Here is a 71,304-nt window from a genome sequence, read left to right on the forward strand (position 1 = left end):
CTCCTGCGGAAACAGATTAGGCGTGAAGCGCGTCGCGAAGAAAGGAATTTCAGGGAAATTCAGACGTCGAAGTCTTCACCTGGTCTCAACGTTTTTACGGCCTAGTCGGGGCAGGAGCGCAGTAAGGTGTCGCGTGCACCTGAACAGCGACAATGGAAGTCCCCCACAGTGGCGAAAGGGTAACGGCTTAGACCGGAGGGGTACAATGGACAGACAAAACCGCTGGTATGCCGGTTTGTCTGAGTTCGGCGACCACGGTACAAAGGTAGCCGCGACTAAGTGTGTCGAACAGGTTTGTTCCCTGTCCCTTTGTGTAGATCGGACCCCTCGAAAAGGGTGGAATGCGCGTCTCCCCAGAGCTCGTCTGAAGGGGTGCCGTAGGGAGATAAGCAAGTACAATGACGGATACCAAGGCTTTCTCTTGTATCCAATTTTGGTAATTAATTTATGTGCTTACATGTGGTCGTCTGCTGATGAGTAAGGAATGCGTCAATGTTTTTGTAAATTTTAATTTCCTCCTCATCGTAGAAGCAGACATTGAGATGTTTGTTTGGTTATTTGTTTCTTTTTTTTTTAATATTTAGAGCCATGACCGTCAGCACTAGTGTAAAGAGCTCTGAATTGTTTTGAAGGAGATGTAGGCTGAGTTAAAAGCCTCCGTTTTAGATACTTTGTTTGTCTTTTTTTTTTAGCTAGAAACATAACCGTTAGCGCTCGTGTAGAGAGCTGTGAATTGTTTTAACGACGATGTAGGCTGAGCGTTAAGAGCCTCCGATTAAGATACCTTTGTTTTGGTATTTAGAAGCGCGAGCGTTACGACGTGTGAGAAGTGCTGTTCGTTGTGTTTACAGAGATGAAGGCTGAATGTGAAAAGCCTCTGTTTAACATGCCTTCTTACGTGTTTTCAGTACGTGTTATTATGCGCGTCAGTATAATTTTAGTTTCTCCTTTGTGTTAAACGCGTGAGTTTAATTTTCAGTTTTATTTCGTATTGAGTTTAAAGCGCTTTGTTTTCTTTATGTAATACTCATTTGCCAAGTGCAATGAGGGAAAGCGTTTTAGCGAAAGGCTAGTGTTGTTTATCTTGAAATGTCTGTTGACAAACATTTAGAACGCTTGCGAGTGGTGCCAAGGCGCACGATTTAGGGAGCACTTAGTGAAGTGTTTGTAGTTTTGGGGCAAAATTGAGCCTCCCCCAGCTGCTTCGATCGTCCCTAATCCGCCGATGTCACCATTGAGAATCGCTCGCGAAGACATTCTGATTGGTTTTAGCAGTGTCACGTACTGACACTTAGCTAGAGGCACGTCCTCACTTTGGTATTCTTCCTGAGATACGTTGCTCGTGATGTTTTAATTTTAGCTTAGCGTAGTCTCTAGGAAATGTTTTGTTCTTTTATGCTGGTCTGGCGATTTGATCAGCATTTGGAGGGCACTTGCTTTGGCCGGAGTGGTTTGGCTTTGTGTTGCTTCTTGGCAGTTCCAGTAAACTGCTGCTGTGCCGTGGAGGTCACTCGTCAAGGAAAAGAGCTGTACGACCACAGTTGACAACGGTCAACCAGCATCGCATCATCCGAGCTGCGTTTGACAGCTCGAACTCTGGATGCATTGTCTTGTGGCGGGGGTGCTGTTGTGCCAGAGCACCTGACCGAACGGGGAGGCGAATAAACACCTGCACTTCGTTGGAAGTCCAAGGCATCGCGGTCAGCGTCTACCCTGCGACCAAGAAAAGGGCCCGCACCTGCCACCTGGAAGCAGGGACGTAGCCCTGCATGCATTGTCTGAAATCCAGTCGTTTCAGCAAGCCACGTCGATTGACGCCAGTCGTTCTTCGAAGCTACCCTGCTATGGAAAGCAGCATTCCTGAGGACGATGGAAAGGCTGCTCCACACCTGCGACCGGCGGATGGTCAGGGGACTAGAAGAACGTCAACACCTGCGGCCGGCGGATGGTCAGGAGACTAGAAGAACGTCAACACCTGGGACCAAAGAGCCACCCTGTCAACAATGGACTGGTCCCCTATTTAAGACCGGCCTGGTCCGTTGTTAGAGAGACGCCCCAGCCGACTTGGTCGTGCTGGCAGGCTCTGTCCTGCTATAACCTGCTATAAACTGCGATAACCTGCTATTAACCTGCTATTACCTGCTATAAACGTTGTTAAGTTTTCATAAACGTTTGGCCTCCTTCCTCTGCTCCTCAGCGATAAGTCCGATCATCGGCTACATCGGCTCGCCGGCCTCCCGGCTTTCATCGTCACGGAAACCCCCATTCCTAACAGTGGGCGTGGAAGAAGGAGCAGGACGTGGCCTTTGAGCACAGTAAACAGCTAATCACCGAGGCACCGGTGCTGGTGCACTTCGATCCAGCCAAGCCTGTTGTCCTTACTGTAGATGCATCACCATACGGTGTAGGAGCCGTCCTAGCGCACAGAGACAAGGATGGCCAAGAACGCCCGGTGTCGTTTGCTTCTCGTCGTCTTCACACAGCAGAGCAGCGTTACAGCCAGCTGGACAAGGAAGGCATCGCCCTCATGTTTGGCGTCGAGCGTTTTCACCAGTACCTGTGGGGCCGAAAGTTCGAGGCAGTCACGGACCACAAACCACTGCTGGGGCTACTGGGGCCAGACAAGGCGGTCCCCGTGCAGGCATCACCTCGAGTGGTACGATGGGCCTTGAAGCTGGCGGCCTACATCTACCAGTTGGTGTACCGTCCGGGAAAAGACCTGGGACCTGCTGATGCCCTGAGTCGGTTGCCGCTGCCAGAGGTGCCTGCTGCTGTTCTAGAGTCAGCTGAAGTGCTCATGCTGGAGCATGCGTACCCAGAGGTACTCTGCAGGTTTGCTGTGTCGCAGGCGACCAGTCGGGACCCGGTCCTGTCTCAGGTGGTGAAGGCAGTATCCCGAGGGGAGGAGTTGGTGCAGCAGCCTTACAGCCACAAGGCCGCTGAGCTGAGCCTGGAGCAGGGCTGCCTACTTTGGGGTTCCAGGGTGGTGATCCCACTAATTCTCCGGTCCAGGGTCCTGCAGTTGCTGCACGCGGGGCATCCTGGCGTGGAAAAGACAAAAATGGTGGCCCGGTCCCGCCTTTGGTGGCCTAGACTGGACCAGGACATCGCTCACATGGTGCAGAGCTGCCAAGTCTGCCAGGAACATCAACGGGCCTCGCGTCATGTGATCACCCCATGGCCATTCCCACAGAGGCCCTGGTCCCGCCTTCACGTGGATTTTGGGCGCCCCTTCAAAGGCCACTACTTCCTGGTGGTGGTCGACGCATTTTCAAAGTGGGTGGAAGTTCTACCTGTCACCACTCCATCAGCAGGTGCGACCATTGCAGCACTGCGGCATGTCTTTGCAGCCCAGGGGCTGCCGGACATCATAGTCTCCGATAATGGGCCCGCTTTCGCCAGCGCAGAGTATCTGTCCTGGCTGACAAAGAACGGAATCCGCCGAATGATGGTTCCTCCGTACCACCCTGCTTCAAACGGTGCAGCTGAGCGGGTGGTGCAGACTATTAAGGACAAACTGAAGAAGAGCCAGGCTGGGGATTTCCGTACGCAGGTCGCCCGCATGCATACTTTTCCAGTACCTCATGATGTCACCGGCCGTGCCCCCTGTGAGCTTCTGCTGGGACGGATGGTGAAGACACCGTTGGACATTCTGTATCCAGACCTCCGGTCCACGGCGCTCCTCAAACAGCTGAAGCAGAAGCTGGCTGCTGACAAAGGGTGCCGTCCTGGGCCATTGCCGGAGCCTGGAGTGCCAGTATTCGCCAGGAATTTCCGTTCTGGCCCACCTTGGTCTGCTGGACATGTGGTCTCGCCTGCAAGCTCCTCCTCTCTGCTCGTACGAATGCAGGATGGAACCACATGGCACCGGCATGCTGACCATGTGAGGGCTAACCGCGGGACCTGGCTTGCATCCACGGCAGCACCAGTTGCAACCACGGCAGCACCAGTTGCGGCCAGGGAGACAACCATTTCGCAAGGGACAGGCGCCTCCAGTTGTGCACCACTAGTTGGGCCACCGGCAAGTTCAGTGCCATCTCTGCCAACCACGGCAGAGTCTCAGGAGGAATCAAGCGCGGCTCAGGCAGCACCTGGTGCTACCGCACCTAGTCCCTCAACAACTGTACCCAGGCGGAGCAATCGACGACGAAGGGCACCAGACCGCTTTTCGCCTACCTAAACCAACGTCGAACCGGCTGGGACTTGTGTATTTTTTTATTTTGTGTACAATAACTGGGGGTGAGAGGTGTAACGAGCGTGTGGCGCCCTGCCTAGCCTAGTTTCATTACCTCGACAGGTTCTGCAGGCAACCTTGGTCGTGCGTGAAGAATAAACACTGACGAGCCCGGCTCGGCAGTCAGTAGCTGTTACCCCGACATGCGGTTGGGTCGTCCTTGTTAGAGCGCGGGCGCCTCGGCCCCCCCTCGTCCACGGACCCCGGGGCAGATCGTGACAATTAGCTTGCAACAGTTTGCTGCGTTAATCGTCTTTTAGATGCGAAGTGTCTTATGGCGGAGTTCAATCCGGTGGTAGGGGTGGTGGTGTGCGGCGTGACCACCCTTACTGCGCATGCGCACACCCTCTCCACTCACCATCTCCCCTCCCCCTCTCCACTTCCCCTCTCCCCTCCCCCTTTCCACTCTTCCTCTGAAACGCGGGCTAGACATGCCGAAATTCTCTCCTGCGCAACGCCGCGATGAGCACCAACGCATGCGCGTCCCCTCCCCCTCTCTCTCCTCTCCTACGCTGCCCCCCTCTCGCACGCCTGCCGACTGCGTTCCCCGCTCGCCCTGTGAAAATTAACGGCCAGGCTAGAGGGAAGACAAGACGCGCGTAGCGTTCCTCTTCGCGTTCCACGACGTGAGGTCGGTAGCATGCCCAAAGAACGCCAACGGAACGCGATCGTGCAAGTGCTCCGGCTTCGCATCGCCTCATGGTCCCCTTTAGCGGGAAAGGGTGTGATTTTTCCCTTTACCCTTTCAGCGGGTGCAATAAAAAGGGCGCACTCTAACATCTTCCTCTCTTAGTAAAAAACAGCGCGAAAACTACGAAGGCAAGACAGATGAAACATGACTAGCGCTGTCTCGTCCTTTTAGTTTTCGCGCTGTTTTAGATGCGAAGTATTTAAGGCGGAGCTCAATCCGGTGGTGGTGTGCGGCGTGACCACCCTTACTGCTCATGCGCATACCCTCTCCACACACCTCGTCTCCGCTCCCCCTCACCATTCTCCCTGTCCTCTACCCCTCTCACACTCTCCACTTTCCCTCTCCCATACCCCTCTCCACTTCCCCTCTCCCCTCCTTTCCACTCTTGCTCTGAAACGCGGGCTAGACATGCCGAAATTCTCTCCTGCGCAACGCCGCGATGAGCTCGAGCGCATGCGCGTCCCCTCCCCTTCTCTATCCTCTCCTACGCTGCCCCCCTCTCGCCCGCCTGTCGACCGCGTTCCCCGCTCGCCCTGTGAGAATTAACGGCCAGGCTAGATGGAAGATACGACGCGCGTAGCGTCCCTCTTCGCGTTCCACGACGCGAGGTCGGTAGCATACCCAACGAACGCCAACGGATCGCGATCGTGCAAGTGCTCCGGCTTCGCATCGCCTCATGGTCCCCTTCAGCGGGAGATGGTGTAATTTTTTACTATGAATGTGTGCCAACAAGCTCAAGTTTGTACGCTTTTCATCTTCCTCTCCTTCTTTTATGATTTTCGTGAAGGAATGCACGCGAGAAAGAATATATCGGAGTGAGATGCGGTGCGCACCAACCAGCAAATGTCGATTGGCGTTACTTCCTCGAGAAAAGAAATTCGTTACACACAAAGTGGATAATTTAGGAAAGAGATACGAAGCCAAGGGTAACTAGAAAATTAGATTGAAAAGAAAACATCGAGTAAACGAAAATGATAAATGAGCAAGAGGTCATACTGTCAGATGGAATTTATGAAAGAGATAACCCTCGCGGTAGTAAATATCTAGATGTGAAGTAAAGCAAAGGATCCATCTAGACAAAATGGATTTGGAACAAAGAAAAGGGAAAGAAAAATAAATCATCGCGGTAATCTTTTCATCATATTTATATAACCGGACATCCCTCTGAATATAAAAACAGGAACTTATTGTTAATCATATCTTCTCAAGTGGAGCTACGAGGTACGTTTTTTTCTAATTGTAATATCGGCGACATAATAAATGGAAGTGGTCTGTTGTTTCAGTTGATTGCAAAATTTGCACTATGGCCGGGGACGCCATGAGACCAGCATTATATTGTTACGTGAATGACGACTCGGTAGACTGTAGTCCGTAGACTATCTACACGATATATTTACAGGAGTGGTTGCAGCGCTGACCGGTTCAGCCAAGAGCCCGAGGAGAGAGAGATCTACCTACACACACTTTCTAAGATACACCCCTCCGAATATCGAGATGAATGCCCCCGGTGCGGAGGGATACCAACAGCAAGCAGGTGGCATGATGCAAGCTTCGCGTCCGGGCCTTCAGGTGTCGCCCCCATCGAAACGACGACAGCGCACCGCCGGCAGCGGTAATCGAAACGCCATCTAAGCCTTTTTTTCGCCGATTTTATTTGTAAGACTTCAGGTCAATATGCACAAAATACTGTTTCTCATTTAATTTTATGCTGTCAGAAGCGTCTATAGCGCGAAGGCTAAAAAGATTTGAAAGTGACGCACTTTTGTCGCAGCGCAAACCAGAAAAACAGAAGTCACGCCGCGCTGGTGGCCGTGAAAGGGACGCGGATATGTTCACATCAGTTACAGACAGTTTGCTGAATACTGTGAACGAAGTGGTGCGACATCTTGAGCAGCAGAAGTGCAGGGACTTTAGCGGTATACCTTTCTTATACCAGCGAAGGCTTCGTGCAGTTGGATCTATTTATCATCCAACGCTGGACAGCTTCTGTGCTCCGGACATCTGTGGTGGAGCTATGCGTAGTACGTACCTTCTTTGCATATAAGCGCTTATGCATGCATGTTATTCGCTGGTATACATGCTAAAACGCTACTTACGTGTCCTTCATATTGTGTAACCATCGATGCAGTCGCAATAAAATAATTTATTGCAGCAAGTTTGTGTGAACAGCGTTGTCATTTCGCTCGGCCTGTATGCGGCAGCACTGCCCTACTAAAGTAAGTATGCAAGATACTTGTGAGTACCTAATGAGTAATTGACTACAGTGTACATTACGGAAACGAGAAAAATTCAGGTAGGGTGGAAAGGGGGCTGCCGGAGCGAGCGTGGGACAGCGGCGACGCAGAAGCAGACGACGACGGCATCGTCTGCTATGCGGAACGCCAGCCGGCTTATCAAAGTGCCCTTGTGCGTTTCAAACATATTTCATTTTATACACAGCTATAAAATCTACAAACAATATTCGTAGTTCTTAAAACTAAACTGCATGTGAAAAATAATAAAAGCTTTTTCTGTTGAGAGCAAGATAACATTTTTAATTGTTTTTGCAACTACCGTTAGAATCCAGACGGCGCTACCATCGCGTCCAAATTCGTCCCCATTGGCTCTATGGACATGTCACTCGCTTGCCAACAGTGACACACATTACATACAGCTGTACCTCGCGTCCTGTTGCGGCAAACTCCACGCTCATAAATACACTCACATTACCACACTGGTCGTGGGAGGCGCGACTCTCGGATCAGGCCTTGGGAAGCCAACTGGCAACCCTGGACCAGGCCCGGCGAGCTGCAATAGCCAGTGGAGCACTGGACGAAGGGCCCCACCCACTTTAGATGCTAATTAAGGAATAGTTAATAAACGTTTATTCTCTCTCTTCCTTCTCTTTGTCCGGCGCACACGCGCATGGTGCAAGGGGCTGGCAGTATGCATGTAGCATAATCCCCGGCGGCAGAAGCGCCGTCTCAGCGCATCAGATGTCAACGTCACTGGGAGAGTGGTAGGGCTTCAAGCGTGCGACATGTACGATGACGCTGGCCGGTGTGGAAGATGAAGGCGACGAGGCGACAGGAGCGATTTCATAAGTTACCGGGGTAACCTCACGAACGACTCTGTATGGACCTGTGTATCGAGACATCAGTTGTTCCGACATGCCAACGTGACGGGTGGGCGACCACAGCAGGGCCAAGGAACCGGGCGAGAAGTGCACGTCTCGGTGTCTGCGATCGTACAACCGCCGTTGGTTTTCTTGAGAAGTCAAAAGGCGAGTGCGGGCGGTTTCACGTGCATGGGCAGCCCTGGTGATAGCGTCAAGGGCATATTCACTGGTGGGTGTCAACTTGAGCTTGTTGGCATAGCTTCATCTTCGGAAACAGCGCGAGCACACGGCGCGGCGCAGGCGTAGGGCTTCTCCTTTCCCTTTCCCTCATCCTCTCTTGTTTATCTATTTCCAAGGAAGCGTATATATGTGTTCGCACGAAATAAACGCTCATGTTGTTAGCCAGCGCAAAGTCCTGTCTGTCTTTCTTGTCCCGTGTGCTCGCGCTGTTTCCGAAGATATTCACTGGTCGGTACTGCGGGAAACGGGATGGTGGTGTCCAGGGCCAACGTTGGTTGTCGGCCGAACGACAGAAAAAATGGAGAGTAACCAGCAGTGTCGTGGCACGAAGAATTGTACGCAAATGTCACGTATGGCAAAGCAAGGTCCCAGTCGGAGTGGTCGGAGGAAACATACTTCGCAAGCATGTCTGTAAGTGTTCGATTGAGACGCTCCGTGAGGCCATTTGTGTGCGGATGGTAGGACGTAGTAAGCTTGTGCCTCGTTTCACATGACCGCAGAATGTCGGCTATGACCTTCGACAGAAATGTGCGGCCACGGTCCGTAAGCAGCTGGTGTGGAGCTCCATGTTGCAAAATCAAGTCGTGTAGGAGGAAGTCGGCGACATCGGTGGCGCAGCTTGTTGGAAGAGCTCGTGTGATGGCGTAGCGCGTGGCGTAGTCTGTGGCCACAGCTATCCGCCTGTTGCCAGAGGAAGACACGGGAAACGGGCCAAGTAGGTCTAAGCCAACGCGAAAGAACGGTTCTGACGAAATGTCAAGGGGTTGAAGGCACCCGGCGGGAAGCGTCGATGGTGTTTTGCGGCGCTGACATTTCTCACACGCCGCAACATATCTTCTGACGGAGCGTGAAAGCCCTGGCCAAAAGAAGCGTCGGCGGATCCGGTCGTAAGTGCGCGATGCACCAAGGTGACCGGCCGTTGGAAGGTCATGAAGTTCGTGAAGGACAGCCGAGCGGAGGTGTTTCGGAATAACAAGCAGCAGGGCTGGTCCATCTGGGTGAAAACTGTGGCGGTAGTGTGCACCATCTTGGAGGACGAACGAGCGATGGGACCGGTCGGTAGACGATGATTCTAGGCGTTCGATGATAGTACGCAAGGACGCATCACGGCGTTGCTCGTCGCCGATGTTTGTTAGTAAGGAAAGTGAAAAGACGCAAGCGTCGGCGTCGGTGTCAGAGATGGTGCTCGATTCATCGACCGGGTAGCGAGACAGGCAGTCTGCGTCCTGGTGTAGGCGGCCCGACTTGTACGTCACTGTGTAGCTATATTCTTGGAGTCGCAGAGCCCAGCGACCAAGACGGCCAGTAGGATCCTTTAGTGACGAAAGCCAACAGAGCGCATGATGGTCCGTTATTACAGGAAAGTGCGTGCCATATAAATATGGGCGGAACTTCAAGACTGCCTAGACAAGAGCAAGGCATTCACGCTCTGTAATGGAATAGTTGCGCTCGGCAGCTGTAAGGAGGCGGCTGGCGTACGCGATAACGCGGTTGTGTCCCTGTTGTCGTTGGGCTAGGACGGCTCCGATCCCGTGACCACTAGCATCGGTTCGGACCTCCGTCGCAGCGGATGGATCAAAGTGGGCCAATATAGGCGGCGTTGTCAAAAGTGTGACGAGGCGAGAAAAAGCGGCGGTTTGAGCAGGACCCCACGTAAAAGGCACGTCTTTCTTCAGAAGTTCAGTGAGTGGTCGAGCGATTGTTGCAAAATCTTCCACGAACCTTCTGAAGTAGGAACAGAGTCCCACAAAACTCCGGACGTCTTTGGCTGATTGGGGTACAGGAAAACTCGTGACTGCACGAATTTTCTCTGGGTCCGGCTGCACACCTGAAGCATCGACGAGGTGGCCCAAGACTGTAATCTGCCGGCGACCGAAGTGGCACTTCGACGAATTCAATTGGAGGCCAGCTTCGCGGAAGACGTCAAGAATAGCTGCCAAACGCCGAAGGTGGGTTTCAAATGTAGGCGAACATACAAGGACATCGTCGAGGTAACAAAGGCAGGTTGTCCATTTGAATCCCTGTAGCAGAGAGTCCATCATACGCTCGAACGTGGCTGGGGCGTTGCACAGACCGAACGGCCTAACCTTGAAGTGGTAGAGGCCATCGGGAGTTACAAACGCAGTCTTTTCTTGATCTTTCTCGTCCATAGCAATCTGCCAGTAGCCAGAGCGTAGGTCTATTGAAGAAAAGTAGCGCGCGCCGTGTAGGCAATCAAGAGCGTCGTCAATTCGGGGCAAAGGGTAAACGTCCTTTTTCGTAATTCGATTAAGATGGCGGTAATCAACGCAGAAGCGCCACGTGTCGTCTTTCTTTTTAACCAGCACGACGGGAGACGCCCAAGGGCTCGATGAGGGTTCAATAATGCCTCTGGCTAGCATCTTGTTCACTTGTTGAATGACCGTGCGCTCTGCGGCAGACACCCGATATGGTCGGCGGTGAATGGGAAGAGAATCACCGGTGTTTATGCGGTGCTTTACAAGAGAAGTCTGGCCTAGTGGTCGATTATCGACGTCAAAGATGTCGCGGTAAGAAGCCAAAAGGCGGCTTAGAGCGGCTGATTGCTCAGGTTCGAGGTCCGGGGCGATGCATGTGACGTAATTTCATGTCGAGGCGTGTGGTATCCGGCGGGCGACAAGGAACATCTGAGCACACGTCGGCAGCGAAAATGGTGACGTGGCATTTGATAATGATCGGAGCGTGGCGACTGAGATGCCTTGGGGTAGCACTTGCTTCGTGAAGCCGAAATTTACAACAGGGAGATGTATCCGGTTAGCGGCCACGGTGAACAACGCAGTGTGGTACAGTGATGTCGCGCGCCAGGAGGACATCAGCAAGAGGCGTGACGACGTAGTCCCCGTCAAGCACCGGTGAAGACGTTGCCAATTCGACGAATGTCAGGGCTTTAGGCGGCATGCGAATAAATTCTGTGGTACAAAGGCTGTTCTGGAGCTTTGGGCTAGTATCGGGCAGAAGAGGAAGTTCCAAGCAAAGAGTACCGGCAGAACAGTCAATCAGGGCAGAATGTGTCGAGAGGAAGTCCATCCCTAAGATGAGGTCATGAGGGCAACTGGTGAGCACGGTAAAGAGGACGGGAACGTGGCGGCCGGCAATGCTTATTCGAGCGGTACACATTCCTGTAACGGCAAGAGTACCGCCATCGGCGACGCGTACGGCTTTAGTTGTAGCAGGCGTGAGTACTTTCTTAAGTCGACGGCAGAGATGCGCACTGATGATAGACACCTGAGCTCCAGTATCAATTAACGCTGTCATAGAAATACCGTCCACTTGCAGATCAATTAAGTTCGTGTTCGTAGGGAGCGTCAACGGAGGATTTGGTTCAGACGAAAATGATGCAGCACTACCTCCAGGAGCTGCACGACCTAGTTTTCCGTCCGGGACGAGACGTAGTTCGGCGGCGAGGAATAGCGGCGTGGTTGAGGCGACGGGGAACGACGGCGTTGGGGCGACGGTAACCGAGCAGTAGGGCGGCTGTTTGGTGCGTCAGAGGCAGCGTACGTACGGCTGGGCGAATACCGGTGAGGTGTAGCGTATGGGCGAGAAGGCGACGAGAATTGGCCCCAATAAGGCGGCGTCCGGGTGGTGCGGCAGTGACGGGAGACGTGACCCACCCGGTGGCAGCGGAAGCAGATGGGCTTGTCGTCGGGAGTTCTCCATTCCGATGGGTTGCGGTATCTTGGAGGAAAATAGGAGTCGTTGCGGGGTGCACTCGTTGGCGTCGGTCGGTATTCGGGTCGAGAGACGGAGCAGGCGACAGGGAAACCGAGATTGGCAATTTCTTGCCGCACGACGGCCTGAATAACAGAGACCGTGGGGGGTGCTGGGGCAGCGGCTTGGTCAAAGGCAGGTGTGTGGAAGGGCGCTGGACTTGCGGCTTCAAGCTCCCGTCGAACGATGCGCGTCACATTCTCCTCAAAGGGTGGTGTGGCGCCGAGATCGGAGCACGTTGATGTGACAGCCGTGTTCGGTAGCCGAGCGAATTGAGGCAGTACGCGGCGGCTTTTCGCCCTTTCGAAGCGGCGGCATTCCTTAATGATGAGGTCGATGGTCGACACATTTGTGTAGACGAGCAAATTGAAGGCGTTGTCAGCGATGCCTTTGAGTACGTGGCCCACCTTGTGAACTTCGGACATTTGTTCGTCCACTTTTCGGCACAGCGCGAGTACGTCCTGAATGTACGAGACGTACGACTCGGTCGATGACTGGACACGGGTGGCAAGTTCTTTTCGTGCTGTCATTTGGCGACCGGACGGGTCCCCAAAGATGTCGCGTAGTCGCTCCTTGAAAATGTCCCAGCTGGTGAGCTCGGTCTCATGGGTCTCGAACCAGACACGCGGGGTGCCTCCCAAGTAGAAGATTACGTTGGCAAGCATCATGGTGGGGTCCCATCGGTGAGTTTGGCTAACACGCTCGTACATGCTGAGCCAGTAGTCAACGTCAAGGCCAGCTTGGGCGGAAAATGTACCGGGGTCGCGGGGGTGGGACACCGTAAGGTACGTTGTGGTGGGCGCCGCAGCTGGAGACAGAGACGAGCTGTTGTCAGTGGTAGCCATGGCCGGAGACTGGACGGTGAGGCCGCTGCGAAGCTTCGTGGTGAGGACGGGGAACGTTCCACCTCCACCAAATATGTTACGTGAATGACGACTCGGTAGACTGTAGTCCGTAAACTATCTACACGATATATTTACAGGAGTGGTTTGCTTGCTTGCTTGCTTGCTTGCTCCTTGCATTTGGCTCACACCCACACCGGGGGATTGGCCAAGAAGCCGGCGGTTACAGTCAATTGAAATATTGGGTTAAAAAGGAAAATCAGGGAAAGGGAAAGGTGGCATTTTTCAAGTAGAATAAGGTGATTCTCGTGATAAGAGAAAAGGAAATAACGAAATAAATAAGAATTTGTATTCGGGAAAAGGGGATGGGAAACCATAAATTGATAAACAAAGGATTAGCAAGGTAATCTCATCGTGTCAATCAGGAATTCGCAGAGGGCCCCGCAGACGTTCCTTTTACTGAATTCCAATGAAGCAGCCCCAAAGGAGAGGATATTTAGAGTACTTAGTGATATTCCTAATTTTTTAAATAAAATTTCAAAGCATTTTTTTCTTTGGTTTTTAAAACGGTGGCATCTTAGAAGATAATGGTCGATATTTTCGGGTTCGTTACAGTTGGGACACAGAGGGGATGGGACCAGACCAGACCTGTTTAAGTAGAAATTAAGCGGTGGAATACGACATCTTAATTTTGTGATGGATACTTCCAATTTACGCGTGGCTGCAGCGCTGACCGGTTCAGCCAAGAGCCCGAGGAGAGAGAGATCTTCCTTCTCTTCGTCCGGCGCACACGCGCATGGTGCAAGGGGCTGGCAGTATGCATGTAGCAATATAAATAAAAATTCACTCGTGGAATTCGACAGCGTAATCTGCTGTAAGAAACTTCTAATTGTCAAGATTCACACCGCTGTTTATTCTAGCAATACCTTCCATGTACGAAGATTTCAAATTTATCCGGTGATAATTTGCCAGTGTCGCTTTGCAAACAAGCATTTCTATACCTTAAAGCTGTCGCATAAGCCGTAACTGGTAAATTAGGAATCAGAGGTCCACATAGAGATACTGCTCATGAATCAACCATTTCATTCAGATACAATCCGCGGTGGCCCGGTACCCTCAGCAAGCAAATTTTTTGCAAGTTTGCAGGTATTAGATAACGAAACATGCTCAGGAGTGTTGAATTCGTTGCCGTATATAGGAAGTGCTGAACATATCGAAAGATAATCTGTAACCATAACTGCTGTTGATTCATTTGACGGGAGCTTGCTAAAACAACAGCCAATATTACTGGAATTAATATAGGTGTATATATACAATGATAAGAGGAAGATAGAAAAAAAAGCGCTAATTTCTGCAACCCAATAGGGAGCACGGCTAAGCGCCTTAGGTGTATGATTGGGAAGTCGAATTGAAAAAAGACGACTGAAAAGAGCGAGAGAAGACGCCTAACCCAACGTTACTAGACTAGCTAGGTTATAGTCTAGTGACGTTTGCCTAAGGGCCCTCTGCATAGTCGCGTTTTTTATTGACATAATGAGTTGTATTGCTAATTGAATTGTCATGTGAGGAAGGTAATCGTGTACTGGTCATTTAAATATAGAAATGACATTTGTTTAGCATTAGGAGAACAAAATTATCACGACATTGTGTGCGAAGGATCGAACTGAGCTTACTTGAAGAGCCAATTTGTTATATTTTACATTGAGTAGTTCTAGCAGCGTTTATGCGAATATAATCTGAGGGGTGTGCGCTCACGACCAATGCGAATATAACCTGAGGGGTGTGCACTCACGACCAATGTGCTTCAAATAATAAACTAGGTTTTTAAATGCAAACATATAAGGATTGTCTCTGATGCTAACTGTATATCTTTAAAAATGTACGTTTGAATTGTTGGTATCTCTGATCTAATTACAGACCATGGTAACCGCGCTTCCATATCTAACACGTTGTTCGCAACGAACATTAGAAGTCCAAGGCACAAGCGCAAATCCTTCCTTTCTAATAGTATTAGAGGTTTCCTTTTTTAGGCTGCGTTGCCAGAGAAAAAAAGAAACAAGAAAACGACGCCCTATACCGTGATAAGGCGAACATACATTTTGTTAATCATTATCATTGTATTTCTTCGCAATTCAGTTTTTTGGCTTCAGAGTTTTCGTAGCAGCCAGGAACGAAGCACCAGCGTTCAGTGCTCTTTGTCACCACAGCTCACTAATGCATGACCCGTGTAGAATAAAGAACGCGTAAATGGTGAAAAGAAAAAATATCGCCACGTTTCCTTGTGGTAGCCTTCCAACGGGAAATCTGCGACAGCGGCAGCTGTACCCGCGCCCCCTGTAGGGGCGTCCCTGGCGGCATCGGCGCGCAGAGGGACCCTGTCTGGCAAGGGAAACGCGCTGCGCTCAGCACACCTCCCCATTCTAGCCACCTTACCCATGCGCTTATGGCAGTCATAGGGAGGGTGATGGCAGTGGTATAGCAGTGGAGTGACATACCCATAGGGCCAATGGGGACGTTTTTCCGCTTCTGGCGACGGTGGCGGTTCCTGGGAGCGGCGGTAATTGACTGGATTTCGGAATTCTGCTGGAGGCGAGCCAATCCGAAAGGAAAAAATCCAATAAGGCCGCGCCCGTTTGCGGTCGCTTCCTCGCTCGTGGTGCCGCCGGCCCCGCGGCCGCGACGTCGGTTCGAGCGTTTGCGCACTAATTGCTACTGCACTGTCTTCTCTCTTTATTGCCGATGTACGTACGTAGGCAGGGTTCTATACGGTGTCGCAGAAGTCTGTTGCCAGACTGCCGCCAGATTTGGCGGATAAATTTGCGCCTGCGGTTTTAGCTTTCCCGTAAGGCTTCTGTGTCAACCGCGGTGCATTTCGAAAGTGCCTGTGCGACATCGGCCGTTTTAATGAGCGGAACAAACGGACCCCGCGTGTTGCAGAAGTCGGGACGCGCTTTGTCGCTGCGTGCGCCGTACAATTAAGATATCTGACTCGAAGTAGGGAATCCACGCGCAACGACTCGTTTGAGTCCACGTACGCGTAAGGGAAACTGAATTAATCGCGTCGCAGAAGCCCGGACACGCGTGTGCGCCGTGTTGCAATACATCGGACTCGTGTCCCCGAAGTACAGAATATCTCCGTAGCTGTGCGTGCCGTGTCGACCATGCCCAAGGACGCTCACACTTCCGATCGCATCGCTCGACGGCCGATTAACCTTGCAAAAAAAAAAAAAAAGGGACAGCGTCCCTTTGCACTGCCTCTGTGATCGGTGGGCGGATCACGGAGGCAGTGCATAACTATGTGAGGTGTAGAAAGCTTGCGATTGGATGCTCCCGATGCTGGAGGCAGTGCAGAAGCACGTTAGGTACAGAAACATTTCTGAGGGGGGCGGGGGGGGGGGGGAGTATGAAACATACATACCACGGCTGGAGAATTGATGCACGTCGCATATATCAGTGCTAGCTACGCCCGTAGGCTGCTTTATCGCCGCTGCTGGACGACACTGCTAGGTCTGAGCTGGTGGTGGGAGGCGCGCGACTCGTGGAAATGTAAATGGGGGGCCCTACATGGAAGAGCGGCTCCACCCACAATAACCACAAACAACCAAAATTCCAATTATTGCATGTTTATTTTCTCCGGGCTTGAAAGAGCGCTATCAAAAAGTAACAAAAACGAATGAAAACAAAAAAAAAACGCACACAGCAGGTTGACCAAGCTGCATTTGTCGCACTATCGTCTTCAAAGGGGATACCGGCGGGCCATGGCCTCGATGAGCCGAAGGAACTTGTCCTTCACGTTGGGACGTGCGTTCACGGACCTCCACCACAGCCAGGCGAAGTGAGAACGCATCAGAGCGGGAGTCGTTTTGTTGCCGTTGCGAATGAGTCGTCGTTTTGCTTTCTGCCACTCGCTTTCGATGCGTTGCGTGTTGGCGCCTGTTGCAGGGTCGATGAAGTTGACGCTGTGGTTCACGGTGTGCCATTCGAGGTTTAGCGGCGTCCCATTGGCATTCACAAGGCCGGGTATGCACCGGTATGCGGCCCACTCGTCACTGAACACCGTCGTGCCGGGAAGAACGTTCTTTGCGATCAGAGGACCAAGGGCGGCCGCGTCTCTTTTGTCGACCTCGAACAGCCTTAGCTCCTTCGTGGACACGCACAGCATGCCGAAAATCCACGGGCCCTTGTCTGTAGTTGTTGCGGCGCCTGGGGTAGAGCACTGCACGGGCCGTAATTCTCGGCCCGGGCCCGGCCCGTACCCGGAGCTCGTTAAAGTTTACCCGCCCGAACCCGGCCCGGGGACTCAAAGCCAGACCCGGGCCCGGCCCGAACCCGAGAAAAGATTTCAGCTACCCGGCCCGGCCCGGCCCGACCGCAGATCGGGCCCGACAGGGCCCCGAGCCAATAATCTAGGTGGTGTTACTGGAACATAGAATCGACAGCGAGGCATTTTAAGTATGAAATATCTACCCTTTTTTGGCGCATGCATCGCTAACAATTATACTTTAACCTACGGTAATTTCTTGTAAAAAGGGGCTCACGGTGGAAACAGTTGAGCGGACTTGCTGGGTACGATGAACATTCGTTCGGCAGAGTTATAATGTACCTATTTTTTTCTGCACACACAATGGGGATCACCAAGAGCGTTTTGTAGCAGATATTGTAGCAAGGAAAGGGATTTGCAGCATTTTTTCAGTTTCGATAGGGAGCGCAATAAAAACAAAGGAGACAGGGAACAGTACGCAGTATTCTCTTTGTTGTTATTGTGCTCTCTATTGAAATTTAAAGCATGCTCTAACGACAAAGCCAATCGTGCACCCTTCTGGATATGTAACACCTGTCTTCCACATAGTAGCACCTTGCCAGAGCAAGACAAGTCGAAGAAAAAAAGCCAAATTTATTACCTTTGTTTTAAGTACACTAACCTAGATAAAGATTATAACGATCCGTGTGCGCCACGTGTACTTCATATACGTATAAGCAGCCGAAAAGAAGAAAAAAATTTGTCATAGCATCGTTATGATATATCGCATCACTGCGAGTATATACAGTCTATAAGGTTTTATGGCATAGTTTGTAGTTTATTTCCTCACATGTTCTTGTGGAAAATATCCAATTATCAGGGGATTCCGCCTTTTAGCATGTCATGCGCTGTTGCACCACATATCCTGGCGCGCTAAAATTTGTTGCACTGCTTTCGCTAGCCGCAGGGGCGCACATCTGCCTTACGAATTCTGAAGGTGTCGGCAGTCGTTGTTCTTAGCTTCCACCACTGCAGCTAGTTTATAATGTCATTGTGGACCTCTGCAGAATGAACACAGCTGTCCAGCTCATCCCTTCATTTTTCTCGTTCCCGAACGTCGTGCCATTCTTCAATAGCATCTATTAAACTCCTCTTTGAGGGCTTCTACTTGCAGTTTTCAGCAGTTCATGTTATGCATGGTTTGCACCGTGCTCTTTTTTTTTTCTATATTACAATGGTGTATGCCTTCCTAACGATGCTGTACCGATAGAAGGTGGCCATTGGAACACGCAGGTAGGACTGGCAGGAGGTGGACGAAGTGATTTCGTTCCAGTTTGATAAGGTGTGAATAAGCTTCTCGACGATTACTCATTGAATTCATATGGTTCGAGCTAAGGGGACATCATCCGGCACGGAATTCGTAATTGTTTTTTTTTTTTTCGAGCCAGATACTTCGTCACGTCACCTATGCTGTTCCTGCATATTCCAAAGCTGTTGCGGCAGCATCATGTAGCTCTCGCACTATATATTGCAGAGGTCTCAAACACGCGCACCTCTCGCTAGCGGCCCGCGGCCCCCACATGACTGTCTTCGTCTATTTGTTTTTAATTTTCTTTATACGTACCTTCTTGAGCTACACGGGCATGACAGGTCTAAAACATTTTTTTTCGTGAGGCACCCCCTGCGGTCACCATGCGTTGATACATAACCGTGAAACAACTCTTTGGTTTTAGTCATTTTGAAGATAGCTTTCGATATGTTGTAGGAACCCTGCCGCCAAATCCCCTTCAGAAATGACCCATACATGAGCTGTGGGAAAAGTCCTTCCTCAAATGACAACCTTAGCTGACGTTTTCAACAACCTATGCCCCCGCGCGCCTACCTCCGGCACGTTGTGCTGGCCGTCGTGGGAGTAAATTTTCGTCAATGCGGCCCGTTCGCTGAGGTGACTTTGAGACCCCTGATATAGCGGAGCAAGACGAAAGCTAAGACATTACCAATGTGGGCACACAAAGCAGGCTGTGCATGTCCATATCGCGTCACATGACCACTGGGAGCTGTGGCGGCGCGATGAAAAAAGAATGTGTCTTTATAGGGATTCGATGTAACGAGATTACGCGCTGCACTTTCGCTTTAGTGGAGGGCTGGAACTTTCAAGAACGTTTCCCCGCTCCGGTGTGTTCTATTCGGCATAAAACCAAGTACACTACCTGCGCGAAAGATGTTGTGTATGCGATTCCGCTAACATGCGAAAAAGTATACATCGGCCAAACTGGCCGATGCTTGAATGAACGACTGCGCGAGCACCACAATTCGTTGAACACGTCAGAGGGGGCTAATCTTCCCCGCCACTGCCAGATCTGTGGTTGTATGCCGCTGTTTTCCAATGTTAAGATTTTAGGTAGAGGGGGTGGCAAGGAGGAGCGCGAAATCCTTGAGGCTTATCATATAAACACGCACCGCGATGATTGTGTAAGCAGTACATCTATTTCATTACTGCAGAAGGAATGCGAGTTCCTGTCACTCTGGCGGTAGATTCTTGGCCATTATGTAGGCCAATTTCTGCTTTTGCTTTTTCTTGTTTTGGGTTTTTACTTCATGGGTTTACGTGATTAGCGCATGCGCCGTGGTTCTTCTGGGAGGTGCTGTCAGCTAATAAAGCACAGTTGCTAGTCCAGTCCTTGTGTGTGTCACTTCTTCCCCTTGTCCGGCGTCTTTTTGACTGGTTTTTGCCTCAGCGTCATGTACCAACTGACCAAGACTTCGACCTTTTTGTAACTCTGTGATCGCTCGTGTGATGATAAGTTAAAGGCATCAATTTATTATATTACATTTATTACTGCGATTAAAGAATAACATTTGGGATATAAAATCACAACGAATGCAAATGAAGCACAGACTAGCGAGATGTTATAAGCGCCTGATCTATATAATTTTAGCTCGCCCGTTTCAGCTAATTCAAGTAGCCCCATGTGCAAGAAGTAAACGAAGTTCAGTACCTGTACTTCATAAACTTCCCCAATACCCTGCACCACATATATGAAACGTTTTTTCGGGACATAATTTGGAACATGTATGTAGGCACTACGTATGTGGAAGAAACTTGAAAGGTCACTAAAGAGAAAAACGCTTTTTCTATTATAAGCAAATTACTCTTTTACAATTCCAAAGACTCTTCGTAAGCGTGAAAACGCGCAAAAGGAAAATGCGAGTAGCGAAGCCACGTGGCATTTCGCGCTGCAAACACCGTGACGTAGAGATTCTGACGGCGTCTACTGGGGCCTACGTAGTTCCTAATCGGTAAAAAATGCAGTACATTGACATCTGAGGAAGTCACAGACTTAACAAGCCAAGTTTCAGGAAATATCATTGAGCTAATGTCCTCAAAATACGACAAAAATTATGTTTGAAATCAATGACGTCGGGGCAACATTAAAAAATAGAACTTTGACCTTGATTTTATTCTGAATAAACTTATGATGATGAAATTAACGACATTCGAGTTCTCAGAGTATACTTAATCAGTCTAAACCGATTCATTGTTTCAATTTAGTGTCCCTTTCAGAACTGAGCAAAGTCCAAGCCCGGCCCGAACCGAGCCCGCCACCTCAAACCCGGGCCCGGCCCTAAGCCCGGAGCTTCAGACCCGAGCCCGGCCCGGGCCCGCCGTGAAAACTAGTTTACCCGGCCCGGCCGGGTAAACTAGAGCACTGCACGGGCCCGAGCCCGTGCAGTGCTCTAGCCTGGGGGGAACATTGTCGCCAGTCAGAAGGCGGCCTCGGTTCGCCTTGCGTCGTCCCCTCATCAGGCACTCGTCTATTTGGACCACCTGTCCTACTCCTCCCATCGGCGGCTGTTCGAGAAGCTCTGCGAGTGCCACTTCTCTGACATAATTTCTCCAGTCGGTCCGCGTGGTGTTACTCATCTTGAACTCCTTCTCTATGAGTTCCTTCATGTTCCTCGACGAGAACCCTTTAATGATTGCTTAGGTCAGCCGTATCACCTCGCTTCGAGCGATTTTCACTTTCGGACGTCCAAGTACGTCTCGACAAGCAAAAAAGGAGCCTTGCCCCTGCCTACCGTGCAGGGCGTCCGTCCCGCGGAGCTGAGACAGCTGCTTTTTGCACCGATTGCACTTGAAGCTCGGCCTGATCCCTTTCTTGCATCGGCGATTGTAAGTGACGACTTCTCCGTCGCATCCTGGCTCGCCTGGATTAAAGCCGAGGTCCTTGCATATCCCCCAGTACTCGGAAGCCGGTGGCCGCCTGTTGTGTCGGCTGGCGCTCCATTGATAAGAGCACTCTGCGAAGTGCGCATGCGCCGCTAGGTGTTAAAAGCGGAGTGCCGCTTGCTATCGGCGCTCTTTCTTGCCGTAGCCACGAACCCACAAGCATGGGTCAATAAACGTCGTTCACCCGGAACTTGTCTGGTCCTTTCGGCACGTCTGTTGCAAAACGTAACACTTGGCGACGACGATGGGATTTTGAAGAGTTGCACGGCATCAAGGAAGGCAAGTGTTCTCGGCATTCAGCCTCTGTTCAGTATCGACGATTGAAAAGTGCTGCATTTTATTCGCTGACTGATATCATGAACGAAGAAGCCAGTGCAGGTTCGACGCAGTTTGCTGCTCAACTGGGCCAGATGGAACCATTCGACGTTTTCACGAATGACTGGGCGTCGTACGAAAAGCGGCTAACGTCGTTTCTCATCGTCAACCGTGTTCCCGAAGGTGACAGAGTACATGCATTTCTGAGCATCATCGGTCCCAGAACCTAGCTACAGTCTTCTGAAATCGCTGGTCGCCCCGGAGCTGCCTTCAACGAAGAGCTTCGAGGTACTGAAGAAGACCCTGGGGGACCATCTGTCGCCGAAACCTTTGGTCATAGGCGAGCGAGCGAAGTTCCACAGGAGACAGCAAGTCGAAGGCGAGTCCATTTCTGATTACGTTGCCGAGCTACGGAAGCTAGCACGAACGTGTGATTTTCGAAGCTCGTTAGACGAATCCCTCCGGGATCGCTTCGTATGCGGTTTGTTAAGAGAGGATATGCAGCGAGTGTTGTTCACTGCCAGATGAAAATGGCACGCGAGCTTCCAGCTGGAAAGAGACGTTCCAGCTGGATTTCGAGCCGGAATTATCTTTTCCAGTTGGAAAATTTCCATTTCCAGCTGGAAATATTTGGAAATGGCAGTTTCCAGCTGGAAACAATCTCCACCCTAGGCGGTTTTCCAGCTGGAAACAACTGGAAATGGCTTTTTCAGCGGGAAACGAAATCCAGCTGAGGCAGTTTTCTAGCTGGAAGTAGTTGCTGCTGCTGGAAAGAAGAGGAAATAGGATTTTCCAGCTGGAAATAGAACCCACCTAAATTTATAATAATTTCTGGGGTTTCACTTGCCAAAACCGACATGATTATGAGACCCACCGTAGTGGAGGGCTCCCGAAATTTCGAATACATGGGATTCCCTAACGCGCACTGACATCGCATAATACGCGGACCTTTAGCGTTGCGCCTCCATCGAAATGTGACCGTCGCGGCCAGGATCGAACCCTCGTCCTTCGGGTCAGGAGCTGAACACTGTAACCACCGTACCACTGCGGCTGCCCCACCTCAATTCTTTTCACCTCAAGCTTTTGGGAAAACACCATAGAAACATATACAAAACGAGCACTTTTCAGCTTAGAGTGGTTGGCTCTAGTGGGAGAGTTCACCTTGCACTTTGAAACCTTTGATGTCCTGCCGTTCTGCTTCAACATGTCATTTTTAATAGCCTTACTTATGTTTAGAAGGCTGCATTGTCCAGCAGCACATATATTTTGTCAACAAAGCTGGCCAGGATTTCTTAAGCTTCGTTGTAGCGCGGCAAAGGACAAAGAAACGTACGACGACATACAGCGCTATGTGTCGTCGTACGTTTGTTTCTCATGTCCATATCTTTTGCCGCGCTACAACGGAGCTGACGGAGCTGACGGCCGCGCTACAACGGAGAAGTGACCCACTGCCAACAAGTACACGTAGCCACCTTTATTGACAGTATTGTTTATCTCTTTTGTGGGAGAGCTCAACAATCTAGTACGTTGCTTATGATTTCGGCACGAATACGTTTGTCAAAACACTAGTCAGCAAAAAAAAAAAAACGACACTTCAATTGAAGCATTTAGTTTTGTGGCCATCCGGCAGGTCAGTCATCGTGCAACGATATCACCTCTGCGTTTACGCTTCCAGACTGCGTGCGCGCCTGCTATACAAGGCGTTAGCATATATAGCCACTTTATCAACGTTGTTACTTCACGCTTCCTCCACTCGATCATGATTAGTCGCGCTAACATTTACGACACGAACGACACGACCAGAGCGTCCATCTTAGTAGCCGCCATGTTTGTTGTTGTTGTTCATTGCATTTTTCACTCAGCGTTAGTTACGCACATATCATGCGTGAGCTTGTGTGCATTGCGACTTACATAAACATAATTCAGTTAAACTATTAATGTCTTAGAGTAATTTTGCAATTACTTATAGGCAAAAGAGCAAATTTAATGCATGATATAGTTCGAAAACCGACGACCGCAGTTTCGTACAGCCCACGTGATGCGTGTGTCACGGCTGTTGTGTTGGCCCGAGAGGTGCGCGTTTTTGTGCAGTGAGTGAAGAATTGGTTTTAAAGAAGATTTTGTGTAGAAATCGCATTCATCCAGTTGTATTTTGGAACAGTTCTACGTGTGGAAGGTGTTACGACTTAAGACCGTCAAGCGCTCCCTGTTGGTTTTCTGTTCTACGGGTCGTGGTGATTCTTCCGCTCTTCCCCGTCCGCTTGTTCCACTTGAAGGTAACTATAAACTTTTTTACCCTCATGTTTCAGTTGCAATTATAAGCGTGCGTGCATGCGTTCGTGCTGATACCGAAGGGCTTGCTTATCATGACGTGACAATCACTTGATTGTTGTATGCAGTGTTTCTACGCGTGAAGTACAGTACGTGTGTTCCTTGTTGCCGTAGTCCCCCACTGGAAAAGTTTGTGCCTTGTGCTCATTGTTGGAGGAGTCGGTGTGACATGCTGCAAGCTAAACGGCGCAAGTGGCAATGACAAAGACCCCGTACTTAACTAGTACCTTGTGTACACGTTTTTTCATCTTTTCGTGCTGCTTAACTTGCAGCTTGTTGTAGAGTTGCACATCCAAATTTGTGCTCGCTCCGTATGTCTGTACCGATCGGCTATCTCGACCCATCTTTTTTGTGCATGTGTGCGCCCGGTTTTCACTTTCGTGACTGAAATCTGTCCGACGTGATCGTGACATGAGCGCGTCCTTCTACTACAAATGCATGTTCGCAAATATGGCGTTGCCTCGCCTCGTAGAGAGGCCGTCAGAGCGCGCTGAGATTTAATTAACCGAACCTACAACCTTCGGGTAACACGTCCGATGCTCTACCAATTGAGCTATAACGGCTGCCACTTTCCCATCCACTGTATTGGGTAGTTAGGTTTGTGTAATCCTGGGAAGGGTGTAGGTTCGGTCCCTACCAGCCGCAAGTTGATTTTTCATCCACTTTAAGTCATTTCCATTTATGTAATAATTATACTATACTACAGTTAAAACGTGCAAATAATGTCACCTGTATATTCCTTAGCTTCATTGTCTGTGGATTTCATTTAGGTTGTGTGAAATATCATCTTTGAATTGCTTGACAGGTGTAGCGCATTCTCCTTAATGCTAACTGTGAAATCTGAAGGCCTTGCAAAGAGCAGAAAGGAAGTGCAACAGTGAACGCAGCTTCTTGTTTCAAATGGCACTGTAAGCACAAACTTCCTAAAATGCTGCGGATTACTTCTGACGTGATGCAAATTTTTCTTATGGTGAGCTTTAAAATACAAAGTAAATAAAGAATTTCCTATAATCTACCTTTATTTTATTTATGTACACAATTTTGTGGAAGCCAGTCACACTGAATATACAGACTCGCTTGCTCAACTATGATTGGTGTTATAAAAGGGCTTGTTGCTGAGCTAGTCGGTTCATTACTTGAGAAAACTTGGTATGGTGCAAAGAGGACAGGGATGAAGTGAAGACACAACAGCCAGACACGGGAACCGACTTCCGACTGTTTATTAACAGAAACCACGCTGATTTATATAGACTGCCGAACAAGGTAATCTCGTTACAGAAATAGGAACATCGACAAACTACCAATTCATCATGAGCCACTGAAAGAGAGTCGACGCATGCGCCAGAAACTGCACTGATCCGAGCTGTAAAATTATGCCAGGAACACGTGTCCATCACAGGATCAACCCGAGTGAGAAGCAAAAGGGGCAGTGCACAACCTAAACTTGACATGTCTACAGGCTATCTTTTTAAAAAAATATCTTCTTTCTCACTTAAATTTATTGATGGTGCACTAACGCACTGACTGTCTGCCATTTTTATTAGGAATGCCTCGGTTGTCTCTTTCAGTGCGGCTGCTTGCTGTCCTTAGAAAAGTGGTTTGGCCGAAGTGTGATGCACAGCCACAGCCCTTGCAGTGGTCTGCCAGGGGCCCGCCCATCTTGCTGCTGACCGCCAAGCGGTGCTCCCTGGCACGATCGTTGGAACACCAGTCCGTTTGGCTGATGTACACCCTACCATAGCTTAGGGGAATATTGTACACCACATAGCTGACACACTGGGTGTCACTGGCTGCGATCTTCTTTATATTGCACGTAATACCTTACGTTCACTGGTTCTCGTACAATATAAAGATTGCAGCCAGATGCAGTGTGCACATTGTGTTTTCTGCTCCATGCAATCTAGCCAGGATTTGCCCCTTGATGGCAAATAAGCAGCCGGCGGCATGCTGCAAGAAGCACGCCACGCGATACACCGAGTGTGTCAGCAATGTGGTGTGCAATATTCCCCTAAGCTGCAGTAGGCTGTACATCGGCCAAACGGGCCAGTGTTTCAATGATCGTACAAGGAAGCACCGCTTGGCGGTCAGCAGCAAGATGGGTGGGCCCTTGGCAGACCACTGCAAGCGCTGTGGTTGTGCGCCACACTTCAGCCATACCACTTTTCTAAGGAGAGCAAGCAGCCGCACCGAAAGGGAGACAATTGAGACATTCCTAATAAAAAGGGCAGGCAGTCAGTGCGTTAGTGTGCCATCAATAGATTTAAGTGAGAAAGAAGTGGGGTTTTTGAAAGATAGCCTGTAGACGTGTCAAGTTTAGGTTGTGCGCTGCCTGATTTGCTTCTCACTCGGATTGATCCTGTGATGGACATGTGTTCGTACATGTGTGCTGGCATGATTTTACAGCTCAGGTCAATGAAGCTTCCGGCGCATGTCTCGACTCTTTTAGTGGCTCATGATGAATTGTTAGTTCGTTTATGTTTCTATTTATGTAATGATTACCTTGTTCGGCAGCCTATATAAATCGACATGGTTTCTGGTAATAAACAGTTGGAAGTTGCAGCCCGTGTCATTTCATCCCCATCCTCTTTGCACCATACCAGTTTTTCTCAATGGTGGTATAAAATTGCCAATGAACGTAAAATTGCTTGACAAAAATGTTTCTGCGGGTAAATTGTGGGAGGCTATTTCTTACAGGTATACATGATGGTGAATGGAGCTGAAGTTAAAGAAAAGATATACCTTAACACATAACAAACAAGTGCTAGCTTTTTCATGTGATGATTTTACCAGAATTACATATTAGCCAGAATTATGCTAGAGACTACTTACTTTACACATTATAAAAAACAAGTGCTAGCTTTTTCATTTGATGGTTTTACCAGAATTACATATTAGCTAGAATTATGCTAGAGACTACTTACTTTACACATTATAACAAACAAGTGATCGCTTCTTCATTTGATGGTTTAAGCCGAATCACATATTAGCTAGAATTATGCTTGAGACTGCTTATGAATTACAGTTAAAAACGAACTTCACTATGCAACGTACACTTAACCTATTGGCTGCTCAGTGTTGTTTTATTTGGCCTGGCACTGACAGCCATGCTCGTTTTTAAAATTTTATTAAAGGCACGATTTTAATTCCTAAATAACTGAAAAAACCTACAGTTATAAAAACCAAATGGCTGCCATGGCAAGGTGTGTGTCCCCGTCTGATTTTTCTGCATTTACGTCACTGTGGAGTTTATTAAGTTGATTCCTTTTCCACTTACTGCATGTAAATGTTTCTTTCAGATGTTGAAGCACAACAAGCCTGGTAGAAGAGGACATTCGGGATGTGTTCGTGTAACAGCTGCTGCAGATGGCATTGTAATAAATTCCTTCAAGATTCAGCAACGCTATGATTTCATTTTGTGCAGTTTACCGAACCAGTTTGCCTTGTGGCTCTACAAGGCAGCCACCATAACAGCTGGCCAGCATCCATACCAAATTTATGAAAAATTTGTCACCCATAATTTCACCTAGCTATGACTCGAAAGGAATCTGCACTCCTGTCACCCTCTGGAACAACGTGAATGATCATGTCAGCTGAGAGATGCTCTCAGGTCCAGCAGGAATGTCTACTGGTTGAAGCAAGGAGTCCAGCAATTTACAGCTGAGACTAACATGTGTTCCTGCTGGAAAATCATGCTTTCCAGCCAAGAGTGAAATCTTCTCTGGCTGGAAAATGCATGCTTTCCAGCTGGGAATATTTTCCATTTCCAACTGTATTATTGAACCGGAAATTTTCTCAGCTGGAGATATTTCCAGCTAGAAAAAGCATTCCAGCTGGAAAAGTATCCAGCTGGGAAAAATTTCCGGTTCAATAATCCAGCTGGAACTGGAAAATTTTTCCACCTGGGTTAATTACTCACGTTTCAGAGAGCGGTAGAGCGCACTCTGGCTATGGAGGCGGCAACTAAAAGCACGGCTGAAGCCCGCACGGGTGTGCCTGCAGCCAACGCCATACATAAAGTAGAGGCGGCTTCGAGTGTCCAGTCGCAGGCATGTTTTTGCTGCGGGTCGCCGAAACATTTCGGCAAAGCGTGTCCCCACTTAAACGACAAATGCTATAAGTGCAACAAAAGGGGGCACCTTCAACGAGTCTGCCGTAGCGCCTCCGGCACGGCGCGGGGGAAACGCCCCATCAAGAGCCCTGTAAAAACATTAGCGGTGGTATCCCACTCAGAAGTGGTAGCCGTAAAGGGTGTGTCTGCTCCCAGTATTGAGCCTATCATGGTACCGATGAAAGTAAATGATGTGGCAGTCTCTATGGAGCTAGACACAGGTGCCGCCGTCACAGTCATGCCTTTCAAATACCGCCAATTTTTTTCATCAACCAGACTCGAGCCTACAGAAGTCAAGTTGCGCACCTACACAGGAGCCCTGGTGATACCAAAAGGCGTCCTACAGGTCAAGGTGCAGCACGGCGGCAACAAGGCGAGCCTGCCTTTATACGTCGTCGACCAGGAGGGACCGGCATTGCTAGGTCGGGAATGGCTTCAGGCAATCAGGCTGGAGTGGAGCAAAATCTGGAACGTCCACCATCTGCCAAGGTGAGAGCTGCCCATTTCTTGTCGTTTAGAAGAAAGGCTACACGCTTTGATCACAAAGTACGACTCTCTTTTTAAAGATGAGCTAGGCATGATTACCGAAGAAAAGGCCGAGCTGCATTTCAAGCCCAATCAGGCACCCAAGTTTCTCAAAGCAAGAAACGTGCCGTTCGCGCTGCAAAAGGCGGTGGAGGCTGAGCTTTCCAAGATGGAAAAAATGGGCATCATAACAGCCGTTGCCACATCAGATTACGCCGCGCCAGTGGTACCTGTTATCAAGAAAGACGGTGGCATACGCCTCTGTGGCGATTATAAGGTGACAGTGAATCCGTGCCTTGACGTCACCCGTTATCCGCCTCCGAAGGTCGATGACTTGTTCGCGGCTCTGTCTGGAGGCACACATTTTTCAAAGATCAACCTGAACCGCGCTTACCAGCAAGTGGTGATGTCTGATGCCTCAAAGCAATTCCTAACCTTGAATACGCACAAGGGATTGTTCATTATCAACAGATTACCTTTTGGAATCGCTTCCGCGCCGGGAATTTTCCAAAAGATAATGGACACTATGTTGAAGGGTCTCAAGGGTGTTTGCTGCTACCTAGATGATATTTTGGTAACGGGGAAAACAACAGAGGACCACTTAGCCAATCTCGAAGCGCTGCTAGAGCGTCTTCAAAACCGAGGCGTCAGGGTAAAGAAAGAGAAGTGCTCGTTTTTCCGAAGCGAACTTCACTACCTTGGCCACAAAATCAGCGCTGAAGGCATATCCCCATTGTCTGATAAAGTTGACGCACTTCTCCAGGCACCAGAGCCGAAGTCTAAGAAGCAGCTTCAATCTTTGGGCGTTATCAACTATTACAGCAAGTTCGTGCCCCAGTTAGCTACGATAGCTAAATCATTTTACAGGCTTCTGCAGAAAAAGGTAGCGTGGCACTGGGATGAGCACGCCCGAAAAGCGTTCAACCAAATGAAAACTATGCTGGCGCAACCACCTACGCTCGCCCACTATGAGCCTGAAAGACAACTTAGGCTGGCATGCGACGCGTCACAGTATGGTGTAGGAGCCGTCCTATTTCATGTCTACGATGACGGCAGGGCACGACCCATTGCTTACGCTTCAAGAACGCTATCCGAAGCGGAAAAGAAATACAGTCAACTGGAGAAGGAAGCGTTAGCCATCATTTTTGGTGTAAAGAAGTTCCACTTCTATCTTTATGGGCGCTCATTCACCTTGGTCACAGACCATAAGCCTCTTCAAACAATATGGGGCCCGGCAACTGGAATTCCCACCATCGCGGCTGCTCGGTTGCAACGCTGGGCCGTGACGTTGGCAGCGTACTCGTACAATCTTATCTTCAACAAATCAAGCGAGAACGCGGAAGCCGATTTCTGCTCGCGTCTGCCGCTGCCAGATCTTGAAGCGGAAACCAAAGAAACAGAAGAAGCGTTTTATTCGTTGCGCTTGGACTCGTTGCCTGTTTCAAGTCGAGATGTCGCGGTTGCCACGAGTAAAGACCGAATTCTTTGTCAAGTGAAGGAATTCACAAATGTTGGATGGCCCACGTCGATCACGGATGAGCACTTGAAGCCTTTTTTTCGCAGGTGCAACGAGCTGACGGTGCATCAGGGATGTGTCACGCTGGGCACAAGATTAGTCGTCCCTGCAAAGCTGCAAGGGTTCGTTCTGGACGAACTCCATGACGGCCATCCCGGCATCGTGCGCAACAAAGAACTAGCGCGCAGCTACGTGTGGTGGCCAACGCTGGAGGCGGACCTCGAACTTCGCATCAAAAGATGCGCTAGTTGTCAAGAGCAACGTAACGCGCCAATCAGCGCACCTCTTCACCCGTGGTCATGGCCGACTTCACCGTGGCAGCGTGTTCACGTAGACTTTGCAGGACCCTTTCAGAATACTATGCTTTTAGTAGTGGTCGACGCACATTCCAAATGGCCAGAGGTTTTCGAAATGCGCTCGACAACTGCAGAAAGCACGATTCGTTGTTTGACCGAGCTCTTCGCACGTTTTGGTTTTCCTGAAACAATTGTTTCCGATAATGGACCTCAATTTGTTTCGCAGGAGTTCAAGCACTTCGTGCAGGCAATGGGGGCACGGCACGTCTTCACGGCTCCCTACCACCCCAGCTCCAATGGGCTGGCAGAGCGTTTCATTCAGACCTTAAAGAACGCCCTCCGCAAAGACTGCACAGGAGAGACACTGCAGGTAAAGCTGCATAAACTTTTGCTGTCGTATCGCAACACGCCGCATGCGACGACGCGTGAATCACCAGCCGCATTGCTCCTGGGACGACGCTTACGCAGTCGGCTAGATGCCGTAAGGCCCTCCGTGGGGGAAAGAGTAGCCCACAGACAGTGCACTCAGGCACTAAGTCGTCCGTGTCGCGAACGTCATTTCTTGGTAGGCGACAACGTGTTAGCACGTAATTATTGTGGAAAACCAGTGGACTCCCGCTGTGATTGTTGCTCAAACAGGTCCTGTCTCTTTCCAAGTGCGTGCAACCACACAGAGGGGCACCTTCACCTGGCGTGGCCACCAGGATCAGGTGCTGCACAGACCTGCAGAGGACGTTACCCCTACGCATGGAACAGCTGGCGAAGCTACGACCAGCGAGTTCCTGGTTTTTCCTGAGACTGGCGACGCACCAGTTCCTCCGACTCCAAAACCGTCCAGGGCGACTCTGGTTACGCCACAGGCAACACCAGCACCCGCCGAGGCAAGACGCTACCCCATGCGAAATCGTCGCCCACCAGATAGATTCCAAGCTGGACTCTGAATGACTTTGTGTGCGTTATTAAAAAGAAGGGGAGGTGGTGTTGTGTCGGCTGGCGCTCCATTGATAAGAGCACTCTGCGAAGTGCGCATGCGCCGCTAGGTGTTAAAAGCGGAGTGCCGCTTGCTATCGGCGCTCTTTCTTGCCGTAGCCACGAACCCACAAGCATGGGTCAATAAACGTCGTTCACCCGGAACTTGTCTGGTCCTTTCGGCACGTCTATTGCAAAACGTAACACCCCAATGGGCCATGAATGTCCACCGGATATCCAGCGGACAACAATTAGTGGACATTTGGATGTCCTGCGGACATCCGCACATATCCTCCGGATGTACTACGGACATCCGTTGGAGCTTAAGGCGCAACCAAGGTGGCCATCCAGCGAATGTCCCATGGACGTCAAACATCCATGTCCCATGGACGATGGACATCCCTTGGACAGATATTTTTGCTAATATTGGATGTCCGAGGGATATCGATTTTTTTAATTTGATTGGACGTACCATGCCGGCACCAGATGTGGTCGTCAACCTCTTGGGTCAGTGCCATATTCAATGTTGCTGCAGCATTTATGTGTTTTTACTGCAATATTTAATAAATGCTACAACACACAAAGAATTAAGGCATCGATCCTGAAGGAGACCTATCATACTGGTGCACAGCTAGGAAAAGACAATGTTACAGCTTTCATTTTTATTCACAGTAAAGCAAAAACAAGCAAAAAACAGTGGGATTTGGTCTTGTGTTATCACAGTACAACAGCTCCTGCATTCACAGAACAAGCACTGCAAAGCCTATCTCCAATGCTTAAGCCCAATAGCCTGCAAGTGGATGTAGTGTCACCAGCTCTAGTGTGTCTGAAAAAACCTCGAATGTTGGGGGTGATCAGCAGATCAATTCAAATCTTTAAACATTTTCTAGGAAAGTATACTTTAGTAAACCTAACACAGACAATACCAAGTACTAAAAGTATACAACTGCAAAGCACAATATGATGAGAAACTTGCCTCTTGCCACCAGAAACAATAAATAAGGGCACTTTAATTCACAAACATAATGCCATGAATCTGTCACAGCCGTAATTCTTGACAAGCACAACAATATCCGTACAAATGGACATGGCTAAAATTCAATGGCTTCTACATATACAAATAAACCTCTAAAGCATCTAAAAGATGAGTGCATGAGACATACATCTAAAACATTTAAAGACATTAAATTTAAACATAAAGACCAGAAGCTCTGGAGCATCACAACACTATGACAAAGTGAGGGCATAAAACATCTAAAAGTTCAATCTGCTGCCATCAATATCCCCAGAACGACCAGGGAATCAGAAGCTGGGCCGTGGCGAAAGTTTCAGTCAGTATCTGAAACAGCAAAAATGCCATGACAAAGACGATTGTCAGACGCTACTTGTGAAATGGGATTTTTATAGGCATATACTGTGTAACATCTCATTAGCATGGTTTCAGTCGGCTGCTAAGTGGGAATATACATTTCTACACAACTAAGAACAAGGACAAACATGTGGACAAGGGCAGCAACAAAGATGGTAAAACAAGTAAGGAACTTTGGGGCCTTTCTTCCGAGCTAGTTTGTGCAGTGTACAGGAGCCTGGCTGAAGATAATACAAAGAGTATAAAGGTAGGTCACAAGCTCAACACAGATTTCACCATATCGACTGCTTAGAACACTTACACATTGGAATACAGGCACAACATACATTTTTGTGCACTGTTCAGGATTTTACATGATGCGACAATGTGAATTCCATTACCTGCTGCTTGCTCAAGTTGTCCTTGCTTTGACTTCTGAAACCTGGTGGCAAGGCGCTCGGGGGCATGTCGGAGCCACGATTTGATAGAGGCCTCAACGTCGGCAGCGGTTGCGTTTGGCGCTTTGCGAGCAGCATCTGAAATTTACAAGATTCCTTAAATCATCTCAACAATAACAGTTGTCTTGGTGAAAATACAAATTTCAAGAGTCATAAACAGTCTGCTGAGCCTACAAAAAATTGAGAAATAAATTACTGCCTACTCGAAGTCCTTCCACACATAATAGATTTGTTATATTGAATAGAGTTGGGCACATCAGTGACACTTGCTTTTTCAAATGATAACGAGGCAGAACACGAGCCAAAACAATCAAATGATTGCTTTACATTTTTTATTTCGGCTGCTATTTCAATCACCTCACACTGCCTTGCACTGAAAGGTTGCACAGTGATCTTACACTTTATTTATGCCCTTCGCTTTTTACCAGACAAACTATAATATTTTAAGTTTTTAGCCTCTAAAGCTAAGCCTGGACCTTTAGAGTGCTACCAAATTGTAGATTTTTTACCATGTAGGCTTCTTTAGCCAACATTAAAATTTAAGTGCACAGTGAAATTGCAGCATCCTTGCAGTGCTGAAATATGCAACCAATAGCAATAGTGATAACTGACACTGCAAACTTACAAAATAGATAAACGGGCAGCACTTAAAAAAAACAGACCAATGAGCATGTTTTTGTTTTTCCTGAGGAAGGCTAATTCTGTGTAAAACACAAAAGTAAGATGTATTATACAGCACACCTGTTATGGCTTTAGCAATCTTCAAGGCGGAGAAGCTCAGTTTTCCTTTTCGACCCCTCCAGGAAAATTGTGCCGCAACCTCGTCTGTGATGCAGTATGACAAGATTCTTTTTGTTGCCCAGTAGGCATCTTTCCCACCAAGCTGTGCCAACTCATGAACCTGTGTACAAAGAGAAGAAATTCTATTCAACAAAGAAACTTGTTGGATGATGTGAATGTTTTAGAATACGAAAAAGAGTATTAAGTCATAAAGCAAGTAAGCAATGTACGAAAAACCCATGACATTCTTGATATTGCAAAACAGCAGTGTTTAACACCTTGAATATTCATTATGAGTTCGATGAACTGAAAAAAAAAATAACCCCCTTACCAGGATCTTAAATTTTCCAGCATCGAGCTTGTCGTCGAACTCTTGTAGTTCTTCAAGACTGCTTAGCGGATGGCCTAAGAGCTCTGCGCATTCGGTGACTGAAGAAGTGGGAAGCATATCGCACAACTTGTTCAGGGTGTCCGCTTGCTGTTCCAGCATGAAGCGAAGCGTGTTCAGCAGTCGTAGCACATGCCGCTGGAAGTCTGAAAAATATTGTAAATAAACGCTATTAAAACTTAGTAGGGTTCAAGAACATTTTAAGCAAACCATTTTACTGAAAACTGCATTCATATCTTTCAAAATGTGCGTACTCTTCTCTACACAACAATCATGAGGCGAGTTTCGTGGCCGTTCTTGCGCTGTCTGTTCACCTGAAAAGCACAATTTCAATTCATTAGTAGTTTCGAGTAACTGGCTAATGATTTATTTAACTTTGACCTCCCTTATCTGGCACATACCTTCATCAACAGTGTGGTTATTAGACGTACCTTGTGGCGAGTTTGTCTCTGACAACTGGGTCCCTGCAGTGTCGAAGAACGAGAGCAGTGAGCCACAAGAGCCGCTCTACTTGTTAGAAATTCTGATGTGCAACAGATAGTGACAAAGAGCCTAGCAGAGCAAAGAAATTACCGATAGCAAAGGTTTACTAGTTCAATTATAAAACTGAATTATGGAGGTTAACATATTTTGGTTCATCCACTTGCTTCTACAATGCTTGAGAATTCATTTATGCATGGCTCTTAAGAAGCTTTACAGCTATCTGTGGTTCTAACCTATAGGTTAGAACGACAGAAAGTTGCTAAATTCGTTACACACAAAAAATAATAAATACGCACGTAAATCGTAATTTTGTAACGAGACAGCTGTATATGTGTGAGAATACCTGCTGTGCCTTTGTCTCCCTGGCCAAATGTGGGCATACTTGTTGCTTCACTCGAGGTTATTCCTAGAAAGCAATACGTGTAGTCCATCACGTAATGATTCCTATTAGCATTAATCGCAGCCATACACTGGCTGTGGAGCACAGTATACTCCTATATAAAACAAACTTACAAAAGCTCCAGTATTTATACTGAACTTCAAAGCTACAATTCCACAGTTCATTGTTGCAGAATGAATTTCTTTTGTAGCAATCTGCTACAATTGCATGAATGTCACAATTCTATTCATGCTATACTCCATGATAAACATTTCTGGCAAGTGAATAAATGCCAGAGGGGCAACTAGCAAAGTTTCAGTGTACATGCAAGGTAAATACCTTGTTCACACTTGTCGAAAACAAGTGCTGACTAGACATTCAATGTGAAATTACCAGAAAAGCATTCCAAGCGTTGCATTTATTTTACTGTGAAGTTGGCAGTGCACTGCTGAAACACAGGGGAGAGCGAGATGGACGAAGCACTTCGTCCCATCTCGTCCTACTTGTGTGTTTCAACCGTGCACTGCCACCTTCGTTATGAATAATTACCAACACGCCCACTCGCCCATCATTTTAATTTCACTGTTTGGAAATATGCTTTGTAAATTTTAAAATCCTATTGATAAAGGAACATGAGCATTGTCAATAACAGGCTAGCTACGAATGCATCTAGCAGCCTGCTTTTCTCTTCTAACGAGGAGTTATTCAATGCTGGTATCCAAATATTCAATGCAGATGAAAGAAAGGAGGTGGTGCATTGTAACATCAGAGGGTTGAGAAAAAATTGGCCTCATGCACCAACTGAGTGCTTGCAAGGCTAAAGCTACGTCCTTAATGCAATGATCTTGAAAAGTAATGGCAAATACATTTTACAATACCAGATGGAAAATTATTTGGGATAGGTGGCAGTCCTGGCTGGCTTGTGGCAGAGTCTTCCTCCTCCTCTTCACCGTCAGAGTCACTCCAGACTGCTGGTGGCCGTCTACGCCTCTTCAATGGAGGCATTTCAGTTTCACTGGCCAGGTCTGAATCGAACTGAATGTCATTTAGCTTTTTCCGGGCATGTTCATAGGTAACTGAAACAAAGTGCAAAATGTGATCAATATAATCACCCCTGGCTTAAGGCGTAAGGTGACTGAAATGCGCTTACCGAACAAACCTTTCACAGCAATTTCATACTGCTTCCACCATGACTGTGGTGGATGCTGCTTCTTTGCCATTTTCCCAGCCTTCTCTGCTTTTACATTATGCGGCCAGACGCACACGCTCCCGGTGACCCAAGTAGTTGGCACAATTTCAACCTCTTTAGAGGCAGTGAACTCCACAATAGCATAGCTCATCTGGAAAAGAATTCTGAATTGTAGTGCCACCATTGCACAAAACAGCACTTCCTAATTTTTTGTCAAGAAAGCATTTTAACTTCGCAAACAATACAAATTTTCATTACTATAAGCACACTGTTGCTTCAAATAAGAATAGTACCATGGAAACTATGTATATAAGTGACCATTACATGCTCAATCATGATCAGGCTTTCACAATTACACAATAGCAGAGAGCTACTCAAGAATTAAGTTGAACATAGAATACACTGACCTGGCCTAGTAGAAGCATGTTTCAAAATAATTTTTCAAGCTTTGTCAAGCTATAGCTCTCAGCGTTTGGCAAGCTACAAAGGCAGACATCTGCTTATACGACAAAAATATAGTCATGTTGGCTGTTCAAAAATAAATTTTGTACCAAAATGCCTTCATCGCAACATGATAAAACCTTAAGTCAAAGCATCGTTGACAAGCCATAGGAAATGTATTTGCACATGAAGCCAGACATTTAGAATCGGGAGATGAAAGGTTTACATGTCAACAGCAGAAAACAAGCTCCACACTTCAACTTCAAAGTTCAAGTAATAACGCTGTGTTAGATACCAAAATAAGATGCTACATGACAGGCCACAACAGTTTTTATAGAACTGTTGTCAATGGTCCTGCTAAAACGCTTTAAAGGATCCCCACGTAAGATGCTTGGAAAACAATCTATACTCACCAACATTTCTTGGGAATCGAAACGAGCAGCTGTGAGCCAACAAAGGATCTACACATACTTTCGAACAGCTGCAGATGCCCAAATTCCTCAATATTGTGGCACGGTCTAGTGGCATGAAGAATTATTTTACAGCAGCCAGAAAAAAACTTCAGTAAGGCCTCTCATTCGCTACCACACTCATACAAGAGCTTGTGTGAAGGCAAATAAGAGTATTCAGGGAAAAGTCAGCACCAGAACAAGTTCCTCACTGCTACGAGGAAAAAGCACAGAACACGACACTAAAATGAGCTAATCTTGGAACACATACTAAATGGTATGCAACTCTGGCATTACTACAAACTGCGTCTTCCATGGGAGCTTGACCATTTTTCGCACATTGCTCACAGGCCACACTTTGAGGTCTGAAAGACCTGAAACAATATAAATATCAAGTCTTGAAGATTCAAAGGGGTGTGCGTAGAAATCTTTTTTATGCAAAAATTCTTGACCAATGATGCAAATCTCTTCTGTACCCCTCATGGAAGCAATGTTTCTTGCAATAATAATATGTTCACCCTGCATGCAGCAGTTGTCCGGCTCTTCTATGCCCAGCACAAAATTTTGATACTTCAGAGTTTTGAAGCATGGAAGGCAGCATGTAGGAAGGAGTGGACCATTTTCACAAGGTTGTCTGGGAATAAGATCATGTTGCCTGCAAGGCACTTCAGAAGCAGCTGATTGTGCCTCTGCCATTCTATTTGCAAGTTGTTGTAATGGTTTCCCATGTTTGTGAAGGTGTCTCTTTAATTGCTTCATATTGTTTTCAAAGGGAAACGCACTGAAGCAGTCCAATGCACCATGGCGTTTGACGTCATCAGACAAGTGTAACAAGCAATGAACATTGAACGACATGTGCTCTTTTCCATACAAATGGGCAAAACTGGCAACAAAATGTTTCAGGAGTGCCCCGGCATAGTCAGCATGTTGACTGCACAACTGCTTGTTAACCAAAATTGACAGCGAGGCATGGAGAAGCAAGAAATGTTTATAAATGTCATCTGCGAGAATGCCGTTGAGAAGAAGAGGCCCTGTGTAGAGCAGAAGAAGCCTAAATTCAACAGCCTTCCATCTATCTAACTCATCGACACCCCTAGGCCTACGTGGGAATTCACGCGGGATGTAGCGACGCAAGGCAGTGCTTTGCTGATTGAATGTATGACGTTGAAGTGGTCCCAGTCGAACATTTAAAGGACCTGAAAGCCACAGGGAAAAAAGCTTTTTCACAACACCTAACAGAACAACATGCATATAGTCGAGAGGAACATCGCACACAGTGTCAAGAGGCAACTCAACAAGAATTGATGTTCCTCTGTGATGCTCGGAGTCGTGCTGCTGCCTGAAGCTAGCATTTGTGCGGAGGGGACAGTCTGAATCGGGGAACACAACCTTGCCTCCAATGTATGCACCCTCAACACAGCACTTGGGACAGCCATTGTAGCCACTGTGGCCTTTGGTCATCATTACGAAAGACCGTGCTGGCGCATCACAAACAAGAGCCTTCAGACAAACCTCAATTGGCTTGCCATTCACAACAAGCCCATTCGCCAGCAAATACTGCAACTCATCAACAAAAGCTCTCAAAAAGGCATTGGATGAATGCGGCTTTGAAGGCCCCGCATAAGCCCCGATAACAAATGGCCCAAAGCCCTCACCACAGTTACTAACTCTACATTGTATAGGCCAAAGTTGCATTCTTGAGCTTTTTGCAAGGGGCAGACCATCTACATTGACAATGAGCGAAACAATACTAGGAGGGTCTTTCACGAACTTCAACGAATGTTTAAGCCCGGCAGCGAGACCAAAATGACAATATTCGCCCGGAGACAGGGCCACCACGGAGTACTCGGTGTTTTCTAGTCGCGGCGTTTTGAGGAGTGCACGCGCGTCATCAGGGAGGTCAAGTTCGGAAAAGATGCTGTAACGTTTATGCAGCTTCAATAGCTGGTTTAATGCTTTGCGCTTTATGTTATTCTCAACTGCCCATTGACGCAGAGCCTCTCGAAAGCTTTCTTTTTGCGGTGCTACTTCTTGTGATGAAAGAACGGGCACAGAAGAAAAATGCGAGTTTTGACATGAGGCTCCAGGCAAATCATCTGAATCACCTGACGAACTATTTGACGATTGTGTGGAATCGGCATCACGATTCGCAAAATGGGCGATTTCATGCGAGGCACTACTACATTCACTATGCACAGCTAAGTCATCATGTTTTGCAACTGCCAAACGTTGTGGCTCTCCTCTACATGGCTGGGTGGCGGAAGCCGCACACGCATTGTCTCCCAAACACTCCTGCACAGCGCACAAGGGTTCAATTAGCAGATGTGTCCTCCTTGCTTCCCGCGATGCCTTCTCCGTAACGAGCTTTTTGCGAGGCCTCTGCATGTTTGTAGAAATCCTAACAAAATTTGATAGTCACAACTGTCACATGGCTTCTAGCGACTACAAGCAAGAAAGCAGCTGGTTGCATACAAGGGATAGCAGCCTTGACAAGCGCGCGGTCCCGCTCACCTTGGTCAAGTAATACTCAGACAAGGAGCTCGTCCACGGCCGCAAGTCAGACACGGGATCTCCAGTCGTGTAGAACCTCTACGGAGCGTGAAGCCAGGTACGCAGTTCTCGAAGAGGAAGTTGTTGAAAAGCCCGCTTCGCGTTACCAAGAAATCATACAAAAGAAATGGCGGCCGTCCCCTACAGTGTATCCCGCGCTACTGTGATGGCAGTGATGATGATAGACGCAATTTTAGTTTTAAAACGACATAAACGTGAGCTCAATAGTGTAATAACTCCACTGTGCATAATTTTAAAGTTATAAAATGCGGTAAAAACAAATTTACTAGCAGCTGAAATGAAAAACAGTGGCGATTAAACAGTGGCGGCCTACGTTTATGGATGGCGGTGGCAGTTATAACAGTTGGCAACTATGATCAAGCAATGGCGGCGCGCAGCAACAAATTGTAAACACGCAAGTAGAGTGACCTAGAATTGGAGAGTGCCCGGAACGATCGAACAGCACGCATACAAAACCCCGCCGACGCATGCTTGACAGGCTCCGCTGTGCGCTCAAGGCTCATTCACACTAGGCCGACTCGGCACCGATTTTGGTCAGCCGACTGTGCGACAGCAGTCTACATGACGGAAAATGCTGTCGCCTACCTGCGCTACCTGCGCGTCAACTTCGGTGCTAAACTGAGAAAAATAAAGGTTAATAAAGCAGTAAAAATAGCGCTAATGGCACACGGTTGGTCAACTCATTATTTATGTTTCAGCCTTCGCGCGGTCATGCATAGTCAAAAGATCTGATGGCAAGCTGCGCTAAGTTAGACGACAAAATGCAGTCCCGTTCGAAAACGTAGACCTATAAGGCCATACAGATATATGTTTTCAAACATGCATGCGATAAAACGACGTACTCGGGTGCGACAGAGGCGACGTCCCTTGGCGGTCCCTGGGTTATCCGGGTTGAAAACATCCGCTATGAATCCAGTGAGGACATCCCTGGGACGGCCGAGAAAAGGACCAAACGGACGTTCGGAAATAGCCGAAAACATACATCCGCTGTATGTCCTACGGACGTCGGGTTTTGGACGTGGACGTTCGGCTTTAGACGGGACGTCCAACGGACATTCATGGCCCATTGGGACCGCCCTTGTAGTGTTCCGGTTGCCTGGGGCCGAGCAGATGGCGTCGGCACCAGCCCAAATTCACGAAGAAAGGCCTCTTCTGCGGCAGGGTATCTGATGATGTCTGCGATCTCGAGAATGCTGGGGTCCATACGTGGCGTGGCCATGACGAACCGCTTCCTGACTGGGGACAATGTTAATTGCATTGCTAACGTTATGGCATTTTATAAGGCTCGCTATGTGAAAGGCGGGGGAGGGCGGCCGAGACAGAACGCACCAAATAAAGGCATTTCGACAGGTGAATTGACCAAATATGAGCATTTCGACGCGCGTCGTCGACGCGTGACGCGCACCAGGCACGCTATAGAGCTTCGCGCTCCCCTTCAAATCGCAGTGCCCATATTTGGTCATTTCTCGCGCTGAAATGCCCATATTTGGAGCGGGCGACTTGAGGGAGAGCGCGACTGACGCTTGCGCGACGCCACGTGACCTGAAGCGCGTGACGTCGAAGCTCTATAGCGTGCCTAGTGCGCGTCACGCGGACGACGCAAGGCGAACTGAGGCCGCCTTTAGACTGGCGACGATGTTCCCCCCAGGCGCCGCAACAACTACGGTGGTGTGTCAGACAAGGGCCCGTGGATTTTCGGCATGCTGTGCGTGTCCACGAAGGAGCTAAGGCTGTTGGAGGTCGACAAAAGAGACGCGGCCACCCTTGGTCCTCTGATCGCAAAGAACGTTCTTCCCGGCACGACGGTGTTCAGTGACGAGTGGGCCGCATACCGGTGCATACCCGGCCTTGTGAATGCCAATGGGACGCCGCTAAACCTCGAATGGCACACCGTGAACCACAGCGTCAACTTCATCGACCCTGCAACAGGCGCCAACACGCAACGCATCGAAAGCGAGTGGCAGAAAGCAAAACGACGACTCATTCGCAACGGCAACAAAACGACTCCCGCTCTGATGCGTTCTCACTTCGCCTGGCTGTGGTGGAGGTCCGTGAACGCACGTCCCAACGTGAAGGACAAGTTCCTTCGGCTCATCGAGGCCATGGCCCGCCGGTATCCCCTTTGAAGACGATAGTGCGACAAATGCAGCTTGGTCAACCTGCTGTGTGCGTTTTTTTTTGTTTTCATTCGTTTTTGTTACTTTTTGATAGCGCTCTTTCAAGCCCGGAGAAAATAAACATGCATTAATTTGAATTTTGGTTGTTTGTGGTTATTGTGGGCGGAGCCCCTCTTCCATGTAGGGCCCCCCATTTACAGTTCCACGAGTCGCGCGCCTCCCACCACCAGCTCAGACCTAGCAGTGCCGTCCAGCAGCGGCGATAAAGCAGCCTACGGGCGTAGCTAGCACTGATATATGCGACGTGCATCAATTCTCCAGCCGTGGTATGTATGTTTCATACTCCCCCCCCCCGCCCCCCTCAGAAATGTTTCTGTACCTAACGTGCTTCTGCACTGCCTCCAGCATCGGGAGCATCCAATCGCAAGCTTTCTGCACCTCACATAGTTATGCACTGCCTCCGTGATCCGCCCACCGATCACAGAGGCAGTGCAAAGCGACGCTGTCCCATTTTCTTTTTTTTTGCAAGGTTAATCGGCCGTCGAGCGATGCGATCGGAAGTGTGAGCGTCGTTGGGCATAGTCGACACGGCACGCACAGCTACGGAGATAGTCTGTACTTCGGGGACACGAGTCCGATGTATTGCAACACGGCGCACACGCGTGTCCGGGCTTCTGCGACGCGATTAATTCAGTTTCCCTTACGCGTACGTGGACTCAAACGAGTCGTTGCGCGTGGATTCCCTACTTCGAGTCAGATATCTTAATTGTACGGCGCACGCAGCGAAAAAAAGCGTCCCGAGTTCTGCAACACGCGGGATCCGTTTGTTCCGCTCATTAAAACGGCCGATGTCGCACTGGCACTTTCGAAATGCACCGCGGATGACACAGAAGCCTTACGGGAAAGCTAAAACCGCAGGGGCAAATTTATCCGCCAAATCTGGCGGCAGTCTGGCAACATTGACCCCCGAGTCTGGCAACAGACTTGTGCGACACCAAATAGAACCCTGCCCGTACGTAATGTGTGTAGTTGTTTTTCTGCTTCGTTGTAGCCTCTGTGGTAGCATGGCGAATGGTGCCGAGCGGCGCCGTCGCGGCTGCATAGCAGCCGCTTTTGCCGCTCGCTGGAGAAGCAAAAAGCGCTGATAACTTTCTTCACATGACATTTTATTGAAGGAAACGTAAATTGCTGCACGTCTAGCAATATTTGGGCTATAATATCGGTAATAATAACAAAAGAAAACGAAAAAGATTCGAAATACTGGTGTGGTAAAACCTGAATACAGGAATGCGTACATCGAGCACGCGTACAATATAAATAGGATACGAAAACGTGTAATACAGCATAATACAATCACATAAGCAGGGTAAGCATATAAAGAAGTGCTACATCAGCGTAAATAAGTGTACACATACGAGTTGTACAGATTATGACTAACAGCATGAAGCTAAACATTCCCGCGCATTGAAATATATCATAACAAAACAAGTTGTTCGAATAGTTGGTTCATACTGTGAAAAAGATAATGACGCAACGCAAGCCGAAGAAAACAAGAGGTACAGGAAAAACACCTTTTCCTGCACTTCTTTTTTTTTTTGCCCTGCGTCGTGTCATTGCCTTTTGCACATACACACACACATACTTTTGCATATATGTACACAGAAAGTGCACCTAACAGTCATAGCCTTTGGCTCATGTAGACGAACCCATGGAGCATAAGTAGATCAATGTCATAATGTGCTGCAGTGCTACAGCATATCATTTTGTAAAAGCAGTGAGACGAATCTACCATTTGGCTCAGCTATCCCTGTTCATGTTTTCTTCCAGGTAAATGTGTTGCAGGCAAGCTCACGTGATGTGAACAGGACACTCGACGCTTTAATTTTCATGTAATAAAGGGAGAAAAACGCAACGAAGAGTGGTCTAGACTCAGTTGCAGAGGTGACCTTTGAAATTTGTGGAACCATTGTGGTTGTGACTGGTGAACAACAGGAATGATCACAGGTCATTAGTTAAGTTCGAAGTGAAGCGAAATACTCAAGGTAACATGAAATATACACGAATATAAGCATCTTATCAAAGAAATAAGTAGAGTAAAGTGCAAAGTTGAACGCAGCTTCCCTATTATTTTTCTACCAGGTATCATGTTGGATCCATCACAATGTCAGAAGATTTTCTGAGCAGTACTTAAATTGCAGATGGGGAACGCTGCAGTTTCATCATGATGTGTCACCAACTAGAACTGCATCGCTTGTTATTCGTTGGTTCAGGAAGTGGAATGTCAGAGTTTAGTTAAACAAGAAATACAGTTGCTCTACACAAACAGTATGTTGTGAATAGTTTCAGTGAGTATGGATGCATGCTTCTATTTCAAACTAACATGCATGTCAACCGAGTCGCAGCTTCTGCACACACCCCTCTGGAATCCTCACAGAGCTGAGCACTTCATCAATGTATCTTGTATGCCTGTGAATAGCTGACACCATCAGTTCTTTGCAGTGGCACAACAGTCATGACCAGGGGTTTGTAATTGAAAAGTGATAGAGCCCCCGGGTGCTGAAAATCTTTTGGACTTGGTCAGCACCTGAATTCATGCATGCTTCAACCTTCGTGGCCCGTCGCAGTGGTCTAGTGGTTACGGTGCTCAACTGCTGGCCCGAACGTAGTGGGATTGAATCCCGGCTGCATATCAATGGATGCAATATGCTTAAGGCCCATCTGCTTAGATTTAGGTGCATGTTAAAAAACCCCAGGTGCTCAAAATATCTGAAGTGCTCCACTACTGCATGCCTCGTATTCGTATCATGGTTTTTGGACATAAAACCCCCACATTTTTTATTAACCTATTTTTGCAACGTTCATTGTGAATTAATCACACTGTTACTGTTTATAAAGACTGCTTCAGTGTAAAACCAGTCAGTATTATATAAATTTTGGCATTTTTTGGGAGGCTGGATGTTTGCCTTCCAAACCATGTCAAGCAAACAGAAAGAAAGCAGAACGAGCAGGGTTTTCCAGTGCATTTTGGGAAGTGTTGGCATTTCCCAATACTAAAGCAATCCAGAACCTCTGGTTGTAATACTCATGCTTATAGGGGCACACAAGGCTTAAAAAAAAGTTATTCGGTTAAACTTGTATAATACAAAAGTAACGCAGCAGGAGCAAAAGTAGTCAATGCATTACATACAACCATAGCAGAATTATAAATACACATATATAAATATATACCTACATAAAAATACGTAAATATATACATAAAAAAAGAAATAGTGCAACACATCTAAAAAATGGATAGGAAATGGGTGCAGAAGGGTGCACTAGAAATCCAATTTACATAATCATGTTCTAGAAAGGCACAGGATAAATTTAGCCTGCTACTTAAGTTTTTGCTGGCAGCAGCACTGTGCCTTGACTTTGTTTCTTGTGTGTTTTTGTTTACAAATGTAATGTGCCAATGTAGCCTTGTGTGGCAGAATATTTTAAGAAATTTCTCAGTGCAGCCAACTGAACAGAAAATAGCTTGCCGGATTGGCATCCTTTCCACCAGATTTTTGCACACATTGGAAAAATGTGCACAATAGTTGATTTCATGTCTGAAGGCCGAATCTAATTCCTTTATGTAATTCAGACATGATTCAGAGGTTACTGCAATGGAACCGAGGAGTTTCTCGGGCACACCACTTTCCTTGAGTAGTGTAGTGCAAAGAATTGGTGTTGTCCATGGAGAGAGCCACCATCCGCTTCAAGGAGTGTTATCTCGCATGTGCACTCACTAGTCCTCAGTTCAAGAAAGCTGTTCACAAGAGTACCAGCGACATGGTACACAACATTTTCATACACCATGTCGGTGGCATCTTGTGAAGATGCCTGCAGATCAGATGAATCAGAGGCCTGCTGCGTACTGTGGCGTGTGGTTGGCGTGCTGCTAGGTGACAACAATGCAGATGCACTCTCCAAGTTGTTGAGGAAAGCCATTGTTGTCACCTCACAGTTTCCTTGAGAAAGCTTGAGCTTGCCAATCCAAATATGTTTTAGAGCTGCCACGAATTGGTACACATTTGGTGTCTCATTGCAGCCATGTTTTTGACAAATGATTCCAAAAAAGTTTTCTAGGGGATCTTGCTGCAATCAACGTGTGAAAAGATAAGTGAAATCAAAGTCCTCTTTTAAATCAGTCCACAGCAACAACAAGGCTTTGATTGTAATCTGCCAACCTTTAACAGTGCGTGGCTGCTTGTCCCGAGGACTACCAAAGTGCCATTGGGCAATCCAACTGATGCATGACTCAAGGAAAGCACGGTGTTCCGACCCATCAATCATTGCATACCGCAACTTATCGTCCTGATTTTTTAGGGTCGAACTGTTCAGGCTGTCAAAAATCTTATCCATTCTTTCTGTGAACTGAGCTGTAAGTTTAGCATCAACAGGAAGCTCTTGAATGGCAATGAGAGTGAGGAGTGCCACAGAGACAGTCACAAAATACTTGTGTGGCATAGTTCACTCTTATGTCAGCAAAGGGCATCTTGTACATATGTTGCTCTTTGAGCTTCCTTGCCAATCTTTTTTTTAGATGTTCAGTTGGTGTGTTAGAGGCGTGATTTGCGAGTATTTTGTAAAAGGTTTCGATGTACGCCCAGTCAACAACCTCGGAGCCAATCGTGAGCTTGTGTTTTCTCAAATTATTCTGCGTGCATTTTATCAGGTGTCGGATGTCAAACATGAAGTATAGTTTGCAGTTGTTGACAGTAAAACATGGTTCATGAAGAGAATGGATCAGCATTCTTGACAGGCTGACATTGTTTGACCCTTGATCATAGATGACCACTTTTACCAAAAGAGCTTTTTTTTTCAAGCTGCATAATTACATCTGATAGCAGCTTGTCCATTGCAAGAGCTGACGTTGCATTGCAGGACACTGCAAAGCTACTGGCTGCATCTAAATTCTTGATATACCAGACACAGCCATTAGAACGGCTGCATTTGCCACACGAGAAGTCCTTGTGTTTCCATCATATGTGTAGCCAATCACTATTATCTTTTGATTGATCGTACATCAAATGTCTTTTCAAGGCTATTTCATCGAATAAAAGACAGCATGCTTTGTCTTGCAGAGGCCAAGCTTTAATGATTGATTCTATTGCATCCATGGCACCTGGAATGATACCTGGTGTCATTGGGATGTCTGCCAGCCAGCATCTGAGTGTCCGCACTAGAGGTGTGCACGGGCTCCGGGTAGCCCGAAAGCCCGAGCCCGACCCGGCCCGCGGGCCGGGCTCGGGCGGGCTGACGTGTTTTCACCTCGGGCCCGGGCCGGGCTCGGGCTACTTGGAGTTTTATCGGGCCGGGCTCGGCCCGAAATGCAGAGACTCAAGCCCGAAATGTAGAGAATGAGCGGGAATTGTGAGGAGGAACCTGCCACAAAAAAGCAATGCTTGCAGTTGTTCAGCGAGTGGAGCTACAGTGGTGAGAATGTAGCAGTTACAAAAGATGAGCTCTCCGATTATCTCTCTATGGAATCGCCCTCCTGTCCATCTGAAGTTTTAGTCTTCTGGAAGAAGAAGCATCAGAGATATCCAAAGCTTGCCAGGCTGGCAAAAAAGATATTAGCAATTCCGCCGACGAGTGCAAGCAGCGAACGTAACTTCAGTTCGGCGGGCTACATAATGCAAAAGCGCCGCACTTCATTGAAGCCGGAATCGTTTACTGCTTGCGGTTTTTGCACGACAATTTGTAATCTGTGTAATAGAGACTCTTCGTCGTGTGTCGTTTGATCATATTTGATATGCTCAATAAAATGCCAAATTACCGGAAAACGATGTTTTGTTTTCGCAGCCAACCTTCAAAAAGCCGGGTCGGGCCGGGCCGGGCGGGCTCGCAGTCCTTGGCCGTCGGGCTCGGGCGGGCTTTCGACAAAGTCAGCGGGCCCGGGCCGGGCTCGGGCTCGGAAATACGGCCCGTGCACAGCTGTAGTCCGCACATCTGGCAAGTGAAGCATTTCTCTGAGGAAGCGGTAGGCCTTTGGAGAATTAAAGAACATATTGAGAGTGAATTGTTTCATCATTTTGGGAATGTACCAAGCCTGATTTGTGCTTTAAGCAGTTCAAAAAGGTCCTTTGACAAATCCGGTTCAAGCTTGTTTAAAACCTCCTGCTGCGTTACTCGCCTCGCCTCGTCCCTTTTTTTCATCTGACCGACTGCCTTGCGGTACCTTTCACTTCGTGAGTGAAGTGTTAGCAGCTTCTTTCTGGTGCGAAGGGTGTGCACAGAACTGCGTTTTCTTCGCCCACGTTTTGGCGTTTCTTGCATCTGCTCCGCGCTGCTGCCCTCCTTGGAAAATTGGAGGCCGCTCGGACCAGGCTCAGCTGAAAAAAAAAAGACATGGAAAAATGCGAAGGTATAGGCTTTCATCAGTCTTGTAGAGAAAGAAAAAAATCACGATTAAGCTATCAGGGCCTAATCAGAGGGCTACTAATATACGGACGACTATGTGCTGCCACGCCATTTTTCATTGGAAGCAATGTGTATTCTGCGACTGAGACAGGAATCATAATTGATTTTTACATTCCAAGCATTTTATCTTCAAAGAATCATCCATGATCAAGGAAATATGACAAAGCATTGCAAAAATGAACGTTTCATGAAATGCTGAACAGAGGCGATGACATTTACAAAATGGAGGATTTTGAATTATTCATCTCAAAAATCTCTGGGCTACATAAGCCACATTTACATGAATGCACACCTTGATTGTGCATGATATTCCGCTGGCCTATCTCGCAGAGCTACACTCATCACAACAAATCGGACAGCACAATTTTCAGGACCATGTAGGTCCAACTGCACCCACCTTATATTTGAAATATAAATAATTGCGTGAACTAAGTCACTGGTTGCAGGCCCTTAACTATATGCATGGTTTTGTCAACATTATAGGTTGTGACAATATTACACAGGCTTAGGTGTCCATATCTATGTACCAGGAAAACATCAAGACTACTGGTCCATACTTCCTTATGCAGAGGCAGGATGTGTACTTTGCAATAATTCTCTCTCTCACTTTTTGCACTTACCATCACTTGGTGAAACCTATGACGGTGGTGTGGGCCTTCTTGTGGGTGTGCTTGGTGAAGCGGCTGTTGAAAAATAAATAAATATGCTATAAAAGGCTGGCAAGCAGGTATTTTAATAACCTCACTTGGCATTGCACGTGTGAATACAGAGCAACAGACTTATGGAGCAATTTTCACATGTGCCTGAGGAAAACTACTCAGTGTTTTCATCTCTATGGAATGACCTCAACAAAGAAAGCACTGAGTCTATGCATTGATGTGGAAAAAGAAAAGATATCTATACCACGCAACAAAGCTTTCTTGCAGGGAGGTTGGTTTTTTGTGAACTTATTACGAGCTCCACAAACACTACAGGAATAAGGACGGAAACAGGACAGAGTACAAACTATTTATACTGTGAGATGCCAAAAGCCATTTTCGCTGCTCTATCTCCCTGTTTCTTCATTTTGCGTTTGTGCAGCATGCTATCAGTTCATCCATACCATGTAAACAGTGCACTCAGACATTCTTACTGGAAAGCATGCAAAATGCTACTCTATGAGCGCAAGCTAACAACATTTTTTTCCCCTAGAGTACATTTCCTGTATTTAAGGTTTACGTACAGCAATTGTTCTCATAGCACTGGTAATTGAAAAAGAGCTGTGGCATTTCTACCTACTGTTCTGATTTCAGAGAACAGTCTGCTCGAGTGTGCAGGTGTAGAATACAAAATAGTACCGCTGTTTGTTTTTATTTTTTGCAAGCTATTCGTGCAGTGTTACAGTGGCACCACCAATCAAATATTCTGTACCCTTTCATTCCAAGCAGAAAGGTGAAACAGATCCTTGTTCGGTACACCGTGGCGTAACTAGGGTGGGGCAGGGGGGTACAAGTGCCCCGGGCGCCACTTGGGAGGGGGCGCCGAGCTGAGTCCGCCCGACATGCGCTCGGGGAATTCCTGAGGACACAAACGGGGCGCTAGCGCCCCGCGCCTCGTGGAAACAGGGCGACCTTTCTCGCCTTCCCCTTCCTCGCCTTCTCCCCTGGTACCACCCGTGAGGCTAGAGACTCCTTTGACTACTTAAATGGTGCTCCTTTCCTTCAACAAACGAAACACAGTCTTCTGGAAGCCTGTGGCTTCCGACATTCAATTTGTCGGCGCTTTGCGTAAGCAGCACTGCCCCTTTTTTCGTCTGGTCCAGCGTATCTTCTGTCTTGAAATTGTTCTTGCGCTGTGTTCTGTAGCCTTTGCATTAGCACGTCTCTGCGCCACGACTTCGGAATGCCTCTCGGTCTCCCCCCCCCCTTTTTTTTTGCTCATATCCAAGCCCATGAAAAGCAATAAGATAAAAAGGTCGGTGGAAGCTCGTTTCCATATAAGCATGATTTTAACCATGAACGTATACCTATCCAGGGTCGTTGACGAAAACTTTTTTTCTGGGGTTCTGACTTCCCTTATGATCTGGCATGTTATTGTATATATGTGCATATACATGCATATACAAAATGTAATAGTATCGGGGCGGTGGGAGGTTGAATCTTCCAAACCTCCTTCGAGCTCGTCCGCCGCGGTGGTATAGCGGTTACGGTGCTCGGCTGCTGACCCGAAGGTCGTGGGTTCGATACCGGCCGCGGCGGTCGCATTTCGATGGAGGCGAAATGGTAGAGGCCCGTGTACTTAGATTTAGGTGCACGTTAAAGAACACCAGATGGTCGAAATTTCCGGAGCCCTCCACTACGGCGTCTCTCATAATCATATAGTGGTTTTGGGACGTAAAACCCCAGATATTATTATTACTCCTTCGAGCTTCGCCACGGAACTTGTCGCTTGAAATGTTCATTTTCTTCTGGCTCGGTCCAAACCACCTTGGTTCTTCCACACGCAATAACCGTACTGAAAATCGGAAAGGGAAAGCGCTGCCCACGGTCTTGTTGCTTAAGGGTTGCGATCGAGCAGCTCTTTACCAACTCATCAGACACACCGCGGCATCAGACATGTCAGTCTCCAAGCTTACGGCGAGCTTTCATGAGCAGACTTCGGGATGAAATAACGAAATAAAACGAATTAAGTATGGGCTTTCCTGCAAGGTTTCTTTCTTGTCTTTTTCAAATCAGAAACTCGTTCACAGACTGCTTTCTGCCATTAAAGTGCGTCGCCCCTCCTCATTTTGATCTGTGTATCGGTACCTTCCCCACGACATTTTCCCCGATCAGCGTGCGTAGGATGGGGTTGACTATGAGGAATAACGTCCCTGAAGTAATTCTTTAGAAGTCTTCGAGGTGTGGGCATCTTCACGTGAAGAGGGAGGTGTCATGTGTGAACTCATTGTCGCTCAACAAATTAACATTTGCGTTCCTAGTCTGCAGAGAAAGTCGCCTTCTCGGAAGTGCGTGCTGCAGACACGTGCGGAGGACTTCGGCTCATTGCCCCTTCTAAGCTACCTTTATCAGCCATGCGTCGTGATGTTCGTTATCCTTGAAGTAAAACCGTAAATGTGAAATTACAACCTACCCTGCTGCAGTCACCAGGGCACTTAGCTACTCATTGCGCAAGATGCGGATGTGATCCCATTTTTAACGAAACGCATACGTTGGCGCCTTGCAGGTCTAAAAAAACACGCGAAATCATGGAGGCATTTTTCATGTTTAAATCACACAATCACGTGAGCTCTGCATCTATTGCCCTCAGTGACGCAGCATTTAACTTTATTGACAACCACCAGATTAGCTAGGAATACACATGCGGAGCATGATAGCACCAAAATGACCTCATTCAATGAACAACACGTTGCAATATAGTCCTTGTTATCTTCAGTGTTTTTTGTGTATATCTTTGACGTGCTTTTGCGAAAATAAACAGTTGAAAGTTTGCGCACCACTAGTCCTGTCCCTTGTTACGTTTCTCGTCTGTGCTTCATTCAGCGCATTTACATTGCTATAACTTTCCTCATTTACACGAGAGCCTAATCCTGCCGCTCATGAGATCATCACGACGTCTGTTTAATTGTCACAGTGTTCAACGCATTCATGGTTCAACAAACGCCTTCAACAAATCATTTCTACCGACTGCCATATCGGATTGGAATGTACTTCCTGACGGTATTGTTAGTGAGGTAAACTGTGAAATTTAAAGATTTATTGTTACAGCACCACTGTCAGGAGGCCGAGTAGTAGCCCTGTTCTTTGCGCGTTTATACCTGCCTTCCCATTTTCATGTTATGTTTTATTGTCTTTCTTGCTTTTTTTCCCCTTACTGTATTTTTTTCTTGTTTTTCGAACAGTATTTATGTCATGTAACCTTGTGACCCGTGGTTACCTATTGTTACCCCCCCCCCCCACCTTATGTAATGCCCCATGAGGGGCCATTAAGGGTAAATAAATGATGATGATGATGATGATGATGATGATGATGATCTATTTTCTCAACAAACTCAGCCGTGCTTGTGGCTTCTGGTGGTAGAACATTAAATGCTATGAATGCTTCTATAGCTAGTTAGACACTGTTGCTGAGCGCCTGAGAGGCCCACTTTACTTCTATATTACCAAATGCACTTTCGTAGATGTGCCCTCATTGAGTTTGGGTAGGTATTTTAGTTTAAGGTGATGTGCTGATTCATGCAAAGTCTTACCCAGGAAGCAACCTTATCACCAATAGAAATATCATGCTTCCTGAGATTATTCCTCATACATTTCAACAGGTGGGGGACGTCAAAAATGAAGGAAATCTTCTCTTTATCAGTAATAAAGAAAGGCCTGTCAGTGCTCACACCCAGTGTGCTTGCAATAACGCAACCCTGGTCACAAACCAATGCTTTGACAAAGAGGCCACATACCTTTAGCTCAGTGATTAGCTTTTTCAATGACATTAAAAGGGGCCCTGTGCGAACTGTCCCCTCTCCTGTCAAAAAGGCTACTGGCTGTATCCATTATTTCTTCGCTATCCCAGAGACCAACACAAGTGATGCAGTGTTCGCTGTGCCATTTGTTCTTTCTCTGGCATTATCAACATATCCATGTATGATGTCTTCCTTAGGGTCATACTGTAGATTTCTTTTTAATAAAATCTTGTCAAAAATCAGGCAGCAAGCTCTGTCTTGAATTTCCAATTTTTTTTTGCCTTTTCTTTGAATAACTCGAGAATCTGAGGCAGAACTCCACGTCCCCACAGCCACGTCCTTCAGGACTTTACTGTGGGAAGGCTTAGTACTAGGGGTGTGCGAATATTCGAGTTTTGAATTCGAATCGAATACTACCTACTCGAATAATTCGACAGTACGAATATCTAAAACGCGACAAAGGCCAATGGTGCAACTTGGTGAAGGTGGGGTGGCTAAAACTAACCCTAAAGTCGTTACAATAGGCCTTTCGTTAAAACTTTCACCGATTTCCTGGTTCGAAAATGAGCGCATGTTTACTTTAGAGGAGATTATGTTATTTCAGCACGTAAAAAAAAAGAAACACAAGAAAAGTGGCAAGCCCTTCTCAACTTCGCTTCCGGACTTTTTGCATAGTTCGGTCGCACATGCCGCAAAGGCCGTAAAACATCCCGACTTTGGCCTGCGAAACCCTTGATGATTGGTTTCAAATGCGAAAATTTGTTCACGCTGTGCAGTCGCCACTGCCGCACTGACCACTCGTTCAGAAACTCCGTTTTATCAGAAACTCCCATCGTTTCGGCATGCAATTAAAACGCTGCTGTGAACGGGCGCCCGAAGATTTTCGGGCCCAGAGCACCCATGTCGATGGAGCACAATAACGTGACCATTGTCAGATGAGCCGTATATTGTACGGCCATAGGAAAAAAAAAAGCTGTCTACTGTACCACGCTCTATTACCCATTAGGAAGTTAAAAGTGGCGCTGCTGACTAGAATGGCGGCTCTTCTATCAATATGGTTGCACGCCCATAAAAGCTGGAAAAAGAAAAAAAAAAAGACTACCGAACAAGCGCGTAAGCTGTCACCACGCCGTAGCTTCCTTGATTTTTTTTTTGTCTTGCCGTAAGTGGCGGTGGCACGCTTCGATACTATTCGATATTTTCGGCCACTATTTGGCACTATTCGATTTGAATTCGATTCGAGATGAAATTTCACTATTCCTACACCCCTACTAAGTACCTTTGATATATATTTATATGCCTCAGGGCTTGTAAAGTAAAGACTGGGGGCAAACTGTCTAAGTTGCATCGGCCATCGTCTCCCATGTTTTTTCAGTGGTTGCAGATGCATTTGCACTCTTAGAATTTCCAAAAAGTCCTTCTTTAGGTACCTGCCTGCTTCAAGAAGAAGCTGCGCATGAGATGCAATTGGCCTCTTGGGCTTTTTAAGTCTTGCAACAATTTGATGGAGGTGGGAGTTTTGTCGCAGTAGCGCTGAAGCCTCTTCATAGAACGTGGAGTGAGCACCTTCCGGGTCCTGGTCCTGGCTCTTGGGGTTCCTGGAAAATCAAAAAGCCACATCACTAATGTTAAGTCTAAGCAAGAGCCTTTACACCTTACACTTTGGTTAAATGGTTTACTAAGTTTGGTCGACTAGAAACACGTACATTTGTATTTTAATGCAACGTATTATTACCTGGAATTTTGTGTGCGTCTTTACGAAATTTGCAAGCTATGCCCAAATTGAAATACCAGGTCAGGCTAGTGTAAAAGGCTAATTTGGTATTTTGCATGTTATGACAACAAAATAAACCCAGGCAAAATGTATTTTTTGTCACACAGCCACGTATATGACTGGCCAAAAGTAGGCACACTCCCAGTGGCAGATAGTAAAACGTTAAAACAAAAGTGCATTTATTTAATGAAAGCATGTATTTAATGTAATGAGCTGTATCATTAACCAGTTGTAGTGCCAATATTTATATACTGGGGACGCATGTGGGAATATTTCCTTTTTGTTTTGTAAAATGAAGACACACTTACTGGAATTACTATGTAATCTTGCATTAGTCTTGCTTCAATAAGAAGAAGAATACCTACTCTATGTAGTTGGTGCTGTTGGCAATGGCCCCTGTGCCCCCTGGGATGCTGGCTCTTTTGTTGGTGGAGAGATATTGAGGGGCACTGGAAAAGAGTGCTGTATATCACCATAAAAATTTAAGCAGGAGCAATAGCATTGTCCTTTATTTTTGGAAAGCTCCCACTTACTGGTCTCACGCCTTGATGCTGACAGCTCTGGAGAGAAGCCGGGGAAATCTTGGTATTCTGAAAGTACACATCATTACATTAATTCTATATCCGCTTTAGAAAAAAACACATCAGATGAAATACACACTTTCAATCAAGTAAACAATGAAACTTACCATCTATGAAAGCAGTGAAACGATGCTTCGACACTTGTAACGTAAGAAATATTATTCGCGAAACCACTGCCGTTACAGGGTGGAAGGTACAAAATACTCATCAGGCAAAATTTGTCACAAAATTTATATTTTATAGTAATCGTGACACCAAAAAAAAAGATAAGAGTTTGTGAACAATCTCGACGGTCCCAAACACACACACCCCTACATTCTGGCGAGATGGGTCTCAGATCTCAGTATCGGTGGAGGGGTATGAGACCCCCAGAGACCGCATTAACTTTAAGCCCCTTTGACTTTAAGCACTGCTGATAATAATCTAAATGTTTAACACAATCTAATCAGTCATGGAGAACCCCAAAGCACTTAAAGGTTTCCTTTCACCTAATGCCATTACCATTACATTCAATAATTACCGCTGTTCGCGCCCCTCGCGGATATAAAATCTCTTTTAAAAAAACTTGTGCTCGATTATTAGAAGAAACGCTGCACGCATAGCCACTTCAAATTGCCTAGGCGTCCTATTGCATATCACGCGCAATCCCTTTACGTACAGTACACCGAAATCACAAACCAGACGTGTCGCGTGTGCAAGTTACACGGCAGTGCAAAGCTGACACTGAACAATATGTGGTTTATGTATTCGTCATTATAGCAATATATTAGTTGATGTCAAAACTATGTCAAAGAAACGACGATGGACCATTGAACAAGAGCATAACTGAATCGCCGGTTTACCTGTTTACGGTGCGGAATCAATAGATCGACTCCATGAAAGCTTCAAACGTAGCCCTCGATCTCGATCGCTGCGGCATTCCTAAATTCGCCGGTAAACTGAGTGAGATACTATTGCTGTAAAGATTAAACGACGTCTTCGAAATGAAGCGAAAGGTGCTTCCGCATTTACGTTGCCGCCGAACAATTTGAACGCCAACGGCCACGGAAGAGATCGATACAAATTAGATTTCGGTCCAGTTCGTCGTCACTCAAGCCTTAAAACGTTGACACTTCAATTAAAAAGCAGCTATACACATATGTAATAACTCCCTAGTTGTCTAAAGCAAAATAACATGTTTGAATAATTCATTGGCTTGCGCAAAACAATTTATTAAAGTGGAAAATTTGGATGGTTCAGCGCCCCTAGCAGGGAAAATGCAAACTAAGATAGCCGACCGCTAAAAGAGGAGTTAGTAGCTCCACTCTGCGCGCATATCGATGGAACTCGCCGTGGTCGATTTTTTCGCCCTCTGCGGCGATCGCTGGAACTTGAGACTTTCCGGGGCCTGCCATAACTAGCGATTTTGAGAGGTGACGCCGCGTCGAGCCACAAACTGCAGCCCGCCAATTAATTTTAACTTATTATCGTAACCATTTCTCAAACAGACAGCTGCAGCAACGAATGGCAGCAAGAAAATTCGCTGTTCATTCAGCAGTTTCAAATCATAACGGTCAACGACAGTCAAATCAAAACTTTATCTTGCGAAATATATAACAGTGAACGTATAAATACCTGTAGTTGCAGGGATTCTGAAGAAGTGTTCGCCTTCATTCCTTAAAGGGCCCCTCACCAGGTTTGACAATTTTGAGTTAACGAGCGCAATGCATACACTGGGCGTTCACGATCACGTCTGCCAAAATTTGCAACACTACGCGCCGCGGAAATGGGTCAAATTTCAAGGCGAACGCTGCTCTCCCTTCCTCTCGCGGGCGCGCGCTTTAGAGAATGAGGGTATGACGTACATGATAAAATGGCCCTACGTAGATGGTAGTGCCGTGACGTCGCTCCTCTACGTAGACGACTGTGCTCTGACGTCGCCAACAGTAGCACGTGACACTGCGATAATATTTGACACGACATGTGTAGTTTGTGTAATTTGTTGCTTGAATAGATTAATAAAACTTGAGAGAAATAATGACACACACAAAGGGAATGTGTGCGTCTTTTTCATTTTTTTCGTGAATTGCAGCGAGATGCGCGGCTAATGTAGCTCCCTTTCCCGTGCGTTCGTGTCCCCGCGGTTAGCGCATCGAGCAGACGCCAGCCCTGGAAACGAAAGTAATGTTCTGGCGCGTTCGAGCACTCATTATGCTCATTTATTCTACCGCGTCCAAGTAAACAATAATGCAGCACTGGCTCATGTTACCGCCAATCTCGTGCCCGTACAAATGTCTCAACTTTCATGCCCGTCCCGCAGAAACAGGCAGTACACCACAGAGAACGCCGACAAAACGCCCACGGCCGTTACATAAAAAAAAGGTAGCGGCCGTGCAACGCCGCTCGCGTGCTCGGGCTGGCTCGGGCACGTCATGTGCACGTGAGCATGCATGCGCATGACGTGTTCATGCGTATGTGTCAAGTGAAGAGGGCAGGGAAGGGATTTGGCTTGCTAAGGCTACACGGGGCAAGTGGCAAGGGTTGGAAACTCGCCTCCTCGCATCATGGTTTCGCGCCGCTACAAATTATTGTTTTTCTCAGCTCGTAATGAACCGATTTGAAAAATTCTTGCGGCATACTGCTCTTCATTCGGCACACAACAACTTCCAGCGTCTAACTAAATTTTGCTATGTGGCCTGGTGAGGGGCCCTTTAAGGAATCGCACCACTTCGCGCCGCAATAAAGGTGCGACATCGCTGCTCCTCGCTGCAGTGGTAAAGTTTGCGTTTCTATGCGCTTTCGTGCTTGCGCGTCGTCTGCTTGTGCGCTGCGCAGGCGTGATGGCGGCGGCACCTAGCGGAGCCACGCACAATCATGTTTACAAAACTTCTTTAAAACTTTGCCTTGTAACACTCGCGGCTGGTTATAGTTTAGTGCAGAAGCACGTTTTTATTTACTACTGTGCACTACCGTGGCCGCGCTTTTTTATTTTTATTAGGCTTACTGAGGCCTTCAAGTCAACGTTTAGGTTCGCTGCAATCGTTTCGACGGTAGCGACGCCTCATGGCCCGGACGCCAAACTGCCATTATGCCTCGGGCCTGGGGGGCGATCGGAGATCTCTGTTCTGCGCCGTTCGTTCGCGTTCGTTCTGATGATCGCACGCGATTGGCTGAAGCCGGACAACTCACGCCACTCTAAGGGGCGTGGCCATTTCTTTTTTATGCTTGATGTTTTCTTTTTTGGTGACGTCATCCCGCGTCATAACGAGCATGTGGTCTGCTAAAAGTGAACGGAGTGCGAGACCGTTCGCTCACGTTCTCTCGAGCGAACAATGGCGTCGCACGGCATGTATTTCGAGTGATGCGGTGGTTGCGGCTGCCGCAACAGCTGATTTTGAGAAAATGGCGCTTGCAACGATGCTTCCTTGCTACGTTGGCGTTTCTCGAAGCAGATGCAGAATGGTAGGAGGTGCGAAATGCGTTTGAAGAGATGAGCGAGTGTGAATTCCGGCGTCGCTTTCGTTTCTCGAAACGTACTGTACCTTGGTTGTGCGACGATCTCGGCCCCGTCATCGGGTGCCAACGAACCAGTGGGATTTAAACAGAGCGGAAGGCGTTGTGCGCGCTGAGATTTTTTGCGATCGGATGCTTCCAGCGAGCTGTCGGCTGCGAGGAATTCAGCGGCCTGTCGCAGTCGTCCGTCAGGAACACGCAATTACTGTCGTTCGCGGGCAAAAACGGTGGGTGGCCTTTTCCGGAGACCACAGACGCGAAGAGCGAACAAAGGCGGCGTTCGCACGGCTCGGGCAGATTCCCGTTGTGGTCGGGTGCGTGGATGGTACGCTCATCGCAATCCCGAAGCCCCATGGCCTGAGCTCCGCGGACACGACGCATTACATGTCGGGGAAGGCTCTACGCATTCAACACCATGATCGTGAGTATTATTCATGCATTGTATGTGTAGCGAATTGTTTCATTTATATCGCTTAAACTTTCCGCTTTACTGAGGCTGTTGCAACTGAGTATAGTGGGAGCGGTATTTTCGATCTATCCAGAACGTGAATTGGTTCGTTTAAGAGCACTTCGCTTAGGATAAGCGATGAAATCATGTGACGCGGAGTACACCTTGGTTCAGCGGCCTGCACAGTGCATAATATTACCGTTGCTCGTTCGCCATGTGTACCCGAAGCTTGATTCTCGATTTGTATTTGTTGAGATTAGCGCTCCCAGAATGTGCCGTAGTATGTCCTTATTGTTCATTGTCGTGATGGACGTTACATGGATCAATACATGGATGGATGAATAAACTTTATTTCGGTCCCTCGGAACGCGCCCTAGCATGTACATTAAATAGGCATTGTTTCATAACCCTTTTTTCAGTCGAAGTTTTTCGTGTTGTAGATATTTTGTGATACATTGCCTTAAACATACAGCAGTAATTTGGTTAAAAGGCTTTGGTGGCTGGAAGATGGGTTGTTCCAAGCAGTAAACATGCAGACTACCCTTTGACACTGCATTGTCCTCGTGTTAGAACTTATGGTACAAGTCCTACCCTGTCGATGATTTGTCCATAGCTATGTTTCAACAGTCAGTAACAGTGAAGACAGATGTAGTTACATTAACATAATACCCAACATTGTACCCAAGGTCATTTATGGGTGCAATTTTGACTGAATTGAATTCTGCAGACATGTGATGCCGACCTCTGGATGTCAGTCCATGTTTCCTGGGGTCATGTCATGACTCGTGGGTATGGCGGGGGAGCCCTCTCCGTCAGCACCTGGAAGCAAAACTTCGGCTTGCTTGGTAAGTGCTGTCAATGCTTGCCACATTCAAGACGTTATCACTACAGCTGTCATGCCGACCTCGTGCAGGAGACTCCAGCTATACATTAGAACCGTGGTTCCTGACACCAGTGCCCGGACGACCAGCTCGTGGCACCCCTGATAACCACAACAAGGCCCACACCGCCATGCGCAATGCTGTGGAGTGGTGCATCGCTGTAAGCTTGTGCACAGCTGCTCAAGCATCATTGCTGCTTGTGCAGCTCTGCACGACATTGCGTTGGCGGCACATGAGCCTGTTCTCGAAGGGGACGATGACGACACCGACGATGCTGAGCTGCTGCCAGCAGCAGCTGAGCTACCACCACCTCAACGGGAGCCAGCAGCAGCGCAACCGTGTAGTGAACCTGTTTCGAGAACCACAGGGCCTGCATGCTTGAGCACCTGCGCAGAGTACGCCGCCGCCTGCAACGACCTCGGCAGCATTGTGTGGTGCGTGTTTGTCTTTGTTCATTGTGTTTGTCACTGTGTTTTTTTACACTTCATATGTTTGCTACACATATCAACGAAACAGCGTTCTCCTATCAATGAATAACCCCCTTGAATAGGTTGGCAAAAAATGTGAAGCTCACCCCGACTCACTCGTGAAATATATTTTGCTCTTGGGGCTCACTCGAACTCAGACTCACCAAAATTTTCCTCAAGCGGATTCACTCGGACTCAGGCTCACTAAAATGTTTTCACCCGGACTCGAACTCACCAATGTATTACTCACTGGGACTCACAGCTCGATCTGAATCTGAGTGAGTCGACTCATGGGTGAGTTTGCCGACCTATGCCCCCTTGTCACACAACGCCATGCTGATGAAATGCTTCGACCAGGTTGTAAAATATGGCGCTTCACACTAAGCACAAGTGAGAGCTCAACTGTGAATGGCACATGGTGCCATTCACAGCCAAAGTGGTAACCGGAAAAGGCTGTTTGAATCAGGACAGCAACATGCGGTAGCTTTAGTGCAACAAGAATGGTGCCTGTAAATGAAGTGAACAACATGGGTGGTGTCAGAATTGAAATTTTATTACAAGTATCACGAGCAATGCACATAAAAAGCAAAATAAATAAATATCCCTTAAATTTAATGCCAAGGAAAAGAATATAAAAGTAGCTTCCTTTTATAATATACAAATGGAGTTATTACAAAGTGCCTGCTGCTCCTCTGCAGCAACACATCGTCTCGCAGCACGAAAGTCATTGTCTTACATGAAAACAAGGCACAGTCGAACCGGTATTAATCGAACTCGCTAAAAAAATGCAAGTTGTTGGTTGCTGATATGTCTTCCTCTATTATTGATTTCTGTTTGTACCCAATCCTATACACCTTTTCAGGGGAGAGAAAAAACGCCGCCATGTTGGGCTGCGCGCGGGAGTACAAAGGCCGAGGTCACAGCCTCGGTAGTGCATTTTTGGGGGGTCACGCCTATTTAGCGCAGCCCAAAGAGGACTGTGGCGGCGCCCAGGGAGCCGTCTGTGAAAAGGTCTATTGTCTAAACACTTCTAAGCAACAGAACACGTATTCGTCAACTATTTTTTGGTCTTGCAATATTTCAAAATTGTTGTGCAACCTAGACCGTTCACAAACGCATTTCTTTTTTTCTAGGATGTGTAAAAATCGATAGAAAACGTACAGTGTGCCACAATATTCTACACGTATACACTATAAACATAAAGATACACTACAGTGCCCTATGTGCATATACTACAAAATTGCTGAATGCATGACTTTGTATAATGAGATTTTAAAAAATGACATGGCAAAACATGATTTATAAATGAAAACACACTGTGCTATGCACATGTACTACAAAACTGCTGAATGCATCACCTCACACGATGAGATTAAAAAGAAATGACATCGCAGGACACGATTTACCATTGAGCTACACTTTACTATGTACAATGAAACAGCACATCAGTGCTTCTGGTATGCAGAAAAAGAAAATTAACTGAAAGAAAATTAACTGAGAAAAAATTGCAGGGCACCATTGAAGCAAGCCAGCGTATCATAGCTCGTGATGTGAACAAAAATAAATCTACATATATGTACAACTAGTCTTTACAAATCACTGTGCAGGTGCCTTCCGCTGCAATGAGGGCCCGGGCGAGGGTACCAACGCCTTGCAATTCGTGGACCAGGTCACCGAGAAGTTGAACCTGGCGCAGCTTTCCAATGATGCCTGGCCCTGCCGCCTGGTGTTTGCGGCTAGTAACTCCAGCGCCTCGGCCTGCCGGTTGCCCCCATCTCGCAGCTGCGGCATGAGCTGGAAACCAAGAAATATGTTGCCATTATCATCTAGAAATTTCCTGCTACCGACTCTTCGCTGGAAGCTTCTGTTCGTGAAGAGTTTCAGTGTGTGCAACAATTTCCTCTGTTGAAAATCCACTGACCCAACGGCATCCATGAATGGTGCTTGGTTCACCGCGCAACCAACGCACTTCGTTTGGACAGACCAAAGCGGTGCCGGAATTCATTTTCGCTCATCTCATCAAACGCATCTCACGCCTCTAACCAGCTCTGCATGAGAAGCAACCAAACAGCCCTTTTCAGGGCTACACAATCGTTTGCCCGGCTTTACGCGATGACCGACACAATCTCCTTCCGAAATCCTAGCTGCTGCAGTATGCAAAACATACAGCAAGCAGGTGTAACACAGGTGCAAACATGTGCATTTGTGTATGATGGCTATGTGAAAAAGTTATATAACGAGCTTGCTTTTTGAACAGTATATTTAGCAATAGCACATTTTCAGTTTCACTTTTGAAGCAATTGACAAAATAGGGAAACATTTCAAGATGTTGAACATTTTTGCAATGCTACCTTTTTGCTACATTTCACCATAACTGCAAGGCAGGACACCTGTTTATTCCATCTGACAGTTATGCATACAACTAGCTCCTGCAACCGTTTGCCAAATTTTTTTTGTGCAGCCTTTTGTCTTTATGCCCACAGATGTCATCTCTTCACAAACATATGCCTGCACGCATGAGCATCACCTGTGAGCATGTAACACCATCTACAGTTAATCAAAAACATCAGCGAAACTTACGAGTTGGGGCACGGGGGAGATCCTGGGCCACATCCTCTTCAGCCACACCAGTAGCAGCTGGAGCAGGGCTCACCTGTTATAGTAAGAAGTTTCTTGATTGACACACTGAGTGCAATAAGAAGTATGGAGTGGAAGTGGACAATAGCAATGTTTTTTTAGAATGTTTCAACAGCGGCATGCTATGACACACAGACTTCGGAGAGAGGGATGGAGGGAGGCAAGCCTACTGGCTACGCACCTCACTCGACTCGAGGGTCTGAGAAATGGGTTGGAACACGTAGGGTGCTCTAATGAGCTTCGAAATATAGTTCGCGGCTGTTCTTTCGTCATCACCGCAAATGTGGCTGTTTCGCATTCTGTTCTGGGCGGCGCAACGTGTTAGCACCTCGGCTAACGCGGCGGCCGGGTGATCCACTCGATATTGTTTGAAAAAGTAAAACTAACAGCGCGTAATGGCTCGAAGCAAACGAGCCCACTTGTTCGCAGCATACAAGTAACAATGATATTCTAAGCCAGTGCTTACCGATTCAGACCACCCGAACTATGGGCCTCGCACACTCGTCCCTGTCAAGCACGACGCGGCCGCGGTAATCCGAAATCTGGCCGCCTCGGGTGCCGCTGTAAAGCACAAGCGGGATGTGTAAGATGACCGACCACAATACAATTGTTCTCGCACTCACCTCTGCTGCCCTCGGAGTTTGGCAAGACCCTGCTGCGAATAGTAGCGCTCATTCCTCCATCAGGCCTGCCACTGGGCCCTGGTGTTACGCGCAGGGACTTCGTTCAAAAGCGCTACTAGCTCCTGCCACATGTCGTCCCGGCCCTCCCTCGTGAACGACGGCTCCAGCGGGCACGACAGCGTCGCGATCTGTGGGTGCTCTTTCACAAAAGCCAGCAGAAGCTCCTTTTGACGATCCGACACCCGAGAACCAACGCAGACGTTGCGATCGGACGACATTTTGAAACTGCGTCAGCCGCTACTTTTCTCTTTTTTTTTCGCGTGCGCGACACCATCTAGCGACGACGTCAAAAAAAAAACTAACATTATTAAATATCATCACTCAAAGCTGTTGCTGTTTGAAATAGTGTTTGAGCTTGAGAAGCAAAAACAATAATTTTCTGTAAAGTAATTATATTTATTAAAAGGCGAGAAACGCTTCACGGTCCCTGTGCCGACGTCACAGGATGCGCGTCTACTTCCGGAAAGCTGTCCGCTTCACGATTGGCTGTTCTCTTCCTCTCGGTGGTTCTAGGCGGGAGAGCTGCGCCTCCTCTCACTTTTGTGACGTAGGTGTGGTATCGGACGTCGAACGCGACGCCCGGAGAACAAAGGGCACGGCGCCCGAAGCGCCGGCCGGGAGGAAGAACAGCAGCAGCCGGCAGCCAAGCGGGAACTGGTTTATTTCATACAGTGCCGCGCATATATGTACAAGGTGGCGCCCCCTAAGGGCAAAAATACTTTTTATGAAACCGAAACTGGAACTCACATACCACATCATCCCCCCCTAGAATGAAAAGGACATGTGGGCTTTAACATCCTTATACAGTGATTAATGACAAATATACCGTATACAACCTTAAAAGTACACACCTTAACATCCCCTCCTCTTTTGGTGTAACGTCCAATTGGTGAAAAGGAACCGGCACGAGAAGGGAACAAAAGCAAAGTACACAGCGTACTCTAGCTGAAGACACTGATACAAATAAAATACAACAAAGAATTCACAGCATACCAGTGTACCAAGCGGTAGAACTGATAACCATTACACAATAAATAGATGCACAGCATACACACAAGAATGCAAAAGTATGGCACACTGGGTTCAACCAGTGAGTGAAAAAAGAGAATTTAGGACACAAAGTCCTTAAACCTGGACGGTTTCTTACGCACCCGTTTCGACCGTCGAGGCGCATTTCGTTCTGAAGTGCTCTCTTGTGGAGCAGCAAGTTGTGTATCTTCTGATGAGCCTAGTGGCTCAGTTACGCGCTGCTCAGGCACAGCTGAGAGCGTAGAGGAGTAACTAGAGTCAGATGACTCACTTAAGCGTCCCTCAGTAGTGGCTGGGGACGGAGAAACTTCACGCGAAACATGGGAACCCAAAGGTTCGGAAGCATGTCCGTTAGTGTTAGAAAAATTACTGGCATGGGGACTGGGCTCGTCAGTCAAGTATTGATACGGAGCCTGAGAAGAGTCTGAGGACTCTGAAGCGTGCTCTAGGCACGGAGAAACATCATGGGGGCTGGACACCACAGCCGAACGTTGAGAAGGTGTCTGTAAGGAGCCCGGTGGCTCTACTACGCACTCAGTAGAAGTATGGTGGCTGGGCACCACAGCCGGACTTTGAACCGGTGCCGCTAAGGAGCTTTGTGGCTCAAGTGAAGGCATATTAGGAAAAAGAGAAGCATTGTGGCTGGGCACCACAGCCGGGCATTGAACCGGTGCCTGAAGACCATCCCCGCCAGGGGAAGATGGTGATGCTGCAGGAATAGGGACAGAAACCAACCGTGGAACCGAGGCAGAGGAAAACGACTGGTTCTGAGAAGGTATTGAAAGTGCATGTTTGAAGGTGGTTCCCGTTCGGAGTGGACAATAACAAGTTTAGAAGCATTCCAAACCGATCCATCACTAAGTTTAAATGCATGGGAACCGACCGAAGACATAACTGTAAACGGACCTCTATACTTATGTTGTTTTCCTGGAATACGTACTTTAACTCTTTGCCCTACCTGAATGGCTGGAGGTTTGGCACCTCGTTTCTGATCAACATAATGCTTCATGTACTCCTGTCTATGAAAAACACGCGTCCTTATGGTATTGTCCGAAAAGGACTGAAAAGTAGACGGCAACGGCAGATTTGTTATGTCCACCGCTGTGCGGGGTTGACGCTTATGGAGCAACATCGCAGGAGACGATCCTGTAGTCGCCTGAGGAGAAAAACTATAGGTACCTAAATACTCAGTGATTGCCTTCTTGAGAGGACGTTGCTCCAGTTTAGCTAGTTGAATGTACTCCTTCAGAACCCTGTTGAAGCGCTCAACCTGGCCATTTGCTTGCGGATAGTAATTGGACGAACAGAGGTGTTGAATACCTCGTTCGGAAAGGAATGTTTCAAACTGTGGAGACTTGAATTGGGGACCATTGTCTGTCACTAAGCATGTTGGAAACCCTTCACGGCAGAAGATGGAAGTCAAGAAGGTGATGACTGCATCAGACGTAACGTCTCGAACGAAACAAACCTCCGGCCATTTAGAGTAGTAATCTATTAAAGTGATTGCGAAGCGACAATCTGAGGGGACATTTGAAAGAGGACCAATAATGTCCATACCCAACTTATCCCACGGTTTCTCAGGAAAAGAAACTGGTTGCAGGGGTGCAAAGACAGGTTTCGCCGATTTGTCGGCAGCCTGACAGATGTAACAGTGCCGAACAGCATTTTCCACTTGTTTGTCAAGGCACGGCCACCAATACCTGTCACGAAGCGACTGCTTTTTCTGGATTATGCCTGGATGGTTTTCATGGGCTAACTGAATTAATTGCCCCCTGTAAGTTTCTGGAACAGTAACACGTTCCCCGCGGAAAATGAGTCCATCAGCATAAGACAGTTCGTCTTTCACTGCAAAGTAAGGTGCTAGTACTGGAGTCATATGCTTCTTTGGAGGCCATCCCTCAGCAATGGATTGAATAACCTGCTGGAAAATACTATCATTAGCAGTGGCTGCCTGTAACTCATCCTTATTTAAGCATGCAGCAACCAAAGAAATTATCTCTTCTTCCGGCGCCTGTGCTGGCGGAAGCTGGACTGGCAGCCGAGATAATGCGTCAGCCACGACATTATCGGCACCTTTGCAATATTGTACAGAAAAGTCATAGTATAACAGCCGGGCGCACCATCGAGAAATCCGCAAGGTGCGTCGCCCCACCGCGCCAGCTGATAGCAACGTAGTTAAAGCCTGGTGGTCAGTCCGTAACGTAAAATGCCGCCCCCAAAGATACACATGCCATTTTTCTACCGCAAACAAGCAAGCAAGAGCTTCGCGTTCCCCTGCTGAATACCGGCGTTTTGTCGGGGACAAGGTTCGAGATGCAAAAGCCACAGTCAACAACGTTTCTCCTTTTTGTTGCTGAAGAACTGCGCCGATGCCGACATTTGATGCGTCGGTGGTAATCACCACAGGAAGATTACTATCAAAAATGTTTATGACCGGGCGGTCAGCAAGTAACTTTTTAACCTGGTTGAAACTGGCATTGGCCTCAGCGGACCATTCAAAGTTCTGCCCATGCCTGAGCATACGGCGCAGAGGCTCAACAACATCCGCGTAATGCGGCAAAAACTTTGCATAATATCCAACTAACCCCAAAAAGGATTGTAATGTTTTAACATCAGTAGGAACAGGGGCATCAAGAATGGCAGTGACCTTAGACTCAACAGGCGATAAACCGCGAGCACTTATGTTATGACCTAAGAATGCAATTTCAGTAGCAGCAAAGACACACTTATTATTAAGCTTCATGCCGCAGGACTCGATTTTAGACAAAACATTTTTTAAGTGCACATCGTGCTCTTCCCGATCACGGCCCCAAACTAAGATGTCGTCTAAATAACAAGCAACACCTGGGCACCCTTTCAGTACATCACTCATCATCTTTTGAAAAATAGCTGGCGCAGATGCCAACCCGAAACATACTCTGCGGAATCTGTAAAGCCCTTGATGCGTTACAAAAGTAGTAAGATCGCGACTCTCCTCCGCTAACTCAACCTGGTGATATGCCGATGCAAGATCAAGTTTAGCAAAAATTTGAGCACCTGTTAACTGTTGTAAAAGTTCCTCGATGTGAGGTAGAGGGAACCCGTCCACTACGATGGCCTTGTTCGGCTCACGGAGATCAACACATAGTCGGATGAAATTGTCCTTCTTGCGGACGACGACCAAAGGAGACACCCAGTCCGAAGCGTCCACCCTTTCGATGATGCCAGTCGACTCTAGTCGTTGCAACTCGTCGGCAACCTGTTGCCGCAACAAGAAAGGAAGGCGACGCAGTTTGGCCGCCACGGGCTGCACGTCAGGTCGACGCTTGACACGATGAATGTAGTTGTGGACGGTGCCGATGTCCGACGAAAACAGGTGATGATACTCCGGTGGCGCATTCGCCGGAACCGCCGAAGAGTCGACGAGCGAACAAGTGAGGGTCTCCCCTCTGATGACTATTTTCAGAGCACGAATGGCATCCAATCCCAGGAGCGAGGTGCTTTTATCCGTGACGTAGAAAGGAATCGTAGCGGAGTTACCGTTGTACAGGACTGTTGCCTTGAAATAGCCGTGATTATGTATGGCTTGCTCGGAGTAGTTTTGTAGGTAGTAGCTTAATATGTAGCTTAGTATGCGAAGGTAGTAGCTTAATATGGGAAAAGTTCCTTTTATAATCCTGGACGTTGAGTAGCGACACAGCTGCTCCCGTGTCGATGAGCATATTGAAAATGGATCCATTGATCCGTACAGGAAGATGAAGAAGTCCGACAGTGGTGACCGGTTTGTCCACTTGAAGGACAGTGACTGTATTGGTCGCCGTTGATGTGCGCTGATGACCGGTTGGAGGTTCCGAAGTAGTGCGGCAGACCCGCGCGAAATGTCCACGACGTCCGCATCGCGAACACGTCCGGCTCCTGGCTGGGCAGGCGGCGGAGTTGGCCCAATGCCGCGTCGATCCGCAGCGACCCGCGCGACCCGGCGGCGCAGCTGGAGAGGAGGTGTCCGCAGCAGTGGTGGCCGAGGGGGTGCGCGCAGACGAAGTCCCGCCGGCGCCATCTTGCGGCGAAGCTTGGGGAGGACGGCCACCATTTGGCCCGCCATTTTGAAGAAATCGGCGAGTTGCGCCGCCATCTTGAACTGGACGCGACGACACGGCGTCGACTTGAACTCCGGATAACTGTAGTAAGGCGCGATCGACGCGCTCCTCCTCCTTGGCAATGTCGAGCGCCTTCTGTACGGTGAAGTCCTTGCCCAATTTGTAGAACGTCCGTTTCAGGTGCGGCGACGCGATGCCAGAGACGATCTGGTCACAAGCAAGGAGATCGCTCGCCGCGCCGAATTCACAAAGCTTGGCTAGTCGGCGCACTTCTTGAATGAATTGGACCGCCGACTCGTCCGGTCCTTGGCACAGGGATTTGAAGCGGGCGCGCAGACACGCCGCGTCCGGTTGAGGGTCGAAAATTTGGCTGAGCAGCGCAAGGGCTGCGTCGTACACGTTCGGCGTCTCCTCCTGAGTTGGCCGGTCGGCTCCCGGCTGCTGCTCATCTTCGGCGGCACGCAGATAGGTGTTCAGTCCCTCGACGCCTAAGGCGTTCAGAAGCAGCGCCTTCTTGTGTTCCGGCGAGGCGTCCCTGGCCGCGGCGTCGATGTATACCTGCAACACAGGACGCCACTGTCTCCATGGAATAGGTGGTACGCCGGGGCACTGGAGAAACGGAGGCGGAGGGATAGCGGCGTTCATGTTTGCCGAAGAGAGCGTCGAGCAGAAAGTTCAGGAGAGACGTCAAGCGTGAGTAGGCCCAGTGACCGACACCGGCACGAAAAGTCAGAAATGTAGAGGTGGAAAGTGAAAAATACAGTAGTGGCGGGGTATCAGGCAAGGGTGCTGAGACGACAGCACAATAAAGAAGTCCGGATGCCCACCTTATCTCTTGATTTACGTGGATCCGTTGAACTCGTGCATGACGTCGAACGCGACGCCCGGAGAACAAAGGGCACGGCGCCCGAAGCGCCGGCCGGGAGGAAGAACAGCAGCAGCCGGTAGCCAAGCGGGAACTGGTTTATTTCATACAGTGCCGCGCATATATGTACAAGGTGGCGCCCCCTAAGGGCAAAAATACTTTTTATGAAACCGAAACTGGAACTCACATACCACAGTAGGCACCGCAGAACGAACGCGAACGAACAGAGATCTCCGATCGCCCCCCAGGCTGGTTATGGCTTTCAATGCATGGGCCCTATGGGGAGCTTTTCCTCTAGAGTCAGTATATTAACTCTATGATCTCGGGTGATGCTCCGACGGGCGATCGTAGCGGCGGCGCTGTAGTCACTTTGTACTTAGAGTTACTGTTGTTAAGCGGTTTATTGGACGGGACTCGGCGACAATTCGCTATGGCGACAGTCAAGGCAAGAGCACGGGCTCCGAGAGCGAGCGGCGTTTATAAGAGGACGACCCACTAGGAGCCGCTGGAGAACGCAACCGTTACACCGTACCAATTGCGTCGCCACAATTACCCCGGGGAACGAAAAGGGAGCCGTCCGGCGACCTAACAGCTCGTCACTATGAGTGGGTCATAGTAGGCCTTGAGGCGCTCCACGTTGACTATGTCGCGCCCTCGACGGCCCATGTCCGAAGCTGGTTCGATGGGTTCGATCAAGTAGTTGACCGGGGATGTGCGCTCGACGACCCGGTATGGGCCTTCGTATTTTGGCCGCAGTTTTGAAGAGAGGCCACTTGCAGTGGTAGGGACCGAGAGCCATACGAGCGCTCCAGGGAGGAACGTAGGCTCAGAAGTGGTGGTGCCATCGCGAATGCTCTTCTGCAGCTCTTGTTCCTGCGTCGTAAATGTCTTGGCAAGCTCGCGACACTCTTCAGCGAGCCTGGCTGTGTCAGAAATAGGCGCAGACTCAGATGGATCCGGCTTGTATGGAAGTATCGTGTCGATGGTGTGCGACGGGTGCCTTCCGTACAGTAAGAAGAAGGGTGAAAAACCAGTAGTGCTCTGAGGGGCGGTATTATAGGCGTAGGTGACGAAGGGCAGAATGGCATCCCAATTGGTGTGATCGGCGGCGACGTACATTGACAGCATGTCGCCGAGCGTGCGGTTAAAGCGTTCGGTTAGGCCATTCGTCTGCGGGTGGTAAGCAGTAGTTTTGCGGTGAACAGCATGGCACTCTTTCAGAATGGCTTCCACGACTTCTGATAAGAAGACACGGCCTCGATCGCTGAGAAGCTCTTGGGGTGGACCGTGACGCAGTATGGACCTGTGTAGTAGGAAGGAGGCAACATCGCGCGCTGTAGCCGCTGGGAGGGCGGCGGTTTCGGCGTATCGGGTTAGATGGTCAACAGCGACGATGGCCCAGCGGTTACCAGCCGAAGTCAGAGGAAGTGGTCCATACAAATTGATGCCCACACGCCCAAACGGACGGTTAGGGCAAGGTAATGGTTGTAGACCTGCTGGCGACACGTGCGTTGCAGGT

At 48.0% G+C, this 71,304-nt stretch overlaps 3 protein-coding genes and 1 long non-coding RNA gene across 5 annotated transcripts in view; 3 read left to right on the forward strand and 1 right to left on the reverse strand.

Annotated features, from left to right (window-relative positions):
* The window catches only part of LOC119395768 (uncharacterized protein K02A2.6-like), a 5,308-nt gene extending 1,128 nt beyond the window's left edge, over positions 1-4,180 (forward strand). The window contains exon 2 of the mRNA XM_037662772.1: positions 2,276-4,180. Within this exon, the coding sequence (XP_037518700.1) occupies positions 2,276-4,180 (1,905 nt within the window). The remainder of the gene's footprint in view (positions 1-2,275) is intronic.
* A 26,131-nt stretch (positions 4,181-30,311) lies between these two features.
* Positions 30,312-31,522, forward strand: LOC125758767 (uncharacterized protein K02A2.6-like). Its single transcript, XM_049416439.1, has 2 exons — positions 30,312-30,765; positions 31,035-31,522. The coding sequence occupies exons 1-2, from the start codon at positions 30,460-30,462 to the stop codon at positions 31,338-31,340; spliced, it is 612 nt and encodes a 203-aa protein (XP_049272396.1). The 5' UTR covers positions 30,312-30,459; the 3' UTR covers positions 31,341-31,522.
* Positions 31,523-32,217: 695 nt separating this feature from the next.
* Positions 32,218-39,979, reverse strand: LOC119395592 (uncharacterized). 2 transcript variants are annotated; one of them, XM_037662572.2, is made up of 10 exons: positions 39,791-39,979; positions 36,351-36,540; positions 36,079-36,276; positions 35,165-35,227; positions 34,770-34,802; positions 34,593-34,652; positions 34,282-34,484; positions 33,912-34,071; positions 33,114-33,248; positions 32,218-32,703 (listed from the first exon to the last, which is right to left on the reverse strand). In XM_037662572.2, the coding sequence occupies exons 2-10, from the start codon at positions 36,538-36,540 to the stop codon at positions 32,693-32,695; spliced, it is 1,053 nt and encodes a 350-aa protein (XP_037518500.2). In that variant the 5' UTR covers positions 39,791-39,979; the 3' UTR covers positions 32,218-32,692. The 2 variants fall into 2 exon arrangements, with proteins under 2 accessions (XP_037518500.2, XP_037518499.1); XM_037662571.1 differs by lacking the exon at positions 32,218-32,703 and having other exon boundaries at positions 32,795-33,248.
* A 19,118-nt stretch (positions 39,980-59,097) lies between these two features.
* On the forward strand, positions 59,098-60,140 carry LOC125758768 (uncharacterized). The gene is made up of 3 exons (XR_007416399.1): positions 59,098-59,120; positions 59,875-59,992; positions 60,061-60,140. It is a non-coding gene; the product is annotated as an uncharacterized LOC125758768 (long non-coding RNA).
* Positions 60,141-71,304: the final 11,164 nt, after the last annotated feature.

The sequence above is a fragment of the Rhipicephalus sanguineus genome, chromosome 6 (genome assembly GCF_013339695.2).
Source record: "Rhipicephalus sanguineus isolate Rsan-2018 chromosome 6, BIME_Rsan_1.4, whole genome shotgun sequence".
Lineage (NCBI taxonomy): Eukaryota > Metazoa > Arthropoda > Arachnida > Ixodida > Ixodidae > Rhipicephalus > Rhipicephalus sanguineus.

Bases quoted from the DNA above. Each gene is read 5' to 3' on its own strand.
- LOC119395592 (XM_037662571.1), bottom strand. From the start codon at position 36,540: ATGAGCTATGCTATTGTGGAGTTCACTGCCTCTAAAGAGGTTGAAATT. The intron at 34,653-34,769 runs GTACGTCTAATA...TGTGCTTTTCAG, and splicing joins AGAGACAAACTCGCCACAAG to GTGAACAGACAGCGCAAGAA. The intron at 34,072-34,281 runs GTAAGGGGGTTA...CTTTGTACACAG, and splicing joins CTGGAAAATTTAAGATCCTG to GTTCATGAGTTGGCACAGCT.
- LOC125758767 (XM_049416439.1), top strand. From the start codon at position 30,460: ATGCTTTTAGTAGTGGTCGACGCACATTCCAAATGGCCAGAGGTTTTC. The intron at 30,766-31,034 runs GTAAAGCTGCAT...TTGCTCAAACAG, and splicing joins GCACAGGAGAGACACTGCAG to GTCCTGTCTCTTTCCAAGTG.